General features: G+C 44.0%; 1 pseudogene across 1 annotated transcript; it reads left to right on the top strand.

Moving 5' to 3' along the window:
- The first annotated feature begins 38089 nt into the window (after window positions 1–38089).
- LOC146812836 (epidermal differentiation-specific protein pseudogene) lies at window positions 38090–56582 on the top strand (annotated as a pseudogene). Its single transcript, XR_014966918.1, has 3 exons — window positions 38090–38121; window positions 40503–40565; window positions 53668–56582. The product of XR_014966918.1 is annotated as an epidermal differentiation-specific protein pseudogene (transcript).
- Window positions 56583–72089: the final 15507 nt, after the last annotated feature.

The following is a 72089-nucleotide window of genomic DNA, read 5'->3' on the forward strand; positions in this document are numbered from 1 at the left end:
TATCGCAGACCCACCCCAGCCCGCAAGTCCAAGGCACCAACTGACCACGTGTCAATGCCCCTCAGATCTCTCTCTCCCATTTTGTTGCACATAGTTAACGGAGACCTTCCCACCAATCCCAAAATTTAGCACCAGTAAGAGCTGTCCGGTTTCCTGCCCTGCAGCCCATGTCCGCCAATGTCTTACATGCCTCAGAGTCTCGCATCGGCTGGGCCACCTCGGGCCTCTTCAATATCACCCCATAGTAGCAGGTATAGTCAGGTCTTACCAGCTTGTGACGTGTCATTTTCAAGGCCCAGCACACCTACGTTTCCCAGTTAGTCCTGGCCATTGTCTTGCTCCGTCTGCCTCTGCTCTTTGCGCTTGGAAAGAAATTTTTTAAGGAAGTCCTGTGCTGCTTTCGGCGTCTGTAAAATGGTAGAGCGACCCTCGTGTACTACTCTTAGCCACGCAGGATACAACATTGCGTATTCAATTTTGAGGTCTCGCAGCTTCTCCTTGACCGTGTTGAATTCTCTCCGTGCCATTTGCGCCGACATAGTGAAATCAGGGTAGAACTCCAGATTGTTTCCCTGGTAGCTGATCTTCTTTTTCTCCCGTGCCAACCTTAAGATCGTATCGCGGTCTCTATAGTTGAGAACACGGGCCAATATTGGTCGTGGCGTGGCCCCTGGTTTCGGTCGCGGGGCAAGAGATCTGTGGGCACGTTCAACCACGAACATTGTGGATAGGCTCTCCGCGCCAAAAACATTACGGAGTAGTTCCTCAACGTAGGTCTCCATGCGACCTGTGTTCGTTGATTCTGGAATCCCCGCAATGCGCACGTTATTGCGTCTGGACCTTGCTTCCAAATCCTCCGCCTTGGATTTAATAACGTCCAGCAGCCGCTCCATCTCCGTGCATTTTCTGGTCGTGCCATGTGACTCATCCTCCACCGCTGCGATGCGACTTTCCGCCTCGACCAGGCGTTCCCCGTGCTTGTCCAACTTGGCCGCCATGTTATCCACCCGCAACGTGATCGTGTCCAGCTTGCCGTTGATGTCTTGTAGGCTTCTTTGTATGGCCTGCAGAACCCCCTCCATGCCCGCCGATATCTCCGGGTCAGCGTGCGATTCAGCGCCCTGCGTCGCCGCCGTGTCTTTGAACGCTTTCTTCGCCTCAAATTGAATCTTGGTCTGCATCCTGTCCGTTTTCCCCATGTTACCTCTAAGTGAGCCCACGGCCTCCGCGGCCACCGCTTCCGCAGAATAGTCTAGCACCAGGTTCGGGGAACGCCGTTCACTGCTTCAAGCTCAGCCACCAGTTCAGCACATCACCTACGCTTGTGCCCCTGCCCTGGGCTATGTCGTGATTGCGGTCCGGCCCGCAGCAAAGTAGTCACACAGCGCACCAAACACCGCTCACCTCCTCCCGATGTGCGATCAGGCACCGCGGCCGTGGTCACACCGCGGGGACACGTCGCGAATAGCTAGGCCTCCATCGATTCACCAGCGACCATGTACCCTGAACTGCAAATCTCCACCAGTCGATGCAATGCAGCACTACGGAGCCACGCCAGGCACACCCTCGCAATCGCCCTAGGATGTCTCACCCAGCCATCCGCTCTGGACGGGTCTCAGTCCCGGCTATCACCGTTGTCTTCCAAGAGCGAGGTGGTCAATCGCAGCCCTCCAAGAGCCCGCGGGGCTAGTGCAGAGATCCCGGGCGCTGCAGTTTCCCATGCGCTGTGTTCGTAGATGCAGGTGCAGGCAGCACGGTACTTTATGCTGTGTCACACCATGCAGCCGCCTCTCAATGGCGCTTCCTGACTCTGCCTCAGCGGACGAGCTCCCGCCGGCCAACGGCTTCTCCGCTGCATGTCTCTGGTTTCACCTCAAGGCCGCCCCGCACGCGCTCACCCACGCTTCCACGTTTTGCGCTTCCAGCGGTATTTTCGCCACCATATGGAGCGGCATCCCCGCTACACCCCCAGTGCTGTCACACGTTACCATCGATTCCCAGGGGGGTTGCGTGGTGCTCCGTCCAACTCTCGCATCTATGGCACCATTTCGCCGCCATCTCCGCTCTGGCGTTCAACGTTAGCCCCTGGGCGGCGCCATCTTGTTCGCGCCGCTGCGCTGCCCCGAGATGGAAACAAAGCTCGTTTTGTGAGGTGCTGCAGTCCTTTTAGTGCCTCTGCGCACGTACAAATCATGGCCAGGTGGTTTCGATCACCATTTCGTCCGTTTGCGGGCCGCCTCGAGTCCGCTTGAAGCACTTAATACGGCGTTTTCGGCTTGACCGGCGGAGCCGTCTCAAAAGGCGGCCATATCGCCGTGCGCCCTCTAGCGCCCCCGCCTTACCATGCATTTGGAATATATAATGGACAGTCTGAATCACATTTTCACATAAGGGACTTGAAGCTAGGGGTTTCAAAGGAAAGGATAAGCCATAGAGGAAGTGAGCAATTAAGTGAAGGTTGAGAGAGGGAGTAAGTAAGTTAGTTAATGAGGAAGTTAATAACTTGGGGAGTGTGTGAGAGAATGAGTTAGGAAAAGAGCATTGGATCGAGAAATGTTAAGCATCAGCGAACAGCAGGGGGCAAACAGCGTCTGACACTGTTGAACTATTTAACTGGAGCTATGGGGGCAATTGAACAGCAAATCATATCTGTCGAAGAAGCCATGAACCCGGAAAATCTAGCTAGTCTCCCCAGTCAAACTATCACAAAGGCAATTCAGCCTGTTAATACCCCCGAAGTGGAAACATCTAATAGTAAAACCACAGCAAATGGGTGTATTTTGAATGTATCAGACTATATTTCAATGAGCGATCAGGAGAGCGAATCCCAACCACCAACAAAACGCTCCAGAATCCCAGATGCTATCAACGGAACAATTGACGTGCCGCAGTCAGAGCTAAGGGTAACTTCTTCCAAACCTCGAAAAAGGGCATAACAAGTCCAAAAGAAAGATAAAATTCAACCCCCACCTAGGCAAGGTATTAAGGAAAAACCTATGTCGACCATCAAAGGGAGGCCACAAAACCATTACTTCAAGTTAACAGCAAAATTGTAGACTATGGACACAAAGAATGCCTATTACTCTCCAATTAGATCCGTCATATTTAGAACCTTCTAGGCAAGTACACATCCAGAATTTACCCTTAGAATCATCTAACAAGGATAGTATTGGAGAAATAGGGGAAGATAATCGTCCATCTCTCTATCCTGACATTAAGATAGTTCCAACGGGTATTCCATATACTCATCTGCCCACAGATAAATCTAAACTTTTAATGTCGAATCATAATAGTCTGCGAGGGCCATCCCTAGAACCTATAACTGTAACCACGGCAAGGTCAACCTCTATCCAGAAAGGTCAAGTGCCAGATATGACCATTCTGGACCTCCCCCGAGCAGTAACACCATATACGGTGGTGCTTGCTAATGTCCCCAGGTTGCCGATAGGAGGGGAAGAATCCTGGTACACATAGTGGAACAATTCTTTATTTTGGCTGGGAACCAAAACGGGGTTAACCCAAAAACTTTTTGCCGAGTTTAAAATGGCTAGACGAGTGTGTTGGATAGGGAGAAGACGGAAGACCCTCTTTGGAGACTGTGTGGTTTTATCCTTTAAAACCACACAGCTCGTATACTCCCTCCTATCAAGAGCAGTTAATCACTTCATCACAGAGCGAGGCATTAACTTAGTTCCACTGGGATATTTTTAGCAGCCTAACATTACAAACAACTGTGAGAATTTGGCCAGTAGGCCCTCCTTAGTCAATCATGTTTCTGATTATAACATCCTCATCTACAACCGTTTTGACATCTTGCCAAGTCTGGACACAGTGGACTGACTGTGCCAAGAGTATCTTGGGCTGGCCTTGAGGGAGGAAATTGGGCTAAACCACACTCACTCATCTCCTAAACTTAACTTACTTAGTAGCCCAGTCACAGGTCAGCTTTTTAATACTCAGTCAGTATATACTCTAGAGGCAATAGAAACCCCACTGGAGACTGGAGTTTAAGAGATAGTGAGTGACCACTCTTTACCCTCAATACAATCTATTGACCCGACCCCACCCCACCCCACGTGAGTGAAAATATGGAACCAATTAAATCGTGCAAGAGAAAGGGTACCTGTCAGGTTTTGTTCTGGAATGTGGCAGGTCTAAAATCCAAGGTGACCAATCACGTATTGATGGATTTCATTGGGAATTTTGTTATAATTAGCTTACAAGAAACATGGGTTGTTGAGCCGATACACATCAGTGGTTATAAAACATTCCACACGGCAGTAATTCCTTCTCCCCATGGGAGAGCTAAGGGAGGACTCTGTATATATGTTTCAAACCATATAAATCTAAGAAGGATTGTTTCGAAAGTTGTAAATAGCCACTTCCAGTCCTTCATGATAGAGATTGATAAATCATTCAGTATCGCCTTGATAAATGTATACAATAATATTCCCCATGACAGGCAGGAGGGGTTGCTTAAGAAATTAAATCACTGATTACAATCAGCCCAGACCACCCCGGCAAGAGAGCTAGTTACCATCTGGGGTGGAGATTTCAATTCAACTTTATGTCCACATGTGGAAATGGATGTTTGTGGGATTCACATAGAGGAGGATTCAGGTTTAACACACTTCCCTCATACGCCATTTGGGGAACTATTAAATGAACTTATTTTTACAGCGAACCTGGAATTTGCAAACAAGCTATGTTCACCTTCTATTCCATTTCTCCCTACTTTTAACGGTCGAGGCACATTTTCAACGATCGATATTATTCTAATTGGAATAGACATTCTAATAGAATTCAATACTTTCGTACATATTCAATTTCTCTGAGCGACCATTTCCCCCTGAGTATAAGTTTAACAGTAACCAGCAATATGATAAATACAAGAGATAGTCAAGCACATAATGTGGACAGCATAACTTTGAGTAGGTTAAACGGGTATGCACTCAGATGGGGAAAAGTGGATCCCACCGCCTTTACTAAAAACGTTGTGGTACACTGTATGGACGCAATACAGACCTGCCTTGCAGAGTCTACTCCCTACAGTGAGGTTATAAAAAGCTTTAGTATAATTTCTGATTACATTAAAAAAGCTCTTTTTGTGAAAGTAAATAACAAAACCCTAGAGAAAAAAGGATGGTTTGATTCTAAGTGTTCTAAGTGTTACTCAAAACTAAAATCAGTTCTAGATAACTCGAGATGAAATTAAAAAGGCCAGAAAGGAATATCCGTCTGCACTGAAGGAGCGTAAAAATGCACTAAAAGAGGAGGCCTGGCAAGCCCTACATTCAGCTACAGAAAGTAGAGATTCTTCCGCTTTCTGGAAAGTGGTTAACTCATCGTTCTTGGCCAATAAAGATTTAGCCATTACAGAGTCAGAATGGGTCGACCACTTAGTTAAGCTTTATAGTAATCCAGTTGGCGATACAGCCAAAAATACTGAAGTAACTGATGTACTAGAGCAAGTGCTAGCCAGGCCTGATTTGCATTTTGACCTGGTAGAAGTTAACCAAGCAATTGAGTCGAGTAAAGGAGGGAAAGCCCCTGGCCCGACGGTATCCCTGTGGATCTTTTTAAATCTAATATTCCATTATGAGGCCCGTTCCTAACTCAAGTCATTGATGCAAGTTGCTCAACCTATTTTCCAGCATCCTGGGCAGAGTCGACAGTGGTACCAATCTTTAAAAAAGGGGATAGAGAAAACCCGACTTGCTATAGGCCAATCTCTTTATTGGACTCTACTGTCAAAATTGTGGGTAGAATTATCTTAAATAGATTACAAGATTGGGCTAATAAACATTCTATTATAAGTGACCTACAATATGGCTTTCATAAAGGAATCGGCACGGTAGAACAGGGACTCAATCTATCAATCTTGTTAGGCAAATATACAAAGGCCAAAAGGGGAAAGTTATTTTTAGCATTTGTTGACTTAACAGCAGCTTTTGACTGTGTTATACATAAGAAGCTTTGGAATATTTTAGAGGGATTGGAGGTGGATAAATCACTTTTATCATTTTTAAAGCAGCTCTATTCAGGGACAAAGACAAGAGCCCGTTATGGGGTAGGGGGAATGCACAAAGCTATTTGATATTTAGAGAGGCGTGAGGCAAGGATGCGTACTGGCTCCCTTCCACTTTACTTTGTATATAAATAGCTTAGGGCAGGTGCTACAGGAGGGATGCCAGGACCTACCACTGGTGGGCAAGCACCCTATACCCGCATTAATGTATGCGGATGATGCGGTCCTTATGGCCCGCACTCCACTGGGCCTCCAACGGGTAGTCTCTGGCTTTGCCGAATTTATGAAAAATCTGGGTCTTTCTGTTAACATGACCAAAACTTTTATTATGAAATGTCCGGCAGGAAGTAGTAAGTGTAGAGATTTTTATATTGATTGAAAAAATTGTATGTGTAAAAACTTTTTCTTATTTAGGGATTTTAGTGGATCGGGGGGAAAATATATAAGGCTAATTGTGTCCCAATCGCCACATATGGTGCCTGCGTTTGGGGGCACGCCAACATTAAATCGCTGCAGACCATCGAGAATTATTTTCTTAGGTTTTTGCCGGCCGTCCCCCTAAGTACTTCCACACTCATCTGCCACACTGAATTAGGTTTGTCTTTTTTGGAGGACATTATAAAAATGCAGCTGGTCCTACTTTGGCACCGGATCTGGACCACGGCGGAAACATTGCTTCATCGCCAAATCATGATAGATAGCTGTGGGCTAGACGGCGCTATGCACATTAAGTGGCGAAACTACATAAAACATTTTACATACAGTCTTGGCCACCCTGAATACTTCTCTGAACCAAACTCCTTGTACACCATAGATTAAAAAAAAGATCTTAAAAACAACTGTTTCCGCCTGCTTGAAGCAAGAAGAAACAGATCTAGTCTGACTAAACCTACTGTCCAGGCGCATTTTCTTATTTTGATGTCAACCAGTATTCAGCCTTACCTGAGGATTGTTACAGGAGGCTACGATAGATTCTTGCTAGTGCGCTTCAGATTAAACATAATCCATAGATCAACCAGTTTCCCCGAGTTAAATGATTGGTCCAGATCTATGAGTAACTGCTCGTGTGACGATGTGTCCCTTCAGTCAACATTGCACATATTATTTTTTTGCAATTTTTTTTAATGGCCATCGTAAGAGATGGATTCTCCCTCTTCTAAGGTCCGTCGGGCTTAGACAATGTAGCCCAGCATTATTGAACCTACAATTGCTAGAGAACACGTTTGTCATTACTTCTATTTTGCAGTTTTTAAAAAATGTTTTTAATTGTAGGAAATCCATATTGTTATGAAATCATTTTATGGGCGAACATGTAATTATTCGATTTTCCTGATTACAATTACATTTATGATTGCATACATTTCTCAGATGTGATTTATTAATATTTCGGAATGAAATGTAATGTATACATTTACCTATTTTATGTGCTTTTATGATTATTTTAAAGTAATCGAATGAAGCTTGATTTGATTTGATTTGATTTGTATGAATTAGTGAATGCCTGGCTGTTTTAGCACACTTGTCTATGCAAATTTGCAGTACAGCAATAGAAATACAACTAGAATATTAAGGACTCTCCACGATTACACGAAGTATTCAGATCTTTGTGGTCCCAGTGCTGTCACACCAAAGTTTCTGCAAACCAGAAATCAAATACATTTTACAAGTGTTTAATACTAGGTATATTTAAAAGTACCTACTTTAAATCATTGAGAATGTACAACACCAAAATTCAGATATAACAAAGCACAGAAAAAGTAAAGCATTTAAAGATGATTAGGGTTATGTTTAGGTGAAGTGTTTAAGTTTAGGATTAGAGTGTAAAGTTATGTTTAGAATCAGCAATAGACAGTAGAGTTTTGATGCTGTTTTTGCAGATGCAAATGTAATGACATTTTAGATGTGTGTCAATTTTATTGAGGAGCGGGTGCACATCACAAGGAGGGAGAGAGCAATACGTGTTCATACACATGCAGTCATTTTAAACATCATGTGCTTCTTTGAGTGATATCTTTGCATCCTGTTTGCTTTTCAAATGCCCTATGCCTAGAGTGGAGCCTGCTGACATCATCAGTAAAAGCCTCATAAGACCAGGCTCCTGACATGGTGAACGTGGCCAGTCTCAAACCACTCAGCAGAGGGTTTTTTATTTCTATGACAGGCTATTGGATTGGATACGTTTTTGACAATTAAAATAATTATCTTCCTTTGTTATACACTGCGCAATCCTACCTTTGTAGTCTTCCCTTTTAGTACTGAACCACTGCCTGGTATTTCTTTTAAGTGCCTGTTTGTGCTTCGCTTTTACTATGCTGAATTCTTTATGCCAGGTCCTTTCAACTTCTTTGCAGAGTTTTTTTTCCTGTTTCAAAGTATAATTAAACCATGGCCCAGGGATCCTATCTCTACGTGGTTTTTGTCCTAATAAAGGTGCCAGTTTTTCCACAGAGGTGCAAACCCAGTTATCCTGAGCATCTGACTTAATCAGACCCTGGGGACTTGGCAATGTATCTCACAGTGTACTGAGCAAGGTGTTCTGGGTCAAGGGTGTTTTGGGTCACCTTGGCATATCGCCTAACTCAACTAGGAAAAAGGGGAGCTGCGGAGCTCAAGAGTGAAGGACTGGGACAACTAAAATGAATTAGGTAGTGATCTCTTCGTTATAGTGGAAGAAGGTTTGACATTAGTAATGTTTTATTAGAAAATATTAAAAAGAACATTAATCTTCCCTTGTGAATGGGTTTAGAGACACATTGGGATAGATCCATGGGCCACATAATATAATTTAAAGTAACCATCTCCTTATCTGAGGGGCAGTCCCAATGAATGTTGAAGTCGCCGAAAATGATGTAAATTTGTATCCATTTCACAGGACAAATAAAGCATACTAAACTGAATACAAAAACACTTACTGGGTGCCCGCGCATGCGCAGTTTTCACCGAGAACGCGATAAAGAGGAGGAGGGCTGCCCGGGGACGCCGCAGTTAAGGTAAGGTTCTTTTTATTTATTTTAAAGGCGTTTTTGAAAAGTTGTATTAATTGTAAATAGGGTGGGTGGGAGGTGGGGGCTGGCTAGATCCGCTCCGCTGCGGAGTGTGCGGAGATCTGCCTACTCCGCGTTCTCCGCGGCAAGCAGAGATGGCAAATCTCCGCACACTCCGCGGGCCGAGCGGAGCTCTCTGCCCACGGTTACTTCTCACACAGGTCAGCAATGTGTCTCCATGCGACCGGCCAGACTTCTTCACCAGGTACGGGTGATCGCCGAGCCTCAATGTCTACTGCCATGGCTCATCCACTCCACAGCTCCTCCGCATCCCACACCAGGCTCCAGACTCAGCTCCAGCGAGGCATCCAGGTTCCAGACGCAGGTCCAGAGATGCATCCAGGTTCCAGACGCAGGTCCAGAGATGCATCCAGGCTCCCGATGCAGGTCCAGTGAGGCATTCAGGCTCCAGACGAAGGTCCAGCGAGGCATCCAGGTTCCAGACGCAGGCCCAGAGATGCATCCAGGCTCCCGATGCAGGTCCAGTGAGGCATTCAGGCTCCAGACGCAGGTCCAGCAACACATCCAGGCTCCAGACGCAGGTCCAGAGAGGCATCCAGGCTCCAGATGCAGGTACAGTGAGGCATCCAGGCTCCAGACGCAGGTCCAGCAACTCATCCAGGCTCAAGACGCAGGTCCAGTAAGATATCCAGGCTCTCATCCTGGTCATCCTGGATGTTGGGTGGCTTGAGGGGGTTGTTGATGTGTGCTGTACTTTGCCCTGGCCACTCTATTCTGCATTTCATTGTTTTTTGCCTATTTTCTATTGGACTTCGGCTGATAGGCAATCTTTCCATTACAGGCAAAAAAAAAATCAGGTTGGGCTGACTAATGTGCTTTTTTTTGCCGCTAATGGGCCTTTCGTTGGTTTTCACCCGCTAACGCCGAAATTCCTACCACCATCACGATAATGTTAGTGGCAGTTTTCACCGCTGATCCCTGACGCTATTGCCATGTAGCAACTTCTTGTACATACATCACTAACAAGGTGATAGTTTTCAGCCGTACACAGCGGTAAGAAAACTGCCACAAACTAACGTTAGCGGTAGTTTTCACCAATCCTTGTGCATATGCCCCAATATTTTAGTCTAGACCAGTTGGTATTAGCCTAGTATTGTCCAAATGTTAGCACTAAGATAATGTTGTTCTAGGCTTCTTTCGAAGGAGCTTTTAGCCCTCCATCTACAGCCACAGTTTACCAGCTTACCTTGTCCTCTGGAAAGGTGTGTGGAAGTGTCAGTGGACTGCTGAATGCAACATGGTTCGATCCTCTACTGGAAAAATGGAGAAGCAATCTTTCCAGCACTATCTTCTACTCAAGGAAGAGAAAACAGAAGAGGAAAATAACCTGGTATTAAAACAAATAATAGTGAGAATTGAGGCTTGGCATGTGAAAGTAATGAGTGAAATTCTAGCTTGAAAGTGATTCCCCTTATACCATCCTTCTCTGACTTACTTTCAGTTCCCGAGAATGACACGTATTATATTTTCAAAGGGATGAATGGTCATCTTATGCCCCATGCATTGCCTGCCTCTTACTGCAAAATCACTTAGATTGAAAGTGAAATGCTATGTGTTTGTCACAAGTCAGTTTGCCCACCATCTGAATCTAGGCCAGGGGTATCCTGGCTTTTCATGTGAGAAATATGCCCCTCCACAACCTAATTGTGCCAAGGACCACTCACAATCCTGGTCCTTTGTGGTAGTGCCCAAGCTGCACTAAGGACATCTACACCCCATTCAAATTATAATTACTCATCCAAACTTTCGAAGATTTTTAGAACTCCGTCCAATAACTTCCTCATTTCCATTGTCTTAAACCACAACTTAGACATCTCAACAGTGAGAACATAAACATTGTTATAGCTATGCCACCTGCTCAAGAATTGGATCACGAAAAGCGCACTGATACCAGGATATTTTGCCCTAGCGCTGAGTTATTTTGCAGTGGCATTTAGAAAAATTGCTAGTGCAAAAACTAAATGTGCAGTAACTTATCTGTGCAGAAAAAACATTTTGTGACAATCAAATCAAATGTCAGTTCAAGCCCAACATCAGTGAATGAATGCTCAGCTCTACCTACACTCTCCTGCTGGCCCAACTACTCATCTTTGCTTTCCGGTCCACTAACTCTCTCTCTGCTCACCAACCATAATAAGGGTTGTAAGGAGATTCTATACATATTCTCCATGAAGTGCCAGGGACCCATGTGACAAGTAGCTTATGCAGTTATGAGCCCCTCAGCCAGTGCTGGCTTTTAAGTCACATCTATGAAATGTAAATATCATGGGCCTGAGGGCCCTTGAGACCGATTGAAATTGCATGCAAAGGAATTAATTATTTTTGTCCCATGTTAAGGGGTGTTCAAGGATGCATCCTGTACCCAGCGGCCTGCAAACAATGCAACTCTTTTGAATAAACTGTCACAGAAGTTATTTGTTTAGTCAAGCCTTTTTTCAGAGAAAGGCAAACAAACACTTTTATCATTCAGTTGTGTTCTATTTCTTCAGTGGATTGCTCAGTTTACCATATTTGTATCACACTTTGTGAGAAGGTTAGCAGGAGCCCCAGGGCAGTCATGACTTACTGAACCCTGATTCTACTAAAGGATTTTTTACCTTTTACCTTTTGAGTCAATAGTTTCTGCAACATGTCTTGCAAAAGCACAAACATCTCCAGCCACTACAGCCAGCATCGCCATAGCAACAGCACCAGCAGGATCACAGTAGCCACTATCACAGGAATAACAGCAATGGCAACGGCTTTAAACACAACAATCACAACAGCTGTCACTTCGGCAAAACTAACTGAAGCAACTGTTGGCATGCTAGGGAGAATCAAAGAGGCCACAACAAAACAAAAAAGATTATTAGTGCAACTCTTAGCTCTGCCACCACTTATTACTATGGCTGGATTCCAATGCAATGCTTTTTTTGCAGATTGTGCCACTATAGGGAGAGTCCAAACATTTGTAAATCAATCATATTCCGCATTGAATAGGAACCACGTGGCCTGCATTGATAAGCTGTATTATCTCCTAATTGGAACAAATGCGTCCTAGCCCTGTTTCCTCATTGATTTAGAGCTCGAGTCCTGTGACACAGTGAGCAATGGATCCATGCCTCAATATGCAATTAACACTGAGGGTGCCCCAAATAGAAAAGCAAACAAGCACTATCAAACACAATGGGTCTGGTTTCAATACATACTATATTTAAAAACAGATATTTACAAATGTGCACTGACTATTTTTGTCTCACCTCAATGGGGTTCTCTATCCATGTCTCCAAAATATTTGTACACTACTTTTCATTCCACAAGCTTGCAGCACTACACAGCAGGATGCAAAATGACATGGCAGAAATAAGGTGCAGTTGTGCATGCCTGTGTTTGCATGAATTAGCTTACTAAACTTTTTAGTGCAGGGGATGAGACATTCATGTCCCCCCACTACCCGTATATTCAGAACAAGTGAATAGCTCGTTACTATAATTGTTTTTTTATTTCAATTATTGTTATATTTTTGAAAACCATTAATGATCTATCAAATTATCCCCTACTACATTTTAAACATTATCCACTTTTTAGAAATGTACAGCTTTCCAGGTTCACACATGTGTTTCACACCTCATTTCACGCATAAACTTCAAGTACAAAAAACTACAAAAACAGGAAATATGGACTGCAACGTAGTAGATTGCAAAAACTGTGGTGAAGAATTGATTTTTTCAACTCTGCTGTTCCTGAAGGCTGGGAAGAGCGTGCTTATAGCACAGCAAACCTTTTGAAGACACCATTTTTAGATAAGAAGACCACTTTGTTACATTGCACTTATTCCCATTTTGAAACCAATCTCCTCCAAATATCTTGTACCCTTTGGCTATTTTCTCCTTTCCCTCCAGGGGAATCCACAAACTCTGGGAACTTTCAGAATGCACAGCAACCAAGACACCTATCTTTCCTGGAAACCGTTAGTGGAAAAAGTGTTATGAAGACTTCAGCGCGAAGTGCTCCAAATCTAAAAAAAATAATAATGGGATTGTAGGAAGTGCAACAGTACTAAAAGGGTTAAAGCAGGTCTGTTGGCAGTGATTTTTTACAAGCACCCTTTTACAAAGGGTGTGACACACTTTACAAACAAGTACATTCTGAGATTATAATTTTGCTGCATTTCGAGTGAAATTCAATTTAGAGGCATCCCTTCCATTTGAAGGTCACTCAAGACACTGGGCAGGGGGAGGGTTTTCTCAGAAAATGTTTTTTGTAACATATTGTCTACTCAGACTTTTCGTCTGTCAGACATTTTCTGCATGAAGCAGTCCTTGTCAGCTTTAGAATTATGAGAATTTCGCACTGGCATAATTTTAGGCATTTTGCATAATTTCGGTAACATAGATTTGCATTAGTTATGGATGCATAACTGAAATTGTGCACAGACCTAGCTGTTACAAAAAATAATGACCATCCTCATGAGAGTATTTTAGATTCATACAAAGCCCAAAAAGCTCTTCCAGGCACAGAACAATTTCTTGGGGTAAGAGGAAGTGTGGTAATTAGGAATTATTGTCATACAATACTCCAAGAGGTAGTCATCACATCTTGAGCTGATCAAGTGCTGGGTTTTAATCTGTGTGGAGGGCTATCAGCCCAGGGATATATCAAAGACATATTACTCCAGAGATCCCTTTGAGTAAGTCAAAGATTTATAACTGTAATTCAGACAAAAGAGGTCAAACATGTACCCAAGATGGTAATGAAACAGAGAATCATGGCTTGTACTCTTAGCTTACTTCTTATTGCCACCCTATGCTGCCAGGCCTCCTCACAGTATCTATACCTCAAGAACCTCTCTCTCTGGGAGATCTCTATCCTACTCTCCATTCATCTTCCCTATGCACTCCTTCAACCTCACTCCACAGTGAGGCTTCTCATAATGGCTTTGTGTGTTCCTTCCTTGCACCCTCCTTTGGCCTGCCCATACAGTGCTTAGAGGAAAGATAGACATAGCATTCATCGATGATCGGATGCCCTTAATGAGTAAGATTATAAGCCTCTTCTATCTTTAGCAGAAATAGATAAAATACATGGTAAGTGAATACAATGGCACTGTGAAGACAACAGGGCAGACTGATGTAAAAAAGAATCGGGTACCGTGAGAGAAACTGAAATTACAAAAATGGGAGGAAAATGAAAGAGAGAGATGGGGAGAGGGAGAAATTAAAGAAAGAAATATAATCAGGCATAATAAAGTAAGATGGGACAAAAGAGAAGGAACAAAAAGGGGAAGCAAAGAAGAAAGAAAGACAGGAACAGAAAGGAAACATTAAATAATGGAAGGAGAGAAGAAACAAGAACAGAGAGGATGAACAAATAAAGTTGAATGAATGAAACAGAATGACAAGAAAAGAAAGGAAAGACAAAATGAGAAACGGATAAATAAAAAGGAAGAAAACAACAAAGGGCAGAAGAAAATGCAGTGGTGAAAAAAGAAGAAATAATGTAAGAAGAAATAAAAAAGAAACAGAGAAGAAAGAAAAACACAAAGAAAGATAACGAAACATGAGAATGACAGTGAGACAAAAAGAATTTCAGATATTTGTAACAAAGAAAAATTAATTTGAAAATAATGAAAGTAATAGCTTAAAAAAACAGTAGAAGACGAGCGAAAAGGTGGAGAAAAGAGATGAAGTAGTCATATAAATTAGAAAGAAATTATTAGAGCAAAGAAATACCAATAGAACTTAGAAAAGGAAAACAGTGTTTGAAAACATTCCTAAAGAATTAAGAATTTAACATAATTAAAATGAAAGTAGACACAAGAGCAGACAAATGAATTGATACACAAGTATTGCACAAAATGTAGTCTGGAATTTAAGAGGGACAGAGAGAGAGAAAAGAAATAAATATAGTGATCTCGTTGAAAGTGAAACTGAAAAAATGTAGGTTTGAGAAACTGAAGAATGGAGGCAATCAAGTGAGAGACAAGTAGTGGTGAGAAGGGAATGAGGAGACCGAGGTGACACTGACTCATACAACAATTGTGGTGGGTGTTTTAGGCACCATGGTGGCCCTCGCATATGGTGAGCCCGGGCCATACTGTGGCCAGTTTCCTCATTAATACAGCCCTCACTACATATTATGGATATTGTAAGCATTGCGATAGCCATAGCATAAGTTTGCCCTCCTTGTCATAATGTGGGTATTATAATTACTTTACAAGTGCTTTCACACTGTGGTCCTTCATGGCACTTTGGTGGCTCTGGCATATTGTGGCTCTCACTGGGATACTAAAGGCTTTGGAGGCATCATGATGGCTGTGTACTGTTCATTCTTAACATATTGCCAGTAACTTTAGTATTATCATGGTCTTTGTTGTAGGCCACTTAAGGTACAGCGCTTCTTTCCTTGGCATACAATAGAAACTCATGGCTTCCAATGTATTTCTTAACTTAGGTGCGCTTTTATGAAGTGTGTGGTTTTCCCATGCAGCAAACAAGGTGTAAGAAGGAATTATTGAATGAAACTAAGCCACTAGCGACTTCTCTGATCCCCAATCAGGCAATTGTTTTTGACCAGTGACGTCCAGTTTGCTTCTTTTCTCATTCAGAAAGGACCAGGCCTGGCAGTTTGGGCTAGACTTTCGTGTCGGACCAAGACTGCTATGCATATGGCTGGTCCTACCTGAGGTATCAAAATATGACATGCTAAAATCATTTATTACAAGCATATTTCCCATTGGCCAACAGACATGTGTCTGTTCAGTGGAGCCAAATGAAGCCTATTAATCAGTAAGATATCCAAAGCCTGATGGATGATTCAAATTCTGATTTGAAAACAAATTAGCCACGATAACAAACTTCAGTTCTAAAAACATCAAGAGAATTCCATTGACTTGCCTCAAAAATTCATAAAAGAACAGCCACCTATTCTTTTCTAACAATGAGATAGTTTGATGATGTCAGTTCTTGTGGGAATACTTCATATACTATATTTTAAACTCCAAGTTCTAAGGTATACAGTTGCTGAAGCAAATGCTTTAAATAAGTGCTAAGCAGGTGTCCAGTAAACACATTTGCTGCTGTGTTTTTTGATGGATTTAAGCAGTTGCAATAGATGTGTTGGAAAATCCAGATAGAAAATATTTGCACAGTCCAAGCGGAATACAAAACTCTTCCTGCAGTGTGCTCACAGTCTAAATAAAGTAAAGGAAGATGGTTGGGAAAAACAATGGACTATATTGCAGCCTAGAGTTACTGCATGGAACGAAGATTAATTCAAGCAATCCCGCTGTCACTTATATTTTCCTCAATGTGACAACCTAAGTGTGAAGGTAAAGCTCAGATGTGAGTCCTATGCTCACTGTGCCGTAGGACTCAAGTGGCGCATTGCTTGAGAGGCCCAAATAGGCTAAAGCCAGTCTTGGGTTGCTTGTATTCCCAATTAGAGGAGACCGGGCATGGCAGTTTGATCAGTTCTATTTATATTGGAGCAGGACAAGACCAATTTGCGTTTGACTGGTTCCTTCAAGAGGTAACATAAAAGGAAAAAAAACAACGGACTGTATTGTGAACCAGCAGAATTCCACCCCTAAAGTAATGCAATTGGCTCATTCTTGTGTGGGTGAATGACATCCCTTCATAAACCCTCTGACTCCTCCCTAATCCAATTTACGTTATCAGTAAGTCTTCCCCTTTTCCCACCCACTCCCCTCTGTCCCTCTCACATTTACTATGAAAATCTATACTTACACACTCATAGCAGAGAACTCTGCAAACATAAGTCTAAACAAGACCTAATTTTGCAGTATGTTTTAGTGCATTTCATAGCACTACAAAATGTACAAAAAAGTACAGTTTGAGAAAAAGGCCTGTAGTTTGCTTTCTTGACTATTTCGGATATGGCTAGCAGCAATGCATTTACACAAAGCCCATCTAAACACTGAAAATAAAACCAACAAACTAGTATTGCAAAAAAAAAATTACCCAAATCTTTTTCACTAGCTAATATCAGGCTCTTTCCAGCTTGGCAGTCACAGTTTCAGAGGCTTTTTCAGAATTCATATATAAAAATGCATAGGTGATAAATTGTTAACGACTGGATTGTTATTCAATGAACCAAAGAATTAGCTGGAATATCAAGTGTTTCGTGCAGAGATTGCCCTTCCCCACAGGTGAGGGTGGACATCTACTCTAAGAACATTTAAAAAAATTCTAAAAGAGATCAAACTGTGAATGTTAGCACACAATTTTCGGAGTAAATTAGCTGAAGCCATATATTTTCAAGGAGTTTGTCAATTATTCAAATGGTGTGTAAGACAAGTCTAATTCTACTTTAGTGCATTGCATGGGGACATTACTCCACCACGAGTAACTATCATAAAAACTGGCATGAAACATAAGACTATTTCATTCCAAATTTCGTAAAATGTGGCTATAAAACTGAAGGTTCTACCTGCAATAATAAAAAATATGAGAACGCAGTTACACATGTCCTTTTAGAATATTTCAGGATATGTATTACATCTATCTTCAATTTGATTCTCCACCTTTTTTCCTTCCTCTTTCAACACATTTTTCAATCTTCAAATATGATTTACATTCTGGATGAAAATTCTAAAGTTACACACATCTCAATCTCTCAACTAATAGACAGTTGGGCCATACCTCAAGTCAGACACACCTCATAGGCCTAGGTATTGGAGCCACAGCTCAGGTAATAGGATCCTTACAGGGTACACTGATCGTACAGGCTTTGATCAAGCATCAGTACCAATGGAACTGTCTTACAACACTTGATCAATATACATGATGGATGGCTTAACCATGAAATTTGAAATAACAACTATAAAAACAAGTGCTTTCTGGCACTGCACAAACAGTATTAAAAAAGTATTGCCTATATTGTATCCATTATGCTGAAATATAGGTTTCATCTATGTTATGCAATTCAGCAGTTGTGTGCCTGAGTATCAGTTTAACATTCTCTAGAAAACATATATTGTTCTCAAATGTCAGAATGCAGTTTATTCTCTCAATACCTGTTTTATGTATGCGGTACGTTGATGTGTTTGGCCTCCAATCAGCAGCTTGTGATTACCTCCAAGCATTCACTTGTACTATATACTCTATATGGGCATAATTTGACTCACACGCCTATATATCACATTTTCAATCCAGGGTAGACCATCATTTGCATTAAGATATACAAAATAGTGCATGGGTCATGGCTTGAATTAATTTCAGTTACTAGTAACATTTTGTGTGTCATTACCTACCTGTGACAATAAATAGCCAAAAGTAATATCCAGATCATTCTTGGACCTGTAGGATATAGAACTGAATGAACTGCCAGGCCACATCCCCTATCAATGGAAACAGAAGCAACCCAAGACTGGCTTTGGCCTATTTAGGCCAAACCAGTAGGGTGCAGTTTGAGTCTCATGGCACAGTGACCACAGGACCCATGTCTGGACTTGACCATCACACTTCAAGTGTTATACTGTGAACAAGTAGCAGGGAGATTGCTTGATTTATTCTCATCACTAGCAATTACTCTGGACCGCAATCCAGTCCATCGTAACACCCCACTCATATCAACTCCACAACCATGCAACTCACAACTCCGGCAATGCACATGTCAAAAAATCAAAACCAACATGCCAAACAACATGCCCACCCACCAGACACAACAGAACAACTCACAATGGTAACCTGGGCAAGCCGTGCACATGAGCCATCAACAGCATGGCACCTCAGCCACACACTAGCCGGATGTGGGGAGAGGTTGCAACCAGGCATGTGTGAAGGAGGCAGGAGAACCATGATTGGGAAATCACACAATGCCAAGAGTGGCGGAGATGTGCTGGACAGAACGCAGTATGCAGAACACACCCATATCCATGGCGACACACACCACTGGTGTATGGAGTGTGGTGGACAGTGGACGCAACCATGTCCCCCCGGCCAGTGGTGGAGTCAGCGCAAATGTTGCCTGTCACGTCCCCCTGTAAGCGTGAGCAGAGTGGGATTGCCCGGCGTACGCCAGGCCAGCGTAGGGGTGTGAAAAAAAAAACGTAGCCCTGGGCGTGGTCCACTTCCGGAAAGCCCAACATCTCTGCCAGGAGGGTGCCTCTCACCAAGCCACGAGGCCAACGCCATCCTCGTGAGCGGAGTTGCCTGCGATCCTGTGTGCCTGTAGACCCCGGCACACTGGACCACGAACCCGTCAGGCCCGCCCCTGCGCAGCCAGGCCACACTGATCACCTGCTGACACCGGCGTGTGTCAAGGAGGGTCCACCACGTGCCAGTGCAGGCTCCAAGTACCAGTTCTGTGACTTCTGCAGCCTCCGCACACCATCGCTGGCCCTCCGAAACTGGCCCACATTACTCCTTCCACGATCACATACTACACCGGTGTCCTCTTTGGCCCAGTAGGTTCCATATGTGAAACTGTGTCCTGAGTCCTGAATGGCAGTGACCCCAAAGCCTAAGCAGTGGCCACAGCACCAGACCCCCCGATCAGTGAGGCATAGTTCCATATGTGCATCTTGCGACACGTGGTGCCACTAACCCTGTTCAACACCAGCTGGCCACACGTGGGTGAGGGACAAGGACTACCCTGCGCACCTAGTCGCGAATCACGGATAGCAGAGTCCACACCAGTGAACACACAGAGAGGAGTGAGAGGAAGATGCGGCTCAGTCTGGACAAAACCCGGATCCGAGTCACGGGGGTGATCACACACTATCAACAACTGATCTGGTGCCAGCAACCCTGTTCACCGCAAGTCCGCGAGTCATGGTGCCACTGAACCTGAACTACACAGGCCAGTGGGGCCATCCAACCTAAGCCGGTGACACTCGGTGAATGGCCTGTGCTGACCGCTGCCTCAAGCCTACACTGTGGTCCAGTATGTCACACATGTGGAAGTGTGCCCTGGCCAAGATATGAAGGAGCCAACACCATTGGACATGCTTTTTCACAGGCGGCATCCCTTAACGGCACTGGTGCCACTAACTCTGTGCGCGATGAGTCATGGGCACTATCTGGTTGGACTTTGGTGGCGGCTGAGTCCAGAGGCTGGTGGTTTCCTGCATCTTCATCTGGCTGGACCGGACTTGGTGTCCGACATGTGTCTGTTCCATTCTTCTCCGCCATAGTGACTGTGTCTGCGTGGTCCTGCCCTCTGCATCTTGCCCTGGGGGCACACCTTCCATTGTCCACAGAGACACTCCGCGACAAGCCCCCTGTCATCTACGAGAACCTGATCTGTACTCGTGACCCTGCCGCAGTGCACCGCAAGTCTACGGCTCGTGTCGCCAGGCCAGTGCAGGACGTAGTGTATGCGGGCCACTAACTCTGTGCAGCACAAATCATGGGGCCTTTATGGTTGTATGGTTGTGTCCTTTACGATGTAAACTGTTGTTGACTTCTGACTGCACCAGGCAGCCCTTGCTGGATGGTGTGCACACACCCCACACACATCCAACACATGTGTCACTCGGTAAGTGTGCCTGCTAATAAATGTGGCCATGCGCATGTGCCAATAGCCATTCACACCATCTGAGCAAGTGTGTCTGTCTGTTCATTGTGTCAGCTTGATGTGCACGGGCCCTGCAACATTACAGTGTGCTGTCTTCTGCAGATGTTGCCATGTCACCTCAACATTGGCAGTGAGCCTAGACATGTAGCCCGCACCTGCCCCCCTGAATGCACAGGCTGCATGTGCTGGTTCGGCAGGGGGGCAGGCCGTGGTCTGGACTTGGCCCAGTGTAGGAAGTGCGGTAAGTGTGTCTCTGTATTGGGGTGTTGTCGCCACCAGGGCCACAGTACACGATGTTGCAATGTGGCATGTACCAGGAGGACAGGCCCGCAGGTACGGGGACATGTAGGAGCGCTAGAATGCTCGGGCTCTTGGCACATGCATGCCGGGTGTGATGTGTATCAGTATTGGGGATGCATGGGTCTGTTGCCAGTCCTCTTTCGCTGTGCGAGCCCAGCCAGCCATGGGCTGGACACCTGTGTCCGCCCTGTCCTGACCATTGGCCTATACCCAAGTGGGCACACACCTTCGAAGACCAGCATAGCAGTGTTGTTGGCATGGTGCTGGACATGCGCAGACAGGCATTGGAATGGTGTCCCGTAGGAGTGCACGTGATGCAAGCGTGCAGTGCACACAAGTATGGGTGCCCGTGGCATGGCAGAGCAGCTCTGTGGCAACGTGACACACAGTGAGTTCGCTCATGTGCATCGTGCTGGGCAAATCATCCTCGGTCCCAGGGTCGCAGACGTCCCACCACACCCACGACCGGCCTCTGTACGTCTCCGGTATGCATGCAGCAGTCAAAGTTAACGTAGCGAAGAAAGGTGTTTTGTCTGTACTATCAGGCGGTAGCACATCTGCAGCTCCCAGCAGGAACTTGCATGTGCCCAGCACCCCCTGACAGGTACAAGGGCATTTGCTTGCGGCTCCCACACTACACACTGCCCGGCTTAAGACCGACATGAACACATCCCACACACAGTGGTCCTCGGTCATAGTTGGTGTGCGTGATATGGCATTCGCACGTACTCCCCCCCACCCAAGGCCTGCACCCGTTACACACAGACACTACTCATTGCACCGAGGTGTGCCATTTCAACCTCCGGACTGTCTCGGGGCAATCCAGTGTCGCTTCAAGCAGAGCCACCGATGCAATGGCAGACCATCCCGGACACATGGTCTACTCCAGTCACGTGGAGCTCTACCGTGCACATCTGCTGCATGTACTGGGGGCACTGCCGTTGGCAGTGCTGCGGATCAGTTACCGGATGAGCTTCTGCCTTGCGCACGTCACCTGCGTGCAGCCTGTGTTGCATTGTCGCTCGTGCATATTTGAGTGGTCCATGGATGTCTCCCTCTCCAACGTAACGGTAGCTGACCTGGATTTCAACGTGTGTGTGCGCCCCCTGTTGGACCACGACCAGGGGTGTCACCAGGATGACCGCTTATGGCATGCATGGATGTTCAGTATGCAGGCTGGAAACTGGATCTGTGAGATTGCACAAATCATTGTGTGCAGTGAGCACATGGAGCCACTACCCGATTGGGCTTTGGTGCACATTGGGTCCAATGGTTGGAGTCGCTGATTGGAGATGTTGGTCTACCCTGCTGCACTCACGTTCATGGGCGAGGGACAAGGTACCTGCTGCCACAACTGGATGTGAGTCATTGCACTTGTCACGCCACATGGTTGCATGTTGTGGATGTGGTCACCAGTCCAGATACGTCAGAGGGCATGACTACATTGGCCAGGACTCATGTACCAGGCGCGGACAACCAACGCGGGTTGGCACTGACTTGTGTTGGTGAGGGACTCCTCCGAGATGGACATGGGCGCTTTCCTACGTTCCTCATTCAGACATGCTGCTGCATTCGTCTGCATGTCGTGGCACTTCTCTAGTCCGTACTGACTCGCACTTGTTGATAAAGTTTCCACACTTTTACTTGTCTCCAACTGTGTTTAGTCTTGATTTGCATGCCAATGTGTGTCACGGACTCTCTGGCTCCCTGACATACATGCATTGCTACCCCATCTGGACTGTGTGTTTGTACATTTGCATTATCATGTCCCTGTTTCGTGGTTTGCCAGATGCGTAAGGCCTTTTACCGGCACAGGCGGTTGCACTTGTGTCCTGTGTTTGGTTGTGCGCAAGTTGGTTTTTGTACCACTTTGTGTTGGGTATTGGTGTGCTCAGCTTCCTGTGTGTGTGCTGCATTGTGTGTGAGATGTCCCTTCAGCTCTGATTTGGCTCACCCTTCTCCCTTTCAGGCGGTGTTGTGTTTACTTTGGTGCCTGTTCAGTGGTGTGACATTGCCTGGTTGGTGTTGCTGCTCGTGGGCATGGTTTGTCTGTTGTTGTGCTGTGCTTAGTTGTGCATGTGTGCCATTTTGCCCATCTCCCCCTGTCCCCCAGTCCCTGCTGGTTCCTCTCCCTGTTGCTGTTGTGTCTGTTGTTTGGTGCATTTTGCGGTCCCCGAGCCCTGCCACCATCTCCGGACTGATGTAGTGGACCCCATTTCCTCCATGTCATCCAGCTCCTGGTGTGGCGCTGGACTCCCACCACCGGTCTGCATTGCTGCCTTCTTGTTGTTGGCGTACTTCTGCTTGTTTGTGCCTTTCGCATCATTGCTGGAGTGCTGGTTTTGTGCTATTGACCTCCTCCGCTCTCAGGATGCATTCACCTTGTCCACGTTGGGCTGCCATGTACAATGTGTTGTTGCCAATGGGTTTGGTGGCGTTGTCTGCTGGCATGGGTTGCCTCCATTAGGGTTGTCTGTTGTTTTCTGTTTGGTCTGCCTTACTTTTTCAGGCTTTGGTTGTGCTTATTCCCGCCTGCCGTGTATTTCACGGTCTGGGCGATGCTTATCTCTGCTTTCCTCCTCGCAGATGGGCTCATCGTGAGTTTTTTGGTGTTGTGGTTTGTGTTTTTATCTCCTTCGGGTGGTTGTATGGCGGATATTGGCCACGTTGTCGGCGGACTATCGCATGCAACCTCCGTGTTGTGAATTCCATGTTGACACGGGGTTATTTTCCCGTGATGGGCTGTAATATTGAAAGTTGCGTTCCGCTGCTCTTGCGGTAGTTATCACACGTTCTTGTGAATATACCCCCTAGAGCATCAATGGCCATAGAACGACCACACACCTACTGTGAAAGAATAGCACATAGTGGCACAGATAGCCAGAGCACATAGTAGGCTTGCATCTGATATGCCTCTGATTAGACTAACAGTTTTGCCACTCACTGTCTTTGTTAGAACAGATTACCAATTGCTTTATTTACCTTCCTGCTTTATCACATTTGCTTGAAAATGCACCATTTGTCCACATTTGTACGCTCGCTCGCCACAGTGCAGTACACCAATTATTTTACGCCTTATCACTTTCAAATGTCATCAGCTGCCACTGCAAATCATATATATCAATAGTAAATACCCAGTTTTTCAACATGCAACACGATTCTTGCAAAAACATTTCATGCTGTATCAGACAAGGCAACTGGATAATAAAACAAGGGGCCAGACATGTTGCCTTCTTTTTATATAAAACAGGATGATATGACTTTCTTTACAGGAGGCAGGAATCCAATAAAAAATAAAAATTGGCCAGCAGATTTGCCAACAAGAAAAGGAGCAGACTTGATGAACAGCATCCAGCAGGACCGCGCACTTGAGAACCATTCATATATATTATTTGAACTATTTTAATTGTAAGTAAATCCGAATGGACACAGTAAATAATTACAACTACATAAGTGAAAGAAAGTATTTGACTCTCGACATAGAAGGGGAAAGCACAACCTTCCTGTGTATTCATTTTTCAGCCTAGGTTTGTTGCAATATTAGTGCATAACACAACAATAAACCAACAACCAAGCAAATGACATTTCGCTAGAGCGGCATGAACAGAGTCCCGCCATCTTGCTTCAAGATTCTCTTTTTCTTGCTAGTTCGTTTTCTTGAATTGAATTCTTTCCTAAACATTTTCTTGCATTAAGGATATTTGAACAGATTCGCTATCACAGTAGAGGAAAAGAGAGCAAGCATGAATCTCATAAAATCAGATAAAATGTCACTTTCCACCGATTTGAATCATTCAAATTAGTATTGGTGACCGCAACCATTCTGTCATCTCCTGGGGGGTTTCTATCAAAGGCATCTTTTATTCCGTTAGAGGCACTATAAGTGCAAAGTAACAAGAAAGAGACAGTTACATGATTAACTTCAATTGACATTAATGACTATAATCACCCCGCCCAGATACTGGATACAATATAAGGGTTTTTTGCTGTAAAAGGGCATGCTTACTGGCTTTGTCAGCCTGGCATCACATTAGTAAAAGTAAAAATAGACCATGTAAAATTACAACAAACCACTGAATTCAGTGTGGATGGTACTATCATTCATTGCTAATAACGTTTTGTACATTGAACAAAATGTGTGCATGGGTCTTTCTTTTGTCGGGTCGCCGATGCAGCTCTTGCACAACTCAACAGGGATCCCCCAAGCTCCAGAGTGAATATGCAACAGCATAGGTTCATAAAGTGGTTGAAAATCAAAGGGAACCTTTCCTGGGGCATAACTGAAACCACCTGGGAAACTTTTAGAAGCTTCATTTGGGGGACACCTGTGATACCCACAGATCCTCACAACACTGTTTGAAGTCAATGCTACTTGTGCCTTTCCTGGGGCACCACAAGTCAAAGTCTTAACAGGGGCAATCCTAGCCACACGTGTCAATAATAGATGGATAGCCTTGCCGTTTAGGTCATTGGGGTCTTTTGCCATATCTGTTTAAACGCCAGTCCTGTGCTCACTATGAGCACCTGCTGCTAACACTGTTAGGGCCACGGGGAGCCACAAATCCTTCAAGGCCCCTGCCTGCATGTGCACGCGGGACACCCCTCCTGGGTGCCGCATAGGATTCAGCTCTTTTGCCTGTTTTCCCACCCAGTTGGGAGCAGGCATGTCTGTGGTATATTTCGCTATGTGAACCATAATGCTGTGTGCTCCTGCCCCCTCAGACAGGGGCACAGTGGGGAGGAGATGTGGCCAGCCCAACAAGCGCCAGCCCTCTTATCTGCATTTCCCCTGAGACCCAACAGTTGCGTCGGTCCTTCGGAGATGGAATCCTCAGGGCTAAAAGGATAGGCCCCCATGCACCCTCCTCCCCCAGTCAATGAATTTGAAAGAAGTTGCGCTGACCCCAGTGGGAATGACCTCTTTGGGGGAATTTTTCCAAGTTGCTGTTAAGTGCTGCATGCTTCATTTCCAGCTGGTCTCCTGAGGAACTGAGCTTGTGGGATTGTTTATTTGGGCCCGTAGGTCCGATAGGCTTCCTTCTGGTGTCATCTGGATCCTGGTGATTAGCTCTAACCACCAGGAGCATTATCCTCAGGGCTCTTGGCCTTCAAACATTGATTTTTAAAAGCTCTGCTGCTGGACCAGTCTTCTGTCTGGGCTCCTGCCACCTGTCGTCACCCAGAGGCTTTCTCAAAAGCCCCTCCTCAGTGCACCTGAAGAGTACCCTTCAGACTCCCAAGGCCCCATGGCATTGGACATCTTGCAGGGTGCCTGTGTGTCAGCAGCGTATTCAGAGACCCCTTATCCTCGGATGTGGGTTAATCAGCCGAAGGATCAGTCTGCAAAAGATTCAGTGTAACTCTTCCGGTTCTCCCCAAGCAGGTTCTTCCCTCTAATGCCACTCAGAGAGTATAAGGAGGGCAATTCCACCAGCCCTATACAAACACTCCCAGTCTCTGAGTGCCAGTTGGTGTCAAAGTATCTCAGTTCATCTTTGCAGTGGAGTCAGGTGGCTTCTCCATCAAACTTAAGATTCCTCCAGCATTAACTCTCCTAGGTCCACTTGTTTCTTGAACTCTGATGTGTCTCTCCCTTGTTCAAAAGTTCTCAAAGGCGGGCACCTATGGCCAATCCTAGGGTGCTACGTCATCACTCCACCCCTGCCCCAACTTTCCCGCACTGCATTCTGGGACATTTGAACATGCACCTTCAACTGGTCTTTGGAAGGATAGCTTCAGACCTCCCCCCAATTTATACAACTGCCTGATCCATTTCCTCCAAAAAACCCAAGGGTAGTACCTCTTGTGTTTGAATGCAGAGGTTTGACCTTCCCCCTTTGTTTCTGTGGGCTTGGATTGATTGAGGACAGGTTCAGCGTGGACAGCTAATTAACTGTGCAGATTTCCTCCCCCCTCCCTTTCCCAGAAACTGAATCAAGCACTGTAAATACATTTATTGTGTGCAGATGCCTTTGGTCATCTTGCTGGTCAGCAGAGTAAATTGGCCCAGTAGGTGGGTGACAAAGACCTGTAAAGGATGGTAATATGCTTATGAGCTAAGCTAGGGAAATATGACTGTTCCTCAACGCCATAAGGGGTGTAGTTATCACAAAAGTGACAGTGGATGTGCACTCGGGGTACATGTTTATCCTAAGATTCATACTTGACCAGTATCTCTTGGCCTGAGCATGGTGAAAGTTTGCAGTGGCTCATATTTCCCCATACGGTATAATGCGGTGAGTAAACATCCTTTTCAGTAAAGCACTAAAGACATATATACACAATGAACTCCCACTAAAATTATAAGGCCTAAACCAGGTAAGCACCAATCTCTGAAGGGTCTCTTTTGTGACAAAATACCTGTGTGCACATACCGGGTTGAGCTAAATGGTAGTCTCATTTACTCAGCCTGCACACATCGGCACATGTGTGTGCTCACATGTTTGTTTGTAACCGGACCAGAGCATCTTACCCTAGCAGTGACCTTAACTAAAAGGCAGATACTGGTGGTTTGCACTCTGAGTTCATTTCAACAGATTTTACAGTGAGTGAGATTTAGTTGGTGAGCAGAAAAAGTCCAACACTAGGTAGTTAGGAAGTGCAATATCCAGGGGCATTAAATAGGTGGAACCCATGTACAACACCATCCCTTAGCTTCTTAAGGTTGAGGGGTTAGAGGCACTAAACAAGATGGTATCATATCAACAAAGCTCCCTTGGCCAAGCCTTTATCTGCCCAAATTATCCTCAATCTTGCACCGTCATTGAATGTCCCATATGCTAGAAAGTTCTAAAGAGACTGCAGAGCAGACCTACATTTGTGGGGTGGAGGAGTGCTCAGAGGCTGCAGACAAAGCCAGAGAGTGGCCCATTGACAGCGCTCACTGACACTGACTTCCTGCGGACGCCTTGGACTGGGTGCAGAGAACTGAAGGAACAGCTACATGCTGATCCAGAGACCACTACAGCGAAGGGAGCAACCAGGAAATTAACCCCCACCAACTTTGAACTGAAGCTTTTATGGCACCAAGCAAGCAAAGTAAATCATCGTGATCCTTCCCAGAAGAGCTTGATGTCTCTTCCATCCAAGCATCTATCCATTCACCTTTCAATATTCCATCCATCAACTGATATCCACTGTTTCACCTTTACATTCTGTCATCCATTCAATTTTTCACCCATCATTGAGTCTATCACCAATCCATCCATCCGCCCATACATCCGCTCAATCATATCCAAACCTATCTATCAATCTTGAAACCTATCCATCATACCTATCAATTAATCCATCCTTTCATTTATCCATTCCTCTTTCATCCATCTATTCATTCATCCATTCAATGATCCAACCATCCTTTCACTTGTCCACTCATCCTTCTATCCATTCATCTATACATACATAAATGTACCCTTTTAATAATCTATCCATCTTTTCAATCACTCATCCCTCCACCCATTCACTTATCTGGCCATCCATTCACCCTTTCGCTCATCCATCCATCCACCCTTCCATCCAGCTATTTATCTACCTTCCCTTTCACTCATCCATCTATTCTTTCACTCATCCACCCTTACAACCATCCATTCTTTCGCTCATCCATCCACCCACCTTGACTGCATCCATTCATCCGTTTCACTCCATCCATCCATCAACTCATCCACCCATTTACCTTTTCACTCACCCATCTTTTTACTCACTCATCCATCTACCCTTTCACTCATCCTTACATTCATTCACCCTTTCACTCATCCATACATCCTTTCTCCCTTTCACTCATCCATCCTTACTCCATCCTTCACACATCCATCCTTACATTTATTCTTGCACTCAATCATTTATGCATCTATCCATCCACCCTTTCACTCACTCATCATCCCACCCTTTAACATTAATTACGAGACTTTGTCTGGTCAACTGCTGAAAGAAGAAACCCATCAAGGACCCCACCTCTGCTGTAGCTGCCAAATAGAGGGGTTGATCGTGACCCTTCTACCAGTACATGTAAAACTTAGTAGTACATGCCCAACTTTTTAAATGCAGTGCACCTTGTCCTCTGGGCTGTCCAGTGCCTACCCAGGGTTGACTTTTATGTATTAAGATGGAAGGTTTGGGCCTGGCAAATGGTTTATTATTACGGGTCAAAATTAAGTTTAAAACTGCACACACTGGCTCTGCAATAGTAGGCCGAGACATGTTTAAAGTGTTAAGGGAATGGCACTATCAGTGCTGCAGGCCCACCTGTAGCATTTATTTTACAGGTCCAGGGAACAAGTAGGGGCAATTCACCAGAGACTTACAAGTAACGTAATTATGCCAGTTCGTTCTAAGCCACTTTTACCATATTTTAGACTGCAAGCACTTTAGCACTGGCTAGCAGTGGTTAAGTGCAGAGAGTCCTAAGGCCAACAACACAAATTCATCAATAATAGGAGGAGAAAGGCAAAATGTTTAGAGAATACCCTGCAGAAAGGGCCAAGTCCAACAAGATCCTTCAAGAACTTGAGGAAAACATACAGGTTAGGCCTGGGGCAATTTTTACTCTATAATGCTCTGACCCGCATGGTGAAGCAGATGTGGGATACACTGCAGGACATGCCTTTCCACGAAGGTGTTGACCCTGCTAATGACACACCGTCATTGCAGAAGGGATAGTACATATTTATACAGACCATTGCTACAGCAGTCATACACTAACTTCAGGCTCCTAAAAAATGGTGGGAAATCAGAGTGGGACAAGAAATACCAGCCACCACATGGGGTAGATGCTTATGCACTGAGAAAACAATCTCTACTAATGCAAGATTAATGTGCATGCGATTTAACTTTATTTGTTACATGTGGTTAACTCCAAAGAGCCAAGGACATGTATGTTCAGGTGCCTCTACCACAGGCGCTGTGGACATTGAAAAGGTGGCAGACTTTTACCACATTGTGTGTGGCAGTGTCTGGCAATATCAGACTTTTGGTGGGAGATGCTTAGGAGTGTGGCAGAAATAATCAATAGTCCCCTTCCTCATGAATCATTGCAGTGTTTTTTTAGATGTGATATCCATTACAAAAAAAGAACAAACATTTGAAACAATTTCTGCGGTTGGCTATATTTCTGGGAAAATGACACATAGCCATGGCAGGGAAATTATCTACACCCCATCAATGTCAGCTTGGCGAAGTGATCTGATAAAAAAAAGTCCCTATGCAAAAACAGCTACCAAATCGAGTATTCGGGGTGATGGGATAGAAGGTGGAGACCCAATAATTAGAGTTTCATTCTTGAAAAAGCTAAAGGCTGAATCAGACAAACGTGCACCATATTGTTCATTTACATGGGATCTCAGAATGACCATATCATGTAGTCTGGTCGCATTGTGAGTCTCTATCATTATCTTTATAAGCAGGGATGGAGGCCTACATGGGACAGCTGACCTCTGTCACTGTATTTGAATTACCTATGGGGAAATTCTTTTTTTTTTAAAGCTGTTGTCTATACAGTGACCAGCGCTAATTACACAGAAAAGGGGTTTCCTTTGGGGAGCACATGAAGGATAGCAAGCAGTAGTTTGTTGGACCACTGACTGCTACCCAAGAGGCAGCTAACACAATTCACAAAGGAGATGCAGATTCCTGAGGAAAGCTTCCCTTTCAAAAATTAGATAACACACGGTCAATGTTTGCGACTGCAATCATGGTCACCAACCACAGATAAATCCCTTCTGGAAAAGCAAAATGGAGGGAGATGCTTCTTTGACACCCTGGCTCTCACATCGTCCTAATTACAATTTGCAAATATTCTTAGATATCCTTTTCTAGAGTTAGAAAGAGTTTTCCGAATAATAATAGGGCTTTTGTAAATAATAAAAAGGTGGGATACCCAGGCCTGGGTGGAGTTCTGCTACGCGGAACTCCGCGAAGTGCAGAAAATATTCTGCCGTGCCACGCGGAGCTCTGCAAGCAGTGGAGTGCATTGGATAAATGCTGCTCATGGTGATTTTCAGTGCCAGGTACTTATCTGCACTGTGCAATCATCGTGAACAGCACCATGCACAGCGCAAGGGGGCGCTGCTTCCTTGCTGCCACTTGGGTAGATTTTTACTCGAACGGCAGCTTTCACTCCGTAAATGCACAGTTTCTCAATGCTAGCTGTCAGGAGCATACGCGACCACTCGCAATAAGAAATCTGTCTGACTGCGTTGAGAAATCTCACTGGGAGGTTGATTTTTCAAGCTCATGCTCACCAACTTGATGTTGACAATCGTGAATGAGGAAAAATCTCGATGGGAGGAAGATTTTCCTCGCTCTCGCTCGCAAACTTCACTTTGATGAACATGAGTAAGGGAAAAAACTCTGCTCCGCTATGAGGATTTCACCACCCAGACTTAGTTATACCTCTACAATCTCTGCTGTTATTCACATTTTATGTTTGTGACTGCAGAATAACTTATTACATGAGGCTCCAAGTGTTCATAGGTGTGAGCTTTTATCCATTATTCATGTACTGATTTAATTCTGCCTCGCCAAGTTCATATTTACTTTGCTGAATTGTCCTCGGGATCATTTACCTAGATGGAATTGTTGCCTGTTCCACCTTGAGTAATATTGACTTTCCTATCTATATAAAAGCACCTACGAGAAGACTGGTGATTTACACACAGACTGGTGCTGATGATCTGATTGTAGATAGACCAGTCTGTAATCAGGAGATTACTAATGTAACCATCAATGCAGACAATATATTTTGCTAATAATTGTAAGCTTATTCTATACCATAAACATTCAAACAAGGCCAAAGAGGGCCAGATGCATTCAAATTACCTACAAAAAATACATTTGCATTCAATAAATCAAAATGGAAATTATTTACATAACAAATTGTTCTTCTAATCCATGACACAGATTGTGCCCTTTTACACCTGCATTGGACACCCCAGTTGTATGCACTGAGGCCAACACAATCAGTTCGGAGCCGGACATATTGACAATCTCAGCCCCACCACTACTCAGGTTGTTACAGAATGCAATTCTTACGTACCCTTTCCTGGGCTGTGAAGACCCTCATCCTTCTGCCCTTTACCTCTCCTCCCCCTCCCCCCTTGATTTCCGTCTAGCAGCTCTACATTGGCAAACAATGCTTGGTGAAGTTTTCAGATTTCTTGGGCCAAGAGGCATCAGCGGAGCAGATACACGCCTCAGAAGTAAAGTGGATACAGGTGCAAATCTGAATCCTGTAGAAGACAAGGGTCCAATCCGGGTCCAGATTCTCACAGATATCGAGCATATCCTCATAAAACAACATAAGAAAATGTTTAATATTTGTACCTAAATGCAATACATTTACTTTGTGGTTGTTCTGGAAATCTGGAATTAATACAGCATTCCTGGAAGAGTGAATGAGTAGGCATGGGCAAAGTTAATAGGTACCTCTATTTATGGAATTGCTTCTCCATTGATAGTTGAGTTTTGAGTATGTTTGTGTTTATAGATGTGAGAATGTTGGATGAGGCTTAAATGGATGGAGGAGTGGATGATCAACTGAGAGCAGAGGTCAATGAATCATGAACACACTGTCATGCATTCATCCTACCACCCTTCCATGCACACTCCTTGTCCATCCATAAACTCATCTTTTCAGGCAGCCATCAATCCATGAACTCAGTAATCCATTAAAGCATCCAACTCCCAATCACCATTGCCCCAAAATTACCACTTACCCCTAAGCTGGACCGTCCCCATATCGTATGGCCTCCTCCATCAACCACATCTGGGCCCTAACATCACCCAAGTCTGGGTGCAACATGTCTTGAGCTCCAGGGACCTGGGAGCAACAATCGCCTAGACAAGGCCCAGTAAACAATTGACCATTGTTTATTTTATTTAGTCATTTATGAATTTATGGAGCATATGGTTACCCAGAAAGGTGTCCTGGACTGGCATCGTTAAGCAAGCACAATGATCATGGGCTCAGAGAATTAAAGGTAGAGAATTCCAGTATGGAGACATAAGCTGCAAAACTGAGAATTCTCTATCAGACGGTAGAGGAAGAAAGAGGAGAATAAGTGAGACTATAATATATCATTAGGTCCCGCAGGTTCTGCCTTGCCTTAGATCACAAAGCATGTCAGGAGTCCCATCTTGAAGTTGACATCTCACTCTGGCACTGTTTTGATAAGTAGAATCACGGCTGGACTTCAAAATCCAGATCCTGTGACAGTCCCACTTCCCACATGTTTGCCAGAGGATCTGAGAGTCTGGCAAGAAAATGTCAGCCATTTTCGATTAGATTTTATCCAAACAACACCCAGGACTGGCATCACTGCCTGTCTTTAGGTAACTTAGCTGTGAACATTCTTGTAAGACTACGGTTAGGCTACCTGAATGCAGTGTACTTCTCGAAGAGTTTTGAATGCAGGAATGGACACTTGGGGGCAAATTTACAAGCCCCTTGCGACACATTTACGCCGCTGTTGCGCCACTTCTGTGACGCAGCAGCGGCGTACACCATGCGCCATGTTGCTCCTTATTTACAGCGTGACGCATCTAGGGAGATGCGTCACGTTGTAAAGCCCTGCGCTACATTAAACCTGCGTTATGTTTAATGTATGCAGGGTGGGCGTTCCGTCGGAAAAGTGACGCAGTGAAATCTACAAGATTTCACTGAGTCACTTTTCCGACGCTGCTGCGTCAAAACCCTGCGCCTGCCTGAAGCAGGCGTAAGGCGTTACGCAGCATGTTAGGTATGGGCAGCCCCTGAGTATTGCTGGAGGTGCGTCGCGCTTGCAACACAACTCAAGCAATTCGCCGCCCTTGCGGCGCATCTGTAGTGGCGCAAGGGTAGACTTGCGTGACGCATCTTACCTGGCGCATCCCTGCTGATATGCAGGGATGCACAAGTCCTTGTAAATCTGCCCTTCTGACTCCAGATGTACCAAATAACGAAAACAAAATAAAGTAGAGTCTTCGGATTGGACAAGGGAGTTTCATACAAATCCTTCAAGGAGACATTTCTAAATGGGGTCAAGAAGTGTTCATTTCCCACTACCTTTGAAATCCTTTGACAAGTGTGTACACAATTTGGCATGAGTTTACATATTTCATTTTCTGTTGGTATGTTAAGGTAAACGCACAGCACCAGTCCAAAATTTCATGCAGACCAGAAAAGGGGTGTACAGTAACAGTAGGGTTAAAAAACACTTCGATTTGTTAATAATGTTGGCACTATTTGGCGGCTTTGCACAAATGTGGAGCTACAGAACTGGTTTTAAAATGTATGTGCAGCTGGTGATTGCCCCCCTGGCAGCTTGGTTGTGTGAAGCGAATCACCATTACACATGACACAAGGCTATGTGCAGCTGTGGTTAGCCTCAAAGTGGTTTTGTGCAACATTCGGCCTGTGGCCAGAACCTTAAGTTAACTCCCTCTGAAGACATCTGAAACCTGTGCAGCATAGAAAGTAGTCTGCTGCATAATGCATAGGCGATTTAATTCATACACTCACTGCTTATATCCACATGACCATCAGTAGAATACTTTTACCTTGTCATATATAAAGAAAACTTTATATGAAGTTATGTTACACCTGAATGCTTTTTTAAAACAAATCCGAAATTTGCGTGAAAAAACACTGTTAAAGATCAGTTATAGTTAAAAAAGATGACATTGGAAAATACATGAAATTCCAAGCTTGGCAAACCACAGTTTGTCACAAATCATAGCTAAAGGCCAAAATGCAACTCTTATGACCTCACAATGTTTAGAACAATAAACAAGAAGACTTTACAGTCATTCCAAAAGTTAACTGTCTGGAAAAATGTCCTGTTTTTTAATGAGATCCTTTATGTTATTTATTAAGTTATATGTTATGCCAAGCGTGAGGTCATAAGCAGCACTTTATTCCTCTGGAAATTCCAATGTATCCATTTTAAAGCAAGTATCCCAGCTTGTCAAATAGTAAATGAACCACTTCAGTTTTACATGTTCATGAGTAGAAAAAGGCACATTTCATTGTTTTCAACTTTGAAACAACATTTTCACTCATCTCTAGCCAATCAATCAATCAAATTGGATTTGTAGAGCGCAGATAATCAGAGCGCGGATAATCACCCATGAGGGTATCCAGGCACTAGGTTTTTGCTGGGATCAGTCAAAGAGCTAGATATCGAGTCATTTTCTGAATTTACGTAGAGAGGATGATGTTTGGAGGTGTAGGTTGTTCCAGGTCCTGACGGTGAGGTAAGAGAAGGAGCGTCCTCTACTCTTTGGCAAATATGGGGAGTGTGAAGAGGGTGAGACAGGTTGAGTGTAGGTGTCTAGAGGCTTTGTGGAAGTTCAGGCGTTGGTTGATGTATGCTGGTCCTTGGTCATGGAGGGATTTGTAGACGTGTGTTAACATCCTGATTTGGAATCTTTTCTGAATGGGGAGCCAGTGGAGGTTCCTGAGGTACAGGGTGAAATTGGTCAATTTGGGGAGGTCAACGATGATTTTGCAGCTGGGTTCTATATCGGTTGGAGTCTCTTCAGGAGTTGGGTGGGGAGTTCTGCGTGGATTGCGATGCCGTAGTCCGTCTGGCCGGGACTAGGGTTTGAGCGACGGCCTTCCTGGTGCAGACTGGGAGCCATTTGAAGTTCTTTCGAGTATGGGGAGGATGTGGAAGCAGGCAGAGGAGACTGCATTAATCTGACATTTCATGGTGAGTTTGCTGCTCAGGTAATGCCGAGGTTGTGGGCATGGTCTGTAGGTGTGGTTCAGAGAATGGACGACCACCAGTTGTCGCTCCACGGGGAGGTTTTTTTCCAAACAATTCAGCACTTAGGTCTTGTCTATGTTGAGCTTTAGGCAGATGGTCTTTATCCAGTTGACAATGCTCATAATACAATTGTGGAAGTTGGTCCTGGTGGTGATGGGGTCTTCTAAGAGCAAGAGGATGAGCTGGGTGTCTTCTGTGTAGGTTACAGTGTTAAGGGTGTGGGTTCTGACGATGTCAGCCAGGGGTGTCATGTACATGTTGACCAGGGTGGGACTGAGTGATGAGCCTTGTGGGACTCTGCGGATGATGCCCCTGGGTTCTAAAGCGAAGCGGGGTAAGCAAATCCTTTTGGTTACTCCTGTGAGAGAGGACCTGAAGCATTTTAGGACGTCTCTCAGGATCTAATGTGGCAGAGTCTTTTGAGGAGGGTGTGGTGAAATACAGATCAGAGCCGCTGTCCCTCGGTGGTCAAGGAGGGACCTGATGATGTCTGTAGTGGCAATCAGGGCTGTCTTGGTGCTGTGGTCAGCGCAGAACCCAGATTAGGAGGTGTCCAGTAGATTTTTGCTCTCCGGGCCTTCGGTGTGTTAGCAATTAATGGCCTTCTCAAGGACTCCAGGGTGTCGTAGAGTTCCTGGAAGGGAAGACGGTGTTCTCAGTGGCTGAAAGGCAGGAGAACCCTTCGATGATTTTGAACTGCTGTGGTTGGAGCTGACTTCAGTGGGGTCCATCAAGGAGCATCTTTTCGTGTCTTCTAGACATTGAGGGTATATGTTGAGGGCTCACTTGAAGGTTACTTAGCCTAGTCTGTGGGATCTTTCCTGGTGTGCCATCATTTTACTAGGCATTTGCAGTGATGAGGTGTAGCAGCCCCATTTTTGCTGCCTGTCTAGGAGGCCTGGATTCTAGCCTAGGCTTCCCCACTTCATTAGGTTGAATGTACCTTTTTAAACTGCATCAGTCCAAACTGTCAGTTGACCCCTCTTCCACGGAAGGGGTTTAAGCTGAGACCGATATTAAATGCTGTATGGCATTAGACTCACACATTTCTTTACAGTTGAGTACTCTTGAGAATGGCTGTGCTACTTTTGACAGAGGCTGGGTTGGACACAAACCAGCATTCCCTCTTGCTTGGATGTGGGACAAAAATGGGATTGATCACATTGGTGCAGCACTAGTATCCCGTATCACATGCTGAGTTTCTCTTTGCACTGGACCTTACCTGTAAGGAGGAGCATCACAGGTTCCACCAGTAGCGGTCAATGCAACCTCCAGGTGTCAGGGTTGGAATGCATTCTGAAGCCTTCATACCTTCTGTTCCAGTGGTGACTGCTGCTACCATATCTGACCTTTGACCCCCAGAAGCACTGCCAAAGGGAACAGGTCTAGCATTAAGCTGCTGATGTCTGCAAACACAGGCATGCACAAAGGAGCTCAGGCTGTTTGTGCTGAATCTTTGTGCAACCGGTGTATATCTGTGCTTGCTATGTAAACCTGTATGTGGCAATGTCAATGATATTTCTATAGCTCTTACTACCTGGATGGAGCCTTTTTTTGTGAACTCAGCGGCTGAAGGAAATAAAGACAGATGGTTGTAAATCCCTTTCTGTGGTCTGGATCAGCAGGAGGTTAGTGGCCAGTATTCGTAGCTGATGTTGTCATTTACCATTGATGTCCCAGGGATCAAGATACTATTTAATTTCAATTCACTAACTAAATGACTCCCTTGACTCTGTAAGGGAAAGACAGATATCTTTTAAGCAGACTAGGTGGCGGATTTAAAAGAAGGTGTCATGGGATGAAAAACCTAAATTCACTTAGAGACTCATGTCACCCCAAAAAGGTGTTCTGATGACTCCATGTGCAAAAGGTGTCACCAGGACACAGAGTGACCATATGCAGGCAAAGTGTCTGATGAATGGTTCTGGAAAGCTGCCCATCATACAACCCATGTGGTCTTCTAACTTAAAGATTTAATCTTTTATTAACTTAAAATTTAAATATAAATATTTAAACTTGCATAGCACGTTCACCCTGTGGTAGGGAGAACCGACCACGTATTTGATATAATACTTGCATCAATCGCTCACCAAGATCAGGAGCTCAATCTGTGCAGCTAGTCGTGAAAGGTCTCTCACACGTCACCAGTTCCTGCTGATCCACGTTTGTCTAAACCGAACCAGTTCTGTGACATCGTCTCAGCACATTGGACGGGGTTGGTTTATTCACACTTGTGACTTTAAGAATGTATTCTGTCTGCCTGAAGAGATGTGCTTATATTTGCATTTTTAGACATTTCAAGGAATGCTTAGAAACTGAATCGATTAGAGAGTTGCTTAAAACTCAACTGGGGGCTGATTACATATGGAAAATAGTGCCCTGGAGGTCTGGGAGGGGCAGATGCCAGGCCTTATATAGTGGGTGTCTGGAAGGCATGTGCAAGGAGAGACTGAAGAGGGGACATCTGCTGGTGAGTACTGTGCATAGATGCTAGCACTCATTTTTGCGAACTAACATGGTCTGAGAGAGGGTGTAGGTGTGCGGCTTCTATCGTCATTGTGTTATTGTGTTGGTGATGCCCTCTCACTCTGCCTTTACTGCGGCATAAACAAATCAGACACATCACATAAATGCATTTCACATACATCCACATAAGCCTAACTTGCATGTATGCTGACGTACATAAAACTCATGCAAACATACATGCAAATACATATCTGTAAACCCACACACGTCACATATGAATCAAGTTACACAGGTACATGAGTGTGCGCACACATGTACACACATGTATACACACTGACACATACACACAATCACAGATATTGGGAGAATGATTAAACCCCCGTTTTTACTCTATTTACTCCTGTCAGGTAGGCAAATAATAATATGTAGCATGTGCCAATGTATTTACTAATAAGTGATTGTATGCACAATTATGTATATTCTATGTACTTATCACTGAGCAGTGATGAAAATGGGCCAATCAATCCATTGCTTGTCTTAAGATCTTGTGAACACTCACAAACTGGTGAGTTTGTGGACATTCACAAATTACACCCATTCTCATCCTGGATGGGGTCAGAGAATTGCTCCAGCAAAGGGTTGGAGTAAATTCTTCTCCAGGGTGGGACAGCTGATGGAATGTCACCAAACCCCTGTCAGGGACATTGAAACGTAGGGAACGGGATTTATCCAAGAAGAAAATGCTTTCCCCAAGGATATAAATCACACTTTTAACATGCATTGGTAAAGCTAATAGGTCTGGCTATAAAGTGCTAACAACTGCAAACAGCATTTGTAATGTCAGCGTTTGCTTGTGTTAGTGCATTAAAACCAGGTAGACATTGAGCCGCATATATTACAACATTTACTTTGTTGTGCACAATGACATTAGTGCATGTTGTTATACACTTTCTGAAACTAAAAACCACTTGATACAAAGTAATACACTGAACATTACAACACACTTTGATTGTTAAATACTAAGTGGCATCCTCACAGATGACACAAAGTTACACTAACATACACTGCAACACCAATACATGATGTTAATAATAATAATGATGTTGCTGATGCTGCTGTGGATAAAAAGTTGGGAGAACAGAAGAAGTGAGGGAGGGGCCAGGGACCTCCACGTCTCACTCTTGGTGCAGGTAGAGAGAAGGACAGACCAATGCCTATGGGGAACAGGTGACTGGGAGGGTGGGACCTTTAATTGTGTGTGTGCTCATACAAGTGAACACTGAAGTTGGTGTCTGCCCTGTTTTGTGACACTGAAGTGTCACACCAGGTAGGCGCATGGGCAGTTTTGTGACATTGAAGGGTCAAACCAGTGTCAATGGATGTGTGTGTGTTTGTGGTTGACTATAGGTGATTGTAAAGACTGTGACTGAGTGTGGAAAAGTGTGGGTGCGACAAGTGTGAGTTTTTTTCAAATGTTAGCGTGTAATCCAACTCTGAGAGTGCATATGTGGGAATTAGGTGATTGTTTGATTTGTGAATTATGAGTATGAGTAACCGAATATGGCAATGAGTGTGCAAGTAGAAGTATAGTTGAGTGTGCACTGAGCGAGTGACTGTGAACGCCTTCATGAAGGTGTAAGTTAACCCTTCTGTGGATGAGTTCATGAGAGACTCAGTGAATAAGATAGTTAGTGTCAGTGAAATAAATTCATGGTATCCAAGTGTGCATATGTGAAAGTGAGTTAGATGGTCATGTTTGGGCATAATGGAAGCACTCAATCAACTTTTTACCTCACTGGGCAAAGCTTTGATGTATCCCATAAAAAAGGTGCTACAGTGTGAAATGTAGTGAGAGAAGTGGTGAAGGTTAGGAGTACGAATTCAAGTTCTGCTTAGAGGCAGTGACGTAGCAAGGATCCTATGGGCCACAATGCAATGAACAATATTAGAGCCCCAGTCTCTGAGTTTTGTATTACAGCCATTAATTGAGGTGAGTTGAGACCTAGATCCACTGCACCTGCTGCACTACTGTGTAGTAATTCACTCAACAGGATTCAATTAAAGAGTGATTTATTGATCCAAAAGACTACACAGCTGATCATCTGCCAAGTACATCCATGTCCCCAGTCAGTTGAAACAGAGTTGAATCATAACATTCCAAATTCAACAAGATGCAATGACATCACAAACCCAATGACAGCTGTATCAGAGAATGGTAAATGTTACATGAAACTTAGAGCACAGAATATACCATACCGCTAGTACACCTCTGCGTAGAGGTGGTCGTGTGGTGAGGATTCACAAATTAGTTGAGCACTTCCCATGTTTCAGCACGATTCACACAGACTAAAGCGTAATGACCTTTTGTATTATTTTGTGTTATAGGACATACAGACAAGCAGGAAACGCAGATTCCCACTTCCGACAGAGAAATAGAGCTTCACCAAGGTAAATTTATTTCACACATGTTCCCTTTCCAAACCTTAATGAAACTGAGACACATCAAAACCTGTTTTAGTTACATTCTAGTAGAAAAAGAAATTGACAAATGTATTGTTTTCATGTTTCCTTTGTGAGCCCAGTGCATGAATTGTTTTTGCTAGAAGACAGAATCAACAAGTATTAAAATAGCACTTTCATACATTTACCTACGCTTCCTCTTCCTCGTCCCATTCCTTTCGTACATGAGTAATATACCACCTTTACTGCCCCTTGTTCACCCAATCCTAAGCCTTTGTACACCTCCCAACTCCAAGGAGCTCCTCCCACAAACCCCTCTCACTCAGCTGCACGTCCAGTGTCTTTTTTGTGCCATTCCTTTCACTTTCACTGGGGATGCTGGAGACCCCTTTTACAGTAGACAGAGTGAGGGAGAACTCTTTCTTTTAAGGTAAGGAACTATATTTTTCTTTTTAGCTGGAGCAGGCTTTTAGTGTCTCTTCACTGTGACTGGGGACATGTGGCTTGTGAAAGGTGCTCCATTCCAATTTATTTCGATCCAATGTTATTGTAATTGCATTTATATAGTGCTTACTACTCCTGGTGAGGCGTTGAAGTGCTTTTTAACGAGTAGCCCTCTACTCTGGAACCCAAAAGGATTAGTGAGGTGCAGGGGCCCTTTTCTCTGCTCTTGGTAAGTGGTGCATTGCCCACTTGCTCTTTATGTGAATACGTGTGTGGTACACCTGCCTTTGTTCCGTAGCCTCAGTCATTGCACCAGTCTGCTCTTGTATTAGCCACAGGCTGTAGCCCCCTCTTGTTCTATTAAACGCTGGCAGATAGGGCTCAAGCTGGTGCATAGAGCCGCTGTCTTTGCCCTCATGCAGGACTCACCTACTTCCATTCTCGGCCTCGAGGTAGAGAGGCTGGGAGGGGCTTTTAATTTATGGGAGGAGGATGTCTGGGTCACACTTTACATTTTATGTTTTGTTGCATAAATTAAATGTGATCTTATGTTGACTTCCTTGGAGCTCCCTTTAAAATAAAAAGGATGAGAGTTTCTTGAAAGAGGCACACAGTAGCCCATGTAGTCATGTTACTGCGTGCTATGGTTTAGGACCTCGGCACTATGTAAAGGGGATTGGATTTTGTCTGCTTGTTTTCCCTGCTGGAGTACATCAGCCAGCAGATATCTCCATGGTGTTGATCATAGGGGCAGAAGATGTAGGTCCCCTTTATTCTGTGAGAGGAAACCACAATCATGGTCAGGTCACTGACAGCTTTAACCACCAGCGGAACAAGTCCTCTCAGTTTGAGAATTGAACACTAAAGTGAATAAAAAAGACCCAATGATGATGCTTTTCACGTAGCCTATCAGGCAGAAAACCAAGATATAAAGCCCTGCAGGTTTATTGTGAATGAGGGTTTTTAAACAATGAGAACCCAAAAACCCTGGAAATACACAGGGCATGTGATTCATTCTCCTTTGATATTAAGTATACCTGACGGAAGTGGAATGAATCTCAGCTTCTCCCTCCCTCTCTCGATTAAAAGAAAAAGGAAAGCCTGCTGAGGTCAGCAGACCAACATGTCTGTGAATGCTTTTTAATAAACTAATCTTTGTTTTTCTGTTGAAGTACAGCCTTTATTTCCTTTATTGCCTAAGTCAAGCCCGTCTGCGCCTGTCCGCGATCGTACGCGGTCCAGGGCCATACCCCATGCCCCTCGGGATGACCACATACGGTGGAGTAAGCAGGAATTACTTACCTCACGCCGCAATGTTGATGAGTCATGCAAGCATAATCTACGAGTAGAAGACAACATAGGCTGCGAACACTGTCACTTCTCCTATGACCTTGGTAGGAACACGAACAGTACGGACTACATTATGCACTGCGGACTGCTTAATGTACGATCATTAAGGAAACACAAGTTAGACCTATATGATCTACTCACTGAGAAAAAATGGGATCTTGTGTTTCTAACAGAAACGTGGTTAGATAATGATTCTACATCTGATGCCCTTGAGGCACTTCCAGTAGGATATACAATACACAGACAGGACAGACCCATAGGCAGAGGAGGGGGCATTGCAATTGTAATCCGGGAAAGCTTGCAATGCCAACTTGACAGCTCTCCTATCCTGGATAGTGAGGCAGGGAGCTTCACTATTAAAGTGAATAATAGCTACACGCTAAAGGGCATGCTAATCTACAGACCCCCAGGCCCTATAGCCAAGTTTGAGGAAAGTCTGGTTGAAGGCATTATGGAGACCGCTTTATGCAAAGACAAATTTTTGGTACTTGGAGACCTTAATTTACATCTTAATAACCCCTTAGACAGCGTTAGTAAGAATTTCAGTCAGGCATTAGGAGCCCTCCAACTAAATCAAATTGTTAGCGGTCCAACTCATCAGTTGGGTCACCTGCTGGATCCCATATTTGTCAACTGGGGGGAAGTAAAAGCCACGACCCCTATACCCATCCCCTGGTCGGATCACTATTTAGTCCCTTTCACTATTCGTATTCCTGGAAGTAGACCCCCGCAGCCAACAGTATTGTATCACCTCAGGCGGAAATGAGCTACTTTCTCCCAGCCTAAATTCTGCGAGGCACTGACTAAAGGGGGGAGCCCTGGGGGGGATGACGCTGACACGGCCAATACTAATCTTTGCAAACGCATCAATGAGGCACTGGATTGTACAGCTCCTCTTCTAAAAACCAAATCTGGGGGCCGTGTTAAAAAAAATGCCCCATGGTTCAACGATGAATTAAGAGCCTTGAAAACCGCACTGAAGAGAACCGAAAGAGAATGGCGCAGGACTTTCTCCAAAGAATCTAGAGTCACCTACTTGACCGAGAGGCGACTTTACCATGGCCTAATTAGAAAGTCCAAAACAGCATACTATACGTCTAGAATCAGTGAAGCTGGTAATTCAATGAAAGAGCTGTTTTCGCTCTACAAAACTCCTTCGAGCGGAAAATCAGCCACTGTCCCAGACGATTGTTCCCCCGAATCGTGCAATAAAATCGCAGACTTTGTTTCAGAGAAAATAGCCAAAATCTACTTGGCGTTCCCAACGCAGCCTATAACTGGGACAGAATTTGTTGAAAGCCCTAGGGAATGGGGAGATAAACACAGACTGACCCACTTTGTTATCCCACCCCCAGAAAATTTCCTAAAAATTTGTAGATCCGTGAGGTCGGGTTCTCCACGGGACCCTACCACACCTAAACGTCTGGCAGATAGTCTGGTGGTATTAGAACCTTACATCAGACATCTATTAGACGTGTCTTTTAGTACCATGACAGTATCTAAAGACTGGAAAAAGGCGGTGGTTCTACCTCTAAGGAAGAAACCAACCATCAGTTTTGAGAAACTAGAGAACTTGCGTCCAATCTCACTCCTACCATACCTGGCCAAAGTAGCCGAAAAAACAGTCAATCTGCAATTGATGGACTTCGTGGAAAAAGCTGCCTTATTACACGATACTCAATTCGGCTTCCGTCCCCGTCATTCTACAGAGTCTACACTCCTAACAGCGGTGGAGACCCTACGTCAGGGGGCGGATGAGGGTCACACCATGGCCCTCATCCTATTGGACCTGAGTGCAGCATTCGACACTGTAGCTCGCGCCAACTTGCTACAGTGTATGAATAACGGAGGAATATCTGAAGCTGCACTCCAATGGATCCAATCCTTCCTGACTGGGAGAAGCTTCCAAGTCCACCAGGGTGATCACTACTCTAGAGACATAGGATTGGGACAGGGCGTTCCCCAGGGATCGTCCCTGAGCCCAACTTTGTTTAATCTTTATGTCTCTCCGGTGGCTTCGATTGCCGTGAGTCATGGATTGAACATCGTGTCATATGCCGATGACACGCAGTTGGTCATCTCCCTCTCACGTGCACCCGGACTTGCTATGGACGGTTTCAGGGCTTGCATGCAAGATCTTGCAACCTGGATGTCCACCAACTGCCTTAAATTAAACGGCAACAAGACCGAGGTGCTCGTGGTGGGGGGGAGTCCATCTGTTTGGTCGTCGTCATGGTGGCCTCCATGCCTAGGTGAGGCACCTATGCCCCATCAGGAAGTCAAAAACCTTGGTGTATGGCTCGATGCTGACCTGTCTTTTGGACCCCAAATAGACCGAGTGGCGGGTGTCTGTTTCAGCGTTTTAAAAATCCTACGGAAGGTCCTTGCTCTCCTTCCTATGTCCGCCCGGAGAACGCTGGTACATGCCCTCGTGACATTGCGCCTAGACTATGGCAACCTATTGTACTTGGGAGCCACCTGCAAGGCAATAAACCGCCTCCAGGTATTGCAGAATGCGGCAGCCTGCCTCATCCTAAAAACCCCAAAAAGATCGGATTCTAAAGCTGCCCTTCAGACTCTCCACTGGTTGCCAGTGAGAAGCAGAGTGGAATTTAAAGCCCTCTGTACCTGTCACCGTATTCTTGCTAGGAAAGCGCCTACACCACTTCAGAACCTAGTTACCAAGTATGTACCATCACGCGCTCTGCGCTCTTCACACGGAGGTCTACTTGTGGTCCCTAGGGTCAGAAGGGCCCGCATGGGTGGACGCTCTTTTCGCCATTTGGCAGCGAAGCGCTGGAACGCCCTGCCTCTTAATCTCCGCCTAGACCCATCGGAATCCAGCTTCCGGAAGAACTTAAAAACACACCTATTTTCAAGATAATCGGGCTCACTCCTCACTACTGCTCTGAGTTTTTCAGTTGTAGCGCGGGGACACGCTTCCTAGCGTAACCAAGCGCTTTATAAGCCTCCCTTAATAATAATAATTAAAGGCAAATAGGATGTTCTTCAAAAGTGAATCAACCAGGTTTGTAGCTGTTATCATTGGCCTGTCACAATAACCAAATGAGGCCTCCCGTACTGAGCATAAGATCTCTCACAAGGCAATAACCAGGGATACAGTCATCCATTTCTACCGTAGACAAAATTACAGTTGGCAAAGCAAAACTATCTCTCCTATGAGGACCTAGCAAGGATTCTGACAGTGCAAATCTACTATACCCACGGTGTGCACCAAAACGCATTCCTACTATAGTAATCTGTGATAATCCAGGTAACAAAATGTCTATCTGTAGGTTTTTATTCAGAGTAATAGAGATCCACCTTTAAATGCTATTGACTTTAACATATGCTTTTCACAATCAATATGATAGGCCCACTAACTATTTTAATAAGCAATCAGGGGAGCAATCAGACATATAGCCTTCGTCATTGGTTTGTCAGCTCAAGACCTTTGTTCTGAGTATAAGCTTTCCAAAAACCAACCAACTGTTATACAATCATAAAAATAGAATAGTATACAAAATTACAGTTGGCAAAGCAAAATCCTCTCTCTCCTAAAAATATCCGTTTCTCAATAATTATGGCAGGTCTAGTGCCTTTACATAATGTTTCGTAAGAAACAGATCAGGCCAATAGCCATGATCACTGGCTTGCACCATAATCAACTCCCCACTGCTTTGACACAAGCCAATAATTACAAAACAAGGAGTATTTTTAATGGGAGAACACACATTCAGCCCAATCGAGACCTGTACTCAGGGAAACTAACATGTTAGTGGAGGCTAAACTGCTCTCAATGTAAGACTCTGAAAGCCCTCTTTTGTTAATCCCATAAAACCAGGCAACAGTTACACTGTCATCCGACCTAAAGATCTATGTACATTAGTGTATATCTGGGCTCTTAAAACTTAAATCTATGACTGCACTCCTCACACCTGTGCTGCCACTAGAGAAAACAAACACTGTAAATTATCTAGGTATCTAAGACACCTTCATGGCATTACAATGTCATATATGTGTTCCTGGCAGGCAGGAGGATAAATAGCATGTTTTTCTGGAAGCACACAACTTCTGCCCAATCAAAACATGTACTCCCAGCTAACAAGATGTGAGTGGAGCCAAAGCGACTCTTCTGTTAGGGCTTCTCCAGCTCTTTGTTTAGGTTGATCGCTTAATGTCTGATAATCTGTTGTGCCGTCAAGCTAGACCTAAAAGGGTCTCCTCTGCTACCTGGGGACCAACTGAAATGTCCAGTAGAGGAAACAAAATGAAATAAAAGGGCTACCTCTGGAGTCGCTAAAGTCTACTGAAGGGAAAACATGAATTATAAAGCACAGTAGCTATGTTCCTTCTTTTAGAGGCAGCACACAGCTTCATCCAATCAAATCATGTACTCCTGGCTCCCAAGATGTGGGCAGAGACAAAACCCCTCTCTCCTGGTGGATCTCACACAATTGTCTGGCGATCATGAAAAGTTCAATTGGACAGCCGTGTTCCCTTTACGTCATGCTCAATTTTACCATGTGTATCGAAAAGTATTGTTGAATAGGATGCCTGGAAATCTTATGCTAAAACAGTTTTCTAGTACCAATAGTTGTCGATTCCAAAAAGCAGAAAATCTGTAACTGTTCTTATGAGTACAATTATGGCTGCAGATTTCCTAATTCTGATGAATTGAGACAATGTGTTGATGCATGTTGTATTTCTGAGATTGGCATGAAGTAAAATGGAGTCCATGAAAAGTTGCATTATAAGCACACATTCAATTTTGGGGCTGCGTAATACACAGACTCTGTGTAAGCACACACGGTTTCACTTTCACATTAACACATGCAAAGACCCTTGCATTGACACAAGCAAAGACCCACATACACAAGCACTACTCAGAAAAACAATACCACATAAACACATACAGCAAACTGGCTAAGAAATTCACAGGCCACAAAGGGCATAACAGGATTCAGACTTTGGGGGTGGAAGGCTAACACTTGAATTAGTGGGTCCATCAACACGCCCATCTTCAGAATCCTTTTGAGACCAAGTCAAAATTACTTATGGGGCGTCTATTCTGGTACAATGTGAATGTCAAATAGAAAATTCTCAATCAAATACGGCAACTTACAGTAGTCTCAATGAAATAGATATTTTACCAAAGAAGTTTGGGAAAGTGAGAAACCTGAGAGTGGAAGATATTTACACTAGAGTAAATAGCTGCAAACTTCAATATTGTGTGGTCATGCCTTTGGAGGGTTACATGCATTCGATATCAAAAAAGCGAAAGAAATGAATCTGTAATGTAACTGCTGCTCATTTAAAGTTCTCCAATACATTTGGGTCGAGTTTGCAGTATGTATGTAAAAAGAAAATCAAAATAGTATTGATGAGATGTGGAGGAAAGTAGAAAAAGGGAAAAAAAACTCTGCATTTACAAGTTTTCTAATTTTTGAGAGATTGAGGAACAAAACAAGCATGAACTTCAGCCATCCTCTTATTTATATGTTGGTAAGAGAAATCAGGAAATGTAGACATATCTTCAAGACAACAGTTATAGTCCGGAACATCATTCCATGAAATATCAAATGTCCTCAATAAAATCTGAAAATAAAGAAAATGTAAATAATGAGCATATAATATCAAGTGGCTGCAATATCGTGACCACAATATTGAGAAGACAAGTGCATATGCTAAGTTTAGATTTACTATTCATAACTCCAAATCTATATCCCTTTACTATATAAATATCGAGAACTAAAATATTGATATTTTAGTCCTCGATATTTTGGTCACATATTCTATACTTGATTTCCTGGATCTAGTCTACACCCATGTTTACCATGCAACAAAGTGGGTGGTTTGGATCCCACTTTTACAGCTTAGAAAATGTTCTTTCTAGGATGTACTCCAGACAAGCCTTTCTGTAGAATGAGGCATCCCACAGCAGCTTGTTCTACATCCTGGGGCACCTACAACAGATGCACAAAGTGGTGTACTGTTTCTGCACCTCATGTCGCCTGCCAAGGTAAAGGATTAACCAGGAAAAGACAACTGGGTAGGCTTAACATAGAGACTTCCTCACCTTTAACCAGAGTCTTCAGTTGCACCCTTCACACCTGCAATCCACCAATTGCCAGTACTCAGAAGACTAATCAGCAACAGCATCTTGCTATCGAAAAGGCCTTCTTGGGATAACTAAAGGAGCATTGTCTCCACACCCCTCACTTCACTGTCCCAGTCTTCCCACTCCACCTGCAGGAATATAAGCTATCCACTTCGACTGTCTGGGAATACAGTTGTCACCTTCCATTTTGTGGAAGGACAGGTCAGGGGTATTCAAAAAGCATACCACTGACCTCCACTACTCTAGTTCACTCAAACACAAAATGCAGTTGCTACATTAGTGTCACACACCAACAAGCTGGGTGTTAGCGCAAATGCTTCTAATGTTTTTGTTAAATCTGTATCATCATACTCATAATTCCACTCGCTACAAAAACAATCATGTGGGGGAGGGATGAATGAGAATACAGGAGAGAATAACAGGGGGACGATAACCAATGCGAAAGAGGGAAGAGATTGGTGAATAGTTAAGTTAGGAAAGTAATGAAAGAGTTAAGTTGAGAGAGATTCAAAATCATGACAGGAAAAGAAAAAGAAAGAGGGACAGAAGAGAGGGGAATGTTGGGTGGTCCAGAAGAGATGGTGTAAAAAGACCTCTGTGAGATGTGAGATTGCATGTGGAACAATTCATAAATGTAAACTTAGACCTGAAGACCTGAAGTCTAAGTTTAGGCCTGAAGTATAAGGGCCATATGCAAAAATGTCAACTTAGACTTCAGGTTTAAGATTGGCTTTGTGAATGGGCCCTTAGACTTCAAGTCTAAACTTAGACTTCAGGGCTAAACTTAAACCTCAGGGCTAAGTTTACCTTTGTGAATTGGGGCCAGGGTATCTTTCTGCCTTCAGAGTGACATTGTAGCTAATGTGGCTGTAAGGTGAAGGGAGACAGCCCTACCACTTTGAAGATACGGCTTCCCAAAACCACCAGTTATCAATAGTCTATGAAGTTCAACCAGGAGTGACTAGTTGCGAAAAAAAACTGAGAGGCGCAGCTTCCCCGAAACAATTAATGAAGATCTAGTGGGTCTATCGAGGTGCATCATAGGTGTAAGCAACATAAAGTAGTGTCTTTTTAAAACCACCAAGGTTATAGTTCTTATGAGGTTCATAGGGGCCAACCAGGAAGATGCAAAAGCACAACCCCCTAAGAGACACAGGTTTCAAGACCCACCAGCTAATAATCGTATATCAGGTCTACCTAGAAGCATAGCAGCCCCCAGAAACTGATAGGCAAACAGATAATTGAGGGTTATAGACACAAATCAGACACAGTAGTATGTAGGAAAGTACATAGGAAAAAATGAATATCCAAGAAGTGGATTATGGGTCTTCATCAGGTGAGTGTTCTTCAGGGTCAGAGACCCTGGTCAACTGCCAAAGAATGTATCTGTTTGCTTCCATCTCCCTAGTAAACAGTGGAGATTGTGCAAGTGTGAGTTTGAGAAGGTGAGGTGGAAGGCTCCAAAGTGCAGCTTAGTCACCTGGCCTCAGGGCAGGATTAATCTAACAGGCTGAAAAGTAGCACTGATCCTGGCTGAGAACCTTCAAAACCAAATTACACATAGATATTGGCAGTGTGACATAGTTCTCGATCACAGTACAAGTTAGACACTGGTTTTATGCTCAAATTACTAGAGGACTAGAAATGTGGATGGTAACACAACCTGGGCTACCATCTTTGACAATTGTCACATGTTTAAAGTAGGTTTAGTAATTCAGCAAACTTGGTCTATTTATGTAAATAATAAAGTGTATGGATGAAAACACTGTAAGAACATTCAGTTATATGTGAGCTAACACTCAATTGAAAGCTTGGACAAATTATTTGACAGTGCACAGTAGGTCTTTTCCCAAACAAAAGTGGAAGCTATAATGGCATGTAATTAATGTTAGTAAATGAATACTTTCTGGTGTTGCACATCTGCATTTGATGATTTGGGTTTAACTACTGTTAAATTTCAGGAGTTTGCTTTCGAGAATTTTCCAGTGATCTTGTCCAATCCTGTCACTTCCTGATACCATTATTCCTTATGGGCTCTTTGTAATCTACACTTTTAACAAACCCTGAATCAACTGGTTTAACTGAAAAAACTTTATATGTGAGTGTTTTAAATCATTAGGAAATTAATCTCTTAGTCCGAAAATAAATTTTCTGCACAAAGGCATCAAAATATATGCCAGCATACTGCTCCGGGAATTATTGCTATGATCCTGTGTGAAAAGGCTTACTACCCTTCTATCAAAAAGGCGTTCATGAAAGAGGGTCTATGGTGGACAACATACTTGTCCTCCCATACCTTGCCCATGAAGCAGCAACACATAATTCAACGCTGCTGTTTGTTTGTTTGTTTCATCAACTACTCAGCAGAATTCGAAAGAGTTGCCCAGAACATCTTTGGTAGGGGTTATTGGGTTGGAACATTTATACAAATTGCTATGAGCAATCATGTCCTTATAAGGCAAGACCTGAGTACGAGTTAAACTTATGGGGCAGATGGCCAATGCCAAGAGTGACACTGACCGAGGTCTGAAACAGAGCTATGTGCTGGAGCCAATGCTATTCAATCTTTATACTGCGGATCTAGACCCAGCCTTAGTAGGAGCCAATCTAGTCACCCCTAAAATTGGACACTGGAGAATTCCACTCATACAGTATGCCGGTGATCTAGTACTTTTCGACCATGCAAAATCTGGTTTGAAAAAAGCACTCAATGCACTGAACATATACAATTTCAGGAATGAGCTTGTGGCTAATGGGAGCTAAATAAAAGTAGAACGTTTCTGGAGATGTCCTAAGAAGAGGCTTACCAGTTGCAGCCACTAAGTTTGGACTGTGTTCAACATTATATCTATTTAGGAGCATGGCTATGTGAAACTGGGAGGCCGGCTTTTCAGCTAAACAAAATGATAAGCAAAGTAATAATGGCAACATATGCCTTGTGAATATGAAACCTGATATTTGACATCCCCACAACTACAGCCATTGGTAGGGTGGTTCGTGCCAAACTTCTCCCCGCCCTCAACTCTGCTCAGGAAGCATTTCCCCGCATGATGGGCACTGCCCTAGAAAAGATCCAGTGCACAGCCTACAAGAAGTTATTCCACTTCCCATCTCACACAAGGAATACCTTGATAGGCTTGGACATCAAAACCTGGAAAGCTGGGCAATTCTTGCAACATTCTATATTCAGGCAACGGCTGCCCCCAACAACACCATGAAGGCCCTAATAGAAACAATTTTTACATCTACAAACAAGCCCAGGTCCAATAATCTGGTGGTATCTAAAGAATATGTACAACTTGCAGGGAAGAACTGGGACAATAATTTGATTAATTATACTTGCATTAAAACCGCAATAAAAGACAATTGTTCAATTGTTCATTAGAAGTAGACATGGAAGCTCTTCATGACTGGGCTCCTCGTGAGTCAATAATGGAACCAAAACTGCCCAAGTCAGCCAAGTCCCATCTCCATCAAGCAGTAGAAAAGCACATTTTCAAATATATTCTATTGGCCAGATTAGTCCTGCTTCCAATCAGAGAATTGAACCCAACTTGGAAATAACTTGATAATATCAACAGTTGTAGACAATGTAACTGGAGAAGAGAATCCTTGGCACACATAATTCTCTGCTGTCCGGCATTGCAACATCCCCGCTGGCTCCTACCGATGCCTTCTTACAGCATTGTATTCCGTCAGCCAAAGAGTCCGTCCCTCTTTTGTACACCCTGCAGTCAGTGGCAGACAAGGCCAAGTTTGGGGAAATTTGTAAAACAAGCCCGAAACTTATTAAAGAAGTAGTCTACAGCCTTCACAACTTGCGATTCATCCACGACTGTGGGTAACGTGAAATGGGCTTTACATTGAAGTAACAAACTTTGACTAACCCTGTCACTGGGTTTCCAGAAAATGCTGAACTTTGTATCTGAATGATATAGACCTCAATTTGCTACATTCAACTGGTACTTTATCCGCTTTGGTCCCCTATCAGCCATCATGACCAGCCTGATCTGGAGATGTCTTAGCCCACAAGAATACTTATGTGGCTGGCCGCACTTTGCCAGCAACTCTCTCCGAGGCACATAGCATCTTAACTATAAGGCCAGTTGTTGCAACAGATCTTGATAAATTCTGCTGCCACGGCCCACAAATTGTAGAACTTTAGTGCCTTCAGTATAGACCTGTCGCCACGTAATTGCCATTTTATCAAAAGTACCTTTTCATGCACTGCACTTTGCACGTTGGCTCTATGGGTGGTGTTATCATGCCCAGTAAGATCTTTAGCCGTACTCTCCCAGGCATGTGTAGCCTCTGTATATGACTCCTCATTAAGCCATCTGCACTTTACGAAATGAACTTTTTTAGACACTACACTTTTCATTTTTGGGTTGTGTCATTATGCCCAGTATGACCTTGAGTCGTACTCTCCTAGGCACATCAGCACCTTATTTATAAGGCCTCGAAAATTGTAGACCCAGGGTCATTTCCATATGTAACATTTTATTATATTTTCTGCAATTAAAAATCAAATACATAAAAACAAATTCCTTCAGGCAGTGTACTTTGAACTTTAGCTTTATGGGTTGTGTTATTATGCCCAGCAAGATCCTGAGCCATCTGTGCCCTATAAAACACAAACCTTGTGCAGTTTCTGCATATGATTCTTCATTATGTAATCTGCACTTCATCTCTAGGCTTGGTATTTTGCACCTTAGCCCTATACTTCAGCTGGACACTACCTGTCAGTACTCTTTACACGTTAACGTCCCGAGTCCTGTGGAATTTAGAATTACTACCATCCACACCATCATGACATGCTACATGTACGTCCTTAGTATGCACTCTCATTCTTTAATGATTTTAAGGAAAAAGGGGAAGCTGTTGTGATCCGAAATTTTTAATAAACTGCATTAAAGTTTTGTTTTATTCATATAGTGCTGTAAAATGTGTTCTCATATAGGAAAGTTATTTTAGGAGGGTTTATTGCTCTGTTCTATCACACTGATATTTGTGGTTTATGTAATTCATAAATAGTTTAAGTAATCTTATAATAATCTGAACATTGGCATCAAAAAATATACCTTCTTTCCTTTTAAGAGAGGAGCCTGTGCTTTGAGTTTTCACACAATCACTTATGATGTTTCTCCACTGACCAGCTGTTGTTTTGTATCACAGGATCAGCTACAGAAAACACATTGAAAACTTCATAGCTGATCACCATGAACACCATCACTGTCTATGAACATCCCAAGTTCCAGGGGCTCAGTAGGACCTATAAGGCAGATGTTGTGAGTCTGGTAACAGAGAGCTTCGGAGACTGCATCTCATCGGTGAAGGTGGTGGGGCAGCCATGGATAATGTACGAGCATCCGAACTATCAAGGATGGTTCATTGTCCTAGAGGAGGGAGAACATCCGGCGCTTGAAATGAATGACAAGGCATCTTCTCTGAAGATGATCACTGACGACCTGACCAATCCAAAGATCACAGTCTATGAGCATCCCAATGCCTCTGGTAGTCAATCAGTTATGACTCAAGAGACCAATCTATCGTTTGGAAGCATGAATGATAAGATATCCTCCCACAGAGTCCAGAGTGGAGCATGGCTTCTATACGAGAATCCAAATAGAGGAGGGAGGTATATTTTAGCCAGGGCTGGTGAATATCTGGCAAACTACTGTGATGTTGGTTTAAACGATCAAGTATCCCATGTGTATCCGCTGCGCCGTGGGAAACCCTCTGTCACCGCCACACTTCTATGGGACAAGAAAAAGACAGAGAGTGAAAAGAACATCCAGGCAGATCAGTATTTTTACGTCAACAACACAGACAGTGAGCAAGAGTTCACTGCTGCTTCTTGCAAAGAGTATGAGAAATATGTCTCCCATAGCTTTGAATTCAGCAATGAGTCTTCAATCACGGTGGGTGCCTCATTCACCTTGCTAGGAGTGGTCAATATTGCGGCAGAGGTGTCCAACACCTTCTCAGTGAAGAAAGATGAGGTTCAGGCATTCACCACGAGGAAGAAGGCAGAGTTAAGTTTGCCGATGAAGGTACCACCACGCACAAAAATAACAGTCAGTTTCATGAGCAAGGAGGTGACCATCTCAGTTCCAGTGGAGCTAAAGATTTTCCAGGGGAGTAAGACGGTGACCGAATATGGCACATACCACTGTGAGTCTGGCACAGATATCTACATAGATGTGCAATCTGGTCCCATTAGTAAATAGTTGTACCTGCCACACCTTCTTGTTAGGGGCTATGCCTCAACATTGATTTGCTATTCTTTGATTGATTATGCTTTTTTTTAAACTGAGAAATCTTTATATGATTCTTTTAGGGATTCCATTTTCACACAGCCTTTTTCACAAAAGATAATTAGCTAGCAGGAAGTCATCCTGGGGCCCAACCAATGCTCAATGCCATAAAATTCGTTTTTCTGGTAGGTTAACAATGAGCGCTGACCCCTTACAAGAATGTCATCAAATGGCATGTATGGACTTGGTCACTGGTTATCATTGATACATAGCAGTAAAACTGTATCCTCGAGTCAGAAAGACAAGGCTGTACTCTAAACACTCAATGGCAGCCACAGGGGCACCGATGCACGACTGAGTGTTTTATACTTAAGGCTGTGCTGTGATTGGCCAGTGTGCATGTCTGTTGCACTTCAAGCTGACTGCGTACGGCAGTGATTCACTTGTCTCTGCAGGTGAGAAGGCTGCAGCCATTGCTGTGCCATACCTTGTTACTGATGTTTCCTGCTGCATCAGTGTCTGTCTGCTCTCAGCAGACATTCTGCTAAGACAATACTCTGGCCGTTTTGTGTCATTGCAGCAACACTGTCTGTTTTGTACAGCACATAGCATAACTACACACTATATATATATATATATATATATATATATATATCATAAGCATCTCTGCTTAAAAGATCTCTGTCTGAAATCTTGTCCAAATCAAACTAATTATTACCCTAGATCCTAATTGCCAGAGCTGCACATGTGTTGTTCTGCTGTCCACAGGACATGTGCTAAATCCATAATCTGGCTTTGTGTTACTGCTTCTCTGGAGTTGAACTTTTGACCCAATAGCCTCAGTTGATGTACAATATGATAGATCACTGGGTGCTTTGCTCAATGTTTTTTGTATCAGCCAAATACTAGATCTAAGAGCATAAGTCTCTGGGCGAGTAGTACCATCTCTATGGTTTTCATTATCAGAAGAGCACACTTGCAAAATTTGAGTCCAATTCACAAAGAATGGCCTTAAAATGTACTCGAAGATTTACACCTACATTCAAGTGTAAATTTACAACTTTCTTTATGCTTAAATGTTGCCAGGAATATGCATGGTCCAGGTATAGGTTCTCCATTCATTGGAAGGTCATGTGACATTCACAGAAAGATCCCATTCCTCTGCAGAGTTACCCATAGCAGAGAAATCTACACTAAGGTAATAGGAGCCCCTGTGCAAATACATATTTTTCTTCAATCCTTGGAAACAGTACTTGTCCTACAATCCCAGCAAATTTCCAGATGCAAATTCATCTTCTTTCCTGGCTGATCTACAACTCTTTCCAGGCAAGAAAGGGGAAGAAGAAGAACTTGTGAATGCCCACAAACATCACTAACCATGCCTTGGAATGCCCAGTTCCCACCCTTGAGCAGAATATAAGGCTGCGCAGGATGCTAATAGGTTAATGCCTGCCTGGAATCACTTTATGAGTTCCTAGCAGGTGCAACTGAAGTACATTAACATGTGTCAATATTCATCCAATCAATATACAGTGGCATAACAAGGTCACCATAGGGTCCTAATGCAAGCATCAAAAATGCCGCCCTTTGTGGAAATACAACACTGTGATATTTCTGCTGCACCGTTGGTAGCTACATTCCTGAATGGAGAAACAAGTGCTGTTGTACTGGATTACTGGACTTTAGATTGTTTGTCATTTTTTGCTCATTATATTAGATTTTAGATGGTATAAGTAAAATATGTCTGCACTGCTTTTAAATCTAAAAAAATAACCCCCCATTAAATGAAATAAACAAAGTTAATTTTTGTGCATGTGTGTGAATTAAGGATTACTTTTGGTTTTGTGTTTTTCTTCAGTATGGGAAACTAGTCAATGACCAATGTTTTCATTTCCTGTATGATTATGTCTGTTTCTGGTTGAGAATGAATACATCTAAATTTTCAACAGTTCAAGAGTGCATTTGAGTGATCATTATTGAATTTTGCGTTGGAAAACTTTATTGTCACCATCACAGACTGATATATTGGATGTTTACCAAAGAGCCAGGGGTACTAAAAGTGACACCTACAATAAAAACAAGTATAACAAGGTAACAATAATTATACTCATACAGATAAACTCTACTGATGCTAACAGCCATATCTTAACTATGGTCCCACCATGGCATGTTAAAGGTGCAAAGATTATAGACTAAGGGCAAGTGAATCATTGTCTAGCAGAACTGTCATCCTCTTCTAAAGAGTGGTCATCTTATTCCCATGTACACGCTCAAATGCTCCATCTCACCTCAATCCTCATATTCCCAGACTTTGCCTCACTTGCGCAGTTATAGTGCCAGAGGAGCATATGTGGTGGATCTGCCCTCTCTCCGAAGCAGTCTGAACACTCACTGCATGGGTGCAGCTCCTGGGTATAACTGTATCTGCCACAAGGTACGGCTGCCCAGCTCACACCAGGTGCCAGATCCTCTGCATCTTCTTGTAACTACCACTGGGTGACAGGAAACCACAGTGTCTAGTCTAGTAACAGCAGGCTTAATTTAGTGATTGAATTGTTATGTGTTAATGCAAAGCCAGCTTATCCAGGTGTTTATAATGGCGTGGGTTTACATTCACAAAATCTGTTTGGAATGTACAGTGCACCTTCCATTGCCTGAACTGCTTCCTGCTTCCAGCTTCCTGTGGATTGTTGATTCACATTAGCCCATGTGATTGAGATGATGAGCCTTCACCTTAAGAGGTGCTACTGTGAATAGAAGCATTGTACAGTTTAATGAATGAAAGCTTTGTACAGTTGTAGAACAAAATAGTAACTACAGAAGCATTAGGTTACCAAAATATCTTGACAAAACATAACAACGCTCCACACAGAAAAATTTAGAAAAACAAATACAATGAATTAGATGACAAAATTGCATCATGCAGTAAAAGAGAACAAAAGCAAAACTCCTACCCTTTTCCCAAATTATAGCACAAGTTCCACCTTTAGGTCCTGATTATGAGCTGCTCGTAATGTTCTGACCCATGCATTAAACTTTGATTATGCATGAGTCAGAATTTTAAGTTTGAAGATATTTAACACATCTGATATTGATCAGATATATTAAATAACTTAAGGGTTGTTAAATTTGGCATAGCCAAATCTACTGACATTTTACAGGGGAAAACATATTGTATCATACACTTTTGATGAGTCAAACACCAACATCTGCATGTTTTTGCCCATAAACTTGTAATAGGTGTTATTTATCACAACCAATAAATAAAGTATCGGTATCGTTCTTTATCAGGGGTGATAAAAACAGCTCTGCTCAGACTCACGCTCTGTGTAGCTTAAATAAACCACACAGGTATTCTGTGTGACAACAGTTTGTTGATTCTCCAAGTGATCAGATATAAGCTCAAGCACAATCAATTAGCCAGTTCGCCCATTACTTTAGTAACTCGACAATTCTTGTGGATGGATAAACGTATTCCACAAATTCAGATAAGGATAGTATTGAATTATGAGGAGTGCATGTAGCAAAATATCTGATAGTAGGTGCATCTTATCCAGGGTATCAGGATCCAGAACAGTCTTTGGTTAGCTACACAAAAACCTGATTACCATAAATTTAGTTAGCTACCACAAATCTAGTGTGGTTCTGTATGATCAGTAACAACCTTTGTATGACGTGAATGCCAAACAAAAAACAATTTGTGGGATCTTTGTGGAATCTTGACTTGGATGAATACTGGAAAAGGGAGGGTACTTTGTTTAGGAATAGTAACATTTCAATAACTCTTTTACCCATGAAGACCCTGCCATGTCATTCTTCATGAACCACTACATTAACAGCCATGGCTAAATTCCAGGGTGCAGCATTTCTTGATCGGGCAAGGGCACAGTCATCAAGGTTAACATAGGTTTTATGGCTATCATGTTTAGAGGTGAAGGGCAGGTGTAAAATAGCACATTGCACCTCCATCCAATTAAAATCAGATTAATAGGTGCCCCCGTGTCAATCAGTAGCAAATTACCACCATTGACAATGATTCTGGTCCTGCATGTCTTGATTGAATACTTGCACAAAAGTATGTCCTTTATATTTAGAATTCTATTTCTTGAAATGGGCAGTGGGCTCTGGGCAGTTACTTTCTTCCAGCCCACCACTGACACCCCCTGATATAGCCACACAATCAGCCAAACTAGCAAGATGGCTTCAGGCATGGCACACATTTGTTATAAATACAGAATGTTAGCACCCTAGTTGTTCATTAGAAAACTGTGGGAAACTGTAGTTGATTAGTAGGGAGTTATTTGACAGACTGCTGCTTGTGTTTCACTCTGCTTGTGAGAGTGTTTTACTCAAAAGGATGAGTGATATATTTGAAAACTCATAGAACATATTTCAATTTTAGCTTGCTGAATAACTAACCAGAATTTCCATGACAAAAAGAACCCCCTCATTCTGGTAATTTACAAAGGAAATGCTTTAAGTTTGACAGCCCGGTTCTAGATTGGTTCTGGTGTGCCACACTTTTGCCATAAACACAGAATGTTAGCAATATGGATGTTCACTTAAACACTGTGGGAAGCTGTGGTAGAACACTGGGAAGCTGTAGGAGCAAGACACTGTATGCCAAAGCCAAAAACACCCCAAATTGTACCTTAGTCCGATCTCCCACAGTCATCTGGATCAAAGATGGTGTTAAACATAAAATTCATGAGTCAATGTGTCAATGTATTAAGACACGTCTTTTTTTAAAATCTGTTTTATTGGTTTTTCTGTATAAGGAACAAAGCAAACGTATGCAATATAGTATGATTTACATGCAGACTGTGGCCAATATATTCATGTCACTCACATATGTTATTATCACAATATAAAAGAAACGTCACTGCATACCTCAATGTGTCTACTGTCTTGTGGCTCATACAAGTCTCCTGCATGCAAAACAATTAGTGACTGCCAACTGCTCAATCTGTCAAGTAAATGGCAGTAAGTGTACCTCAGTGAGAGCTGCTAACTTGGGAGGTGGAATGTAATATTGGGGACAACTAAAACATAACTAGGATTGTATGTTTTACGCAACATACCACCACCCGTGGGTCAAGATGACCGCCCGCAACCCACAACAGCAGCTGAAGGTGTACCTTCACATCCCAGAGTATAAGATCTATTGAGTTTACGTTCGGCAAACCTCAATCCAGGGCACCAATTCTACAGTGGATTGTGGCAGTGCACTCATCACTCCTGGTCTGGATGCGCTTCTTGAGCCCAGAATCAGTTGTGCCATCTAATTCCTGTAGATCTTGCATTATCGCCTCCCAGTGAGCAGCAATTGGTGTTTTACACAATCCCAGTGCATCCTCTCTACACAGAGCGACACTTTCCACCTTGTCCCACACCTCAAGTGAGCACCTACAAGCGATGGTTGCGGGGGATCAGGGGACAACCTTTTCGTAATCAATCGCTTGGCTACTACCAGCCCTAAAGTGATGATGCGGGAAGTCACCTTTTGGCTCCGAGTTCTACTATAAATGTGCAGAATGCAGGCTTCTCAGGATAGGGGCACAATGCGGTCTGTGCAGCGATTTAGGGAGGTTACCACTGATTCCCAGTAGTCCCCTAGATTTGGGCAGCTCCAGACCATGTGAAGCAAGTCAGCATCTATTGCATACCAACACGGGCAACCAACATCTGTGTGATTGTATTATTTATTGAACTTCGCTAGAGTCAGATATGCTCTCGGTGAAATAAAGTATTGAATTAGGCAAAAACAAATGTTACGTGGAACACTGTTTGGATCTACCATCACTTTGTTCCATTCAGAGTCCGTAAATGGATGCTGAAAGTCTCTCTCTCAACTCATGCATAATGGAAGTAGAGCTAATGCCGTGTGATGCCTAAGGGATGTGGCAAACCACCTAGTGAGGTGATGTCCCTGTCCCATTTCATGCAAGTATTGAATAGTTAGGTGTGTTGGAGGTTCGCTTGACATGTCACCCCAATGTTTATTCAATGCTGATATTATTGTGTGGGGTATGAGGAAATATCCTGGCTTAAGCCCAGTACTTTCTGCTAGGGAGGCAAATGGCATGAGACTGCCTTTGTGATATAAATTGCCGGTGTCCAGAATCCTGGCCTCCTTCAAGTGACGCAGCTCATGAGTGGTGATAGCCATGGACCTCTGGACATACCTAGCAATGGTAGTGTAGGGGCGTATGGCTTTGTGCCTTTTGTAATGTTCAGCTTCTGCGATAGCATCTATGAGCTATATAAAGAAGTAGTTGAGTTGGGGCCCTCTGCCTGCCACATGGGTGGAATAATGTGAGTAGAGGTTGATGAGATGCGGGGGTGCTTGTGTTGCCGTGTCTGATAGGTAGCGCTCGGAGAACAACCGAGCCACCCATTGCAATTGTGCTACAAGGTAGTATTGTTCAAAGTTGGGTAATGCAAAGCACCACCCCTGATCTGTCGGCAGGTAGAGTTTCCGGAGGGCGACCCTTCTATGAGACGCTCCCCAAATGAATTCCCTCATCAATATTTCCAGAGATTGGAAAAAAGCTGGAGATATGTATGGGGTAGGTTAGTAAAATAAATACAAGAGCCGTGGCAAAACTACCATCTTGACCAAGGCCACTCAGCCCATAACCGTCAGGGGAAGTTCACTCCAAAATGATACTTGAGAGCGAACTGATGTCACCGCCCTGCCTAACTTACCTTCGAGCAAGTTGTCCTGCTGGTTATAAACTTGCACCCCCAGATGCTCACTCAAAGACAGAGTTCTAGACAAATGAAAAGTGAAAGGGTTTTCATCACACAATTTGAAAATACACAATACATATTCAATGTCATAAAGGCTATCAAAGGCAGAGTTATATAGAGCATGTAAACATCAGAAAATATAGTCCCAATGTGCAGCAAAACCAGAAAGGAAAAGGGCATTATCAATAGTAGAACAGGAAAGTCTTCTGTCTCACCCACAAAATCAAGTGTCTTTTGTACAATTCTTGCATTGAAAATAAGACATTTTGCTGGATCCTCGTGGTGTAAGGTAATAAATTGTTTTTTCAGCAAATCAGAGCACATGAAATAACGCCATTACTGTAACACCTAAGCACTGTCCCATTTTCTTGAATAATTATTGAGCACCCTCCATGCTAATACCATCCAGAGATGTTTGAACAAAAAACTTACATTTATGATGTCACACTGTTTTAATGAATACATTTCATTGAAGTAGGAGAAGACATAATAATATGTTGACAGTAAAATCTGAGTTAGAAAAGTACATTAGGATCAAAAAAATAACAAAAGTTAAGAATATTCTAATGCTTCCCAGCATAAGTGTCTTTTGCAGAGCTTGTGAGGAAAGGATGTGCATGAGGGAAAAGCACTGGATGAGTGACAGCCACAGCCTCCATCTTAATTAAAATGATGGTTTGCACAGAAATGTGGCTTCGCTAAAATACATCAGAGTATACAGTTCTACACATATCATAGAAATCCATTTCAAAATCAGTTGTGTTAAATCCATCTGCATATATGAAATTGTGTGTGTAAATACATTTTGCAAATTGTTAATGATGCACAAGAATATAAATCCATAAAGATTTTCAACATAGTTAACTGATTGATTGCTGCTATCATTGAAGGTACATATTTCACTCTGCATGTCAGAATATTTTACTGATATTGAATGGGAAAGATATGTGAGAACTCACGGAAAACGGATCCTTGTTTCAACTTTCTAGTGCTCTACCATCATTTCTAAGACAAAAACAAACCCTCTCCTTTTGTTTCGTTTCTAGAAGAAATGCTTCATGCTGTACAGCTTTCATTCCATCAAGATGGCTTCAGGTGTCTCAAACTTTTGTCCAAGTACAGAATCTTAGCGCTCTAGTTGTTTATTAGGACACTGTGGTTTTCTCATCAATAGTTTTATTGCAAATCTTATAGTGATCTTATCAATGATGTCATAGATGTCATGAGCGATATAACTGTAACTGGAGAAATTCAGTGGTTTTGTAAGTTTACAATAGAAATTGTCATTTAACTATAATGTTTATTTAAACTTTGCTTCTTTCAGTGAATTTCTAGGATTTTTTGTAATGGAAGTAATATTTTGTTAGCATGCGTAAAGCCAAACCCTTGATGTTCATGATGCGGAGTTTGCAGCAGGGCCTGGCCAGCCTCTCAGAGGCAGGCAACCCCATGCCACACATTTCCTTTGGTCAGCGTGAGATGGGCCACAGGACCTGACTTATAGTCAGGCTCTGCATTCAACCCCCTGTGGGCAGCCAAACCCCCACTGCTCACTGACTCTGCACATGGTAACAGGCTGTGCACACCACGGTGTCGGCTAGAGGACCTGTGGGCAACCCCCCTTCCACAGCAGGCAGTCAATCCCTGTGTGCATGGCCTTCAGCTGTGTGCGTTAGGGAGCTGACTGCAGAGCCTGGCCTGTGGGCATACAAGTATTTTTTAGTAAATTTGATGTAAATATGTTTTGTTATTTGGGCTGTATCTGAGTCTAAATTTCCTATTAAAAAAAGTTATTGGGAAAACATGTTTTAGAACCCCAACTTGATGGATCCCCCCCAAATCATTTTGTGCACAAACTAGTCATAAAGTAGCACTTTTTTGGGAAAGTTTATTGGAGATTCATCAAACAGCGCCAAAGATATAAGCACACTGAAAAATGCATTTCTATGAAAAAGTAATCCTAACTATAACTACTCAGTGGCAACCAGCATTGGGTATTATATATATCTGCTGTTGTAAATCCATTGAATGGAGTTATACCAAATTTGTCAGAAAGCTAAATCTTAGTCCGGAGAGAGCGAGATTGGTTTATGTGATTTGGTGTGAGATTGTCCAGTAATTGTGAGCAATTGATGCTGAAAAACTTTATATATATTTCATACCGCGGAGGATCACAACTCAGTCCTAATAAAAGGTGAAAAAAACAGAGTGGTCAGGATAGGGATAGCCTAGACCACTAGGCATGCTGGTGGGGTTCCAGATGAACTCCATCTGGGGCCTAAAACATGTTTTAAATTTTTGTGTGAATTTGTGACGGATCTGTGAAACCGAGGCAATATGTTAGAAAAAGCCACACTTTTAAAACCATCCCCTAGGGTGGGCCAGGGCCTGGGGGGCGGGGGGTACAAATTGTTTTTGGGCACTAGGGACACCATCCCCCATGGCCAAGGTAAAAGTGAAGGAAGGGGGTGCACAACCCACTCCAGGAGCCTTATTAAGCCACAGGGACACTGCCCACCAAGGAAGAACTGCATAAAAAATTGGAAGGGGAGCCACGTGCCCCCATCAGTCTCTAAAAGCCTGGGCCGTAGTGTAATTTAAATGGGACTGGGGACCCAGGGACCCCATACTCCAGGGTTGTATTCATCAAAAAAGGGGAGGGGCCACGCGGACCAATTTCTTGAGCTTTAAAAGAGTGCAACTGGGATGAGCCCCCTGGTGCCACAATAGTCTAAGAGAGGGGGCCACACGGCCCCCTCCCCTAGACATGATATGCGGCATTGGAGGAAGGAGTCCCCAGCCCCTAAAAAGGCTTGAGGCTTTACAGCCCCCTCCCATTTTATTGTAATTCAGCGCCAGGTGATGGGGTCCCCGAGGCCTATTAAAGCTGCACACTGCCTCCCCTTAATATATATATATATATATATATTCACAGAAAAAAACCATAGGTTTCAGGCACGTTATAGTTAGGAATTAGCATTTAAAAAACCTCAGAAATTCACTGAAAAAACCATAGGTTTCAGGGGTGTTATAGTTAGGTGGACTTTTCACTTGTACAAAACCATTGAAATTCCCCCGTTATAGTTAGTTCAGCTAACTATAACTCGCGCGCCCGCAATGCACTGCTGATGACGTCACATATTACATCACTCATGACATGGTCAGTGACATCACTCATGACATCACTGATGACATGTATGAGTGACTGTATAGGACTGTTGATGAATGAGTGGATGTGTATGTGGATCTTAGAATTACTGAAGAGGTTGTTGTAACTGGTATTGGTATGTCCATTGTTTTGAAAAGTTTAGTCTCTATTTTTGAATGTGTGTATCAAAGGTTATATTAGGGTGAGAGGAGGTCTACCACTCTATCACAAGGATGATGTCATCAGTGATGTCATTTGAGATGTCATCAGTGATGTCATGAGTGATGTCACTGACCATGTCATGAGTGATGTAATATGTGACGTCATCAGCAGTGCATTGCGGGCGCGCGAGTTATAGTTAGCTGAACTAACTATAACGGGGGAATTTCAATGGTTTTGTACAAATGAAAAGTCCAGCTAACTATAACACCCCTGAAACCTATGGTTTTTTCAGTGAATTTCTGAGGTTTTTTAAATGCTAATTCCTAACTATAACGTGCCTGAAACCTATGGTTTTTTTCTGTGAATTTCAATGGTTTTTTAAATGCTAATTTCTAACTATGCCTACAGAGATAGGACATGTGAAGAAAGAAGAAAAAATGCACAGAAAGAGAAAAAAGAAGTGTAGAAAGAAGCAACAGAAGTCCTCAAAGACGAAGAAAAGTGCAGGAAGAAGGATAACGTGAAGAAAGAACAAAAAGAAGAGCAGAAAGAAGCCTTGTTACAAAATCATCCTGTACCCTCAACTTTTTCAGACGGATACTGGTGGTAACTGAGTCTGACTAACCAGTCCTAGAGCGTTACAACAAACAAATGATGGACGGAATGCTGACAATGCATACATTCTCCCCCAGTCAAGAGATCTGGTTTAAATCCATCGTTCTTTTGCCCACTACACCACCCCAGTTTAGACATGGCCATATGCAAATCAGTCTTGACCCTGTGCCTCATGGGAACAGTCCAGCCCGAACTGCCAAGCCATGTCTTCCCTGGACCGGAATCAAGCATCCTAGGACCGGTTTCTGGCTATCAGCCGTCATCAGCCAGGATAGCTTGACTCCAGTGGCGTAGTGAGCATGGGTCCCACGTCTGGGAATACCCATCCCACTTAGGGCGAAAAGCGTTACAACAAACAAATGATGGACGGAATGCTGACAATGCATACATTCTCCCCCAGTCAAGAGATCTGGGTGAAATCCATCGTTCTTTTGCCCACTACACCACCCCAGTTAAGACATGGCCATATGCAAATCAGTCTTGACCCTGTGCCTCATGGGAACAGTCCAGCCCGAACTGCCAAGCCATGTCTTCCCTGGACCGGAATCAAGCATCCTAGGACCGGTTTCTGGCTATCAGCCGTCATCAGCCAGGATAGCTTGACTCCAGTGGCGTAGTGAGCACGGGTCCCACGTCTGGGAATACCCATCCCACTTAGGGCGAAAAGCGTTACAACAAACAAATGATGGACGGAATGCTGACAATGCATACATTCTCCCCCAGTCAAGAGATCTGGGTTAAATCCATCGTTCTTTTGCCCACTACACCACCCCAGTTTAGACATGGCCATATGCAAATCAGTCTTGACCCTGTGCCTCATGGGAACAGTCCAGCCCGAACTGCCAAGCCATGTCTTCCCTGCACCGGAATCAAGCATCCTAGGACCGGTTTCTGGCTATCAGCCGTCATCAGCCAGGATAGCTTGACTCCAGTGGCGTAGTGAGCACGGGTCCCACGTCTGGGAATACCCATCCCACTTAGGGCGAAAAGCGTTACAACAAACAAATGATGGACGGAATGCTGACAATGCATACATTCTTCCCCAGTCAAGAGATCTGGGTTAAATCCATCGTTCTTTTGCCCACTACACCACCCCAGTTTAGACATGGCCATATGCAAATCAGTCTTGACCCTGTGCCTCATGGGAACAGTCCAGCCCGAACTGCCAAGCCATGTCTTCCCTGGACCGGAATCAAGCATCCTAGGACCGGTTTCTGGCTATCAGCCGTCATCAGCCAGGATAGCTTGACTCCAGTGGCGTAGTGAGCACGGGTCCCACGTCTGGGAATACCCATCCCACTTAGGGCGAAAAGCGTTACAACAAACAAATGATGGACGGAATGCTGACAATGCATACATTCTCCCCCAGTCAAGAGATCTGGGTTAAATCCATCGTTCTTTTGCCCACTACACCACCCCAGTTTAGACATGGCCATATGCAAATCAGTCTTGACCCTGTGCCTCATGGGAACAGTCCAGCCCGAACTGCCAAGCCATGTCTTCCCTGGACCAGAATCAAGCATACTAGGACCGGTTTCTGGCTATCAGCCGTCATCAGCCAGGATAGCTTGACTCCAGTGGCGTAGGGAGCACGGGTCCCACGTCTGGGAATACCCATCCCACTAAGGGCGAAAAGCGTTACAACAAACAAATGATGGACGGAATGCTGACAATGCATACATTCTCCCCCAGTCAAGAGATCTGGGTTAAATCCATCGTTCTTTTGCCCACTACACCACCCCAGTTTAGACATGGCCATATGCAAATCAGTCTTGACCCTGTGCCTCATGGGAACAGTCCAGCCCGAACTGCCAAGCCATGTCTTCCCTGGACCGGAATCAAGCATCCTAGGACCGGTTTCTGGCTATCAGCCGTCATCAGCCAGGATAGCTTGACTCCAGTGGCGTAGTGAGCACGGGTCCCACGTCTGGGAATACCCATCCCACTTAGGGCGAAAAGCGTTACAACAAACAAATGATGGACGGAATGCTGACAATGCATACATTCTCCCCCAGTCAAGAGATCTGGGTTAAATCCATCGTTCTTTTGCCCACTACACCACCCCAGTTTAGACATGGCCATATGCAAATCAGTCTTGACCCTGTGCCTCATGGGAACAGTCCAGCCCGAACTGCCAAGCCATGTCTTCCCTGGACCGGAATCAAGCATCCTAGGACCGGTTTCTGGCTATCAGCCGTCATCAGCCAGGATAGCTTGACTCCAGTGGCGTAGTGAGCACGGGTCCCACGTCTGGGAATATCCATCCCACTAACCAGTCCTAGAGCCAGTGCTATGTTAAAAGACACTTAGAATACAGTGAAAACACCTACATACACTAGGGAACATTATGAGTTGGGGTCCCCCTGTGATTAGCATGACCTCCTCTGTAAGCCCCTAGTATATAATAGGGCAGGGGGATTAAAAATACCTCTTAAAACAGGCCACAGGGCGTTTTTGCACACGTTAACTCAGGCCCTGTCCCCTCCCTTCACCACTGTGTAGACACGCCATGTGTCCGTTTTTAGTTGGGAGATTAAGTTCATTTGAATCCTGAGGGTCCCTAGGGTCCAACTAGCCCACTAGGTACCTCCAGTAAGTGCCACAGAGCTGCGTTGCAGAGAGGTGTAAAAAGTGGCACGGCCTGGACCACCTCTCTGCAATGCAGCTCAGTGGCGCTTACTGGAAGCACTTGGTGGGCTAGTTAGCCCCCAGGGGCCCTCAGTATTGAAGGAAAATTATATCCCCAATTTAAAACGTGCCATAGTGCGTGTTTGCACACTTCACCTCAGGCCCCGTCCCCTCCCTTCACCACTGTGTAAACGCGCCCTGTGGGTGTTCTAAGTTGAGAGATTAAGTCCCCTTGAATCCTAAGGGTCCCTAGGGTCAAACTAGACCCCTAGGTACCTCCAGTAAGCGCCACAGAGCTGCGTTGCAGAGAGGTGTAAAAAGGGGCTTGCCCTCATAACACCTGTCTGCAGCGCAGCTCCCTGGCGCATACTGGAGATGCCTGTTGGGCTAGTTGCCCCTCAGGGACCCTCAGTATTGAAGAGGAATTAATTCCCCAACTTACAACTCGCCAGGGGGCGCGTTTGCAGAGTGCTGCAAGGAGGGGGCGTGGCCTCCGCCACGATGCCAGTCTTTTATTTATTTTAATTTTTTAAGAAGGGGGGCTGTGTGGTTCCCCTTCTTATTCTAATTTATTGGCCCTGATGACCCCATCCCCCAGGGCCTGTCTCCTAATTATATTTTTTTGACCCCAATCCCCAGGTCCGGCCACTGTTTTTTATTATTTTTAAAAAATATATATTTATAGACACACCTAGGACATGCTGGACAAACCGTACGTACCTATCACCATGACGATTTGCGTGATATTCATTAAAAGGCGACTATGCATACAATGAATCCACGTGGAATGTATTTACACCACTAGTGAAGCTCTGACATGTCTGATGCCCTACCGTGCCTAATCCCGGTAGACACCCTTGTCGTTTATTTATACAAACATGGGTAGCTATTGACGGGCACATTTAATAGACATGCACACCAAGCCATTCAAAGGGGATTTGACAAAAATTCGACCAAAACTATGCAAGAAACCCCCCTCACGGTTAATAAAACACACATCCACTGCCAGATGTGTAATACTTTTTATTTTACTCTCTGGAAAGGGGACGAACATCACTTGAGAGTCACAGCGCGATCCTTGCAGAGCCCAATGCTGTGTTACACCCACCATTGCCTGCTGAGTGCCACACACCTCTGTGTTGTATTCCACTAGCTAGTGCATATGCTATGACACTCTCTAGCCCATGTGCACTGTAACACCACCCCGTGAATATGTCATGCCACACTCGTCTTCGCACGGGTTATATTGCCCCATCTAACGTGCCTTCCTCGATGCCTATGTTATAACGCACAGTGCTATGCCATACATATTACAATCTGGGATCCATATCTTTGTCACAGTGCATATGCAACGTTACACTCCCCAGCACATATTTTATATTACAACTTTAGAGACTAGATAGGTTACACAACACTGCCCTGTGCATATTACACTCCAAGGCGCATATCGCATAGCACGCGCTAGTGCCTGTGCTATCTCAAGCTCTCCAATGAATCTGTCATTGCGCACAATGTATTGCATATTATATTTCACGCCCGGTTCATCTTATATCACACTTTTTGGTGCATAGTTTATACCATACACTATATCTAGTTTTCATTTTCAATCGTGCTCTCAGGACTATGTTCTATATAACACTGTGTTCACCTACCCTTTTCACGGGTATTACATTTTGCGATAGAGGGTGGAGGGTCAGGGGGTGTTTCTGCCAAGTGAGCCCGGAGTCACAGTCACAAACGTCCTCTTCTTCCTGAATAAAAGTGAGATTATGCTGCATACTTGTTCATATTTTAAGTAGTTCGCACAGACACACGTTTTAAAAACAATAAAGTTCCTAATACTCGCCTTCTCTGAACAGTTAGCTTGCTGCCCCATCCCCCTCCTCCCTATCCTCTGTTGTGTGAATCCATGGACTAGCCTCCTCCCTCCTGCCATGCATGGTCTGATGTGCTGCCACTGCCCTCAATTTAGTATGATGTACCAGTCCACTCCTCCTGCCCTCCATTGTCCAATTCTATGCCCCATCATTGACCTCCTGCTTAAACTCTGTGCTTAGCTTGCTGCCCCTATTCTCCTTCCCCCTGCCCTCCGATGTCTTTCTGCATGCCCCTGCTCCATCCTTTTTGCCCACCATGTTCCATGGACCTGCCACTCCTATCTACTCTGAGTGTTCTGTTGAGCTGCCACTCCCCTCCCACCTGCCTAGCATTGTCAGATGACTGTAACCTGTCCCTGCCACCTCCACCCTGCCTGTCCACATGCCATGCCCCTATCCTCTTCCTCCTGTCCTACATGGTCCATTGTACTGCCACACCCTTCTGCCCTCCCTGGTCTGTTGTGCTGCAACTGCTCCTCCTGCCTGCCCCGTGTGGTCTGTTGTGAGGCCCCTTCCCCTGAACTTTCTTGTCTGTGCACAGGTCCTGACCCTCCCTTCTATCCTCCATCGTCCTTTGTGCATGCCGCTGCACCCTCCTTCTTGCCCATCATAGCTATTGTGCTGCCACTAACCCTCCCACTTGCCATGCATGGTCTTCTGTGCTGCCATGGCCCCTCCCACCTTCCCTGTGTGGTCAGTTAGCTGCCCCTGAACCCCTCCCACCTTCCCTCCATGGTCTGTGTGTATGCCATCACAGTCTCACTGTTGCTCTTCATGGTGTGTCTTGCTTCTAGTGCCCATCCTGCCTGACCTCCATGGCTATCTTGCTGCTCCTGCCCTGTCCCCTTGCCCCCAGCCCTCTGTTTACATGTGAAGACCCCTACTCCCTCCCTCCTGGCTTGTCTGTTCCATTGTAATGCCCATGATCCGTCCCTCCTGCCCTTTATGGTCTGTTATGCTGCAGCTTTCTCTCCTGTCTGTCCATTATGGTCAGCTAGCTACCATTGCCTCTTGCCCCTCTGTTCTCTGTTGTCCATGTGCATGGTCCTGTCCCCTCCCTCTTGCTTTCTATGGATTGTTGTGCTGCACTCCCGTCCCGCATGCCCTGTGTGGTGTATTGTGCTGCTGCAAACCCTGATGCCTGCCCTGCAGGGTCAGTTTGGTGCACCTCTCCATGTCCCTCCTGTCCTCTGTTATCCAAGTCCATGTCTCTACCCCATTTCCTTCCATGATCCAATGTACCATACTTGCGAACATTTTGAACTTGGTAAGAGGGAGATTTTGAAAAAAAACTGAGGTATTGATTTTCCCCTTTGAGTTACATTGAAAAAGAGGAGATTGTAGACAGGAGACAAATCAAATAAAGCCCATTTGAGCTTAAAAACATTGGACGTTTCCTGGCTGAATCGGGTCTGTTGGCATGTATGGTTGTACTACCACTGCTTCTTCCTTCTGCCCACAATGGTCTATTACATTGCCACAGCCTCTCTTGCAAGGTCGGTATTGTTGGTTTGTTGACCCTGCCCCCCTTTCCACTGCCCTCCATAGTCTGTTGTGCTGCCATGGCCCTTCCTGCCTGCTCAGTGTGGTCAAATTGTTGCCTTTGCACCCTCCTACCTGCCTTCAATTTTCAGAGTCCATGCCCCTGGCCTCTGCCTCTCAACAGTATCCTAATGAACAACTAGATTGCTAACATTCTATATTTATTACAAAAGTGTAGAACGCCTGACGTCATCTTGATGTAATCAAAACTGTAATACCTAGAGAATTTCCTTTAGAAATTACATATATGAGAGGGTCTTATTGGCATCAAAAGTATGGTTAGTGCTCTAAAAGACTAAAATAAGGACATATTTTCTGAGTTTTCAAATAGCGACAAAGCACTTTTAAATTATTTGTTACCTTTATGTTTTTTTATCCAGTTGACCACTTGATTAAATGTTGCACTTAAGGGAGAGGATGTGGTGTTACTTCCAGAACTGCAGACTTTGCAACTGGGGAACCGGGTTGGAGTTTCTGCTTCAGCTCGACATTCTGTGATTCTGGTCAAATCACTTAGTCTCCCCATGTCTAAAACCAAAATGAATTTTTTCTTGTGTGATGTAACCAATGCTCATGTAAAGCACTCCAATACCTGACAAGTCTGCACTATATAAC

The sequence above is a fragment of the Triturus cristatus genome, chromosome 7, assembly GCF_964204655.1.
Source record: "Triturus cristatus chromosome 7, aTriCri1.1, whole genome shotgun sequence".
Lineage (NCBI taxonomy): Eukaryota > Metazoa > Chordata > Amphibia > Caudata > Salamandridae > Triturus > Triturus cristatus.